The sequence below is a fragment of the Desmodus rotundus genome, chromosome 13 (genome assembly GCF_022682495.2).
Source record: "Desmodus rotundus isolate HL8 chromosome 13, HLdesRot8A.1, whole genome shotgun sequence".
Taxonomy (NCBI): Eukaryota; Metazoa; Chordata; class Mammalia; order Chiroptera; family Phyllostomidae; genus Desmodus; species Desmodus rotundus.
In genome coordinates this window covers 19,081,549-19,153,637 of record NC_071399.1, presented here as the reverse complement: position 1 = coordinate 19,153,637, position 72,089 = coordinate 19,081,549, and positions in this window count along the sequence as shown.

Here is a 72,089-nt window from a genome sequence, read left to right as displayed (position 1 = left end):
TGGAAGCTTTGGTCTCCCCTTCCTGTAGGAGCGGAGCCCAGAGCAGGCCTGCGACCCCAGCCCAGTCGTGGACAGGCCTGCCTGACGAGCCGTGTTCACTTGGGCAGCCAGTCAGCAAGACGTCTGTGTGCAACCAAACAAAACCGGCTCAACATCTCGGAAATGCAGTGTCAGACGAGGGATGAGATTAAACCTTCATTGAGTTGGACAGTTTTTGAGGAGTACTCCGGATTCTGTCGGTTGTTTTTACATCCTTCAACAAGCCTGCTTGTTCCCTTCCCGGGCACCAGTGAATTTGTTTCGAAAGCCAGCTCCAGAGAGCCTGCACAGTTCACCTTTCCCTCTTGTCTGCTTTCAATCTGTTAAGCTTTGGATGCTCTATTCTCTCCCTGTATTAGTTTCTCCTTCCATTATTAAAACAAATTACCTGCAGATAATTCTACATTGGTCCTTCCTGGCTTCTCCACTACAAAGTTGTCCCCTGAGACAGTAATCATCTCTCAGGGGAGATACTAGTAATTGTGAAATCCAAGTCCATGGAGTGCTTACGTGGGTGCTTCCTTCATTTCCTCTGATTCTACAAAAAATATTTCACTTGTTTTCCTAAATTCATGAATTTATTGTTAACTACTCTACATAAAAAGCTCTGAGAGCCCCTGAAAACCGTAAGAAAGAACCCTAAAGTGGGTTCCTTATTTCTACCTGATAGACCTAGTATAAATTTCTTTCTCTCTAAGAATGGAACAATATCTCCATGACCCGCAGCTCCTTGAACACAGCACTTCAATCCCTTGACAGGAGACAACTTGCCTGCTCCCACAAGTGTACCCAGTTTCCAATTTTCACATGGATAGGGATTTGCTGGTGTGCCCAGCCAGTGTCCCTTTTCCTGGAAGACTGTGCTGAGCCTCGGAAGAAGCTGGGTAACCTTACACAAGCTAGTTGACCTCTGCATCCTCAGATTCTTTGTGAAACAGAAATGGCGGCCCTACCTGAAGAACTTGCTGTGAGGATTAAACGTTGTCCAGCACATTCAAACACTCAAGACGCATCAGATACTCCTGTAATATCAACGGAATCTAGCCCCAAACTCTAGTAGGTGCCCCTTCTCTATAGTGACCATTTACTGTGTTTATCTCTAATATAGCAATACTCACTCTACTGCAGTAGACTGTATGCATGTCTACCAAATTAAAAATAATGCTTACTATTTCTTAAGAATTTGCTATATACACAGCGTACTTTGCTTGTATTAACTCATTTCATCCTGCCCAACCCTTATGTAATATATATAATGATTTATTTTTCAGCTGAAAAAAGTAAGACTTAGGTAAAGTCATACACCCAAAGGCACACACTTCATAAATGAGCAGGACTTGGGCCAAAAGCCCAAGCTGTCCACTAGTCACTACACTTGACCTCCTCCCTTGAGTTCCCAGGCTACCGTCTCTGTGTCTTCCTGTGGCTAGTGCAGGGACTGACGCATAGGTTTACATTCACTCTTTGGTTAGAGTGAATCATTAATATAACACCTTTCCAATGAGCAGCATAAGTATTTTCGCTTCGGCCAAATATATTAGGACACAAAAATGATGTGGCTGCCACATGGATCTATGGGTGGCTTTTTAAAGGGTTAAGCTGACGGAGCTTTCTCATTTTAGAAGCATTGCCATATCCTTTTCAGGCAGGAAAAGACATAACAGGAATAAATTGTAGGCAGATGTCTCATGTCTCCAATTTATTATTCTGGGGTGAAAATATTGAGTGACATAATGCATCACAGGACTGTCGTGACTAAGTATGGAACAATACATCAAACAGGCATGGCTCTTGGAGAAACGACCAAACAGGCCTTAGCTAATGATGGATTAAGTTATTGGGATGTTTTAAGGTTATTAACATTATGGGGGATGGGAGGAATGTTTTAAGGAAGAAAGTGTATTCCTCATCAGAGGGTAATATGTGTTTCAAGTCAGGTTTAATGTAGGATCCCCCAAAAATCAAAGAATAAAGATATTTTTTCAATAATAAATTTAATCTATTGGGATTTCTCCCAACAAAGAGTTTCTGAGGCAGAAAAATGGGTTCACAGCTAGGCAAAAAAAAAAAAAAAGTGTATAAAGGACCTTGAATAGTAAGTAGTATGTCAAGAAGTTTGGCTTTCGTCCAACAGATAGCAAAGTGTCACATCAGCTGTTGGGAGAAAGAATGACGCCAAGGTGACATAACTCTAGATGAAGTAAGGGGAATTGGAAAAAAAGAGAAATTTAGAGGCACTAAAAATATAGAGGAGGGAGCAGATTGAAGGAGATATTCAGGAGGAAGAATCGACAGGACTCAAGGGCTTCTTAATGAGGGAGGAAAGGAGACTGAAACAGCAGATGGGAGACAGACAGAGAACAGGAACAGGTCTGGGAGAGAAGGAAAGGCAATGACCACCAGTGTGGGGATGGGGGTTGTGCGGTGAGAGGGCACACAAAGGGAGAGAGGGAACACAGAACCCTCCCCACTGTTAGCCTGAGGAGAAAAGATAATCACTTCAGTCTCTGACACGGCAAGTTTTTTGTGCCGGGCCCATAGCTGGCCCAATAAACATTTGCTGCTGGTGTAGGAGATATTAGCGGCAATGAGGCTTTAGGAACTAGTCGTGCGCTACCCGTTGATATCATCTGCACCTTTGTGTTACGTGGTTATTAACTTTTTATTTGCTTCCACACATAAAGTAAACTCCTGTGGGTGTCATTGCCAGGGACTCTGTCCAGTGCCTTTTTGTGCCCCCCTAGAGAAAGGGGCATGGTTTCTACCAGGTGTTCAAATCATAACTTATTTAATTGATTTCTTGGGTGACTAACCTTCCCTCTGAGACTCCCCCTCCTCCCACTTCTATAAATTCTCTGTCCAAACAGTCTCTTTGGTCTCTAGATGCCTCTCCTTGAGCCAAGCAGATGTGTAAAACTAAATTCCTCTTTTTTTTTTCTAATTGCGACTGCAGTTTTTGTTATTACCATTAAAAAATACTGTTCTACTGTCATAATTTCTACAATATCAAGGAAAGCACTTTCAGCATTCCAAGCTGGCCCACCAATTTCTTCTGGAAATGAAGATCCTGGATGCCCACCCATAGATGTGATTTGTTTAGCCTGCACAAACCTGTAAAAAGTCCAATTTTTTACTTTTTCTTCAAAAAAAAATTAGAAGAATTGGCAACACTGGGTTTCTTTCCCTCTGAGCAGCTATCTGCTGGGAATGAGGAGCAGCAGTTCCCTTCAGACAGACAGGAAGGGTGGCTCCCACACGCTTTCTCCTCCCTCTTTAGCTGCCTGCTTGGCCCTGGAGGCATTGGGCTTTGCCCCTGTGTTAATTCCTGTTCCTAGAGAAGAGAAGGTCTTCTCTGTGTGGGTCTCGGGAGGTAGCAGATTTCCGTCCTTGCACCTGGACCTTGTACCTCCCCGACCCTTCTTCCTTCTGCTGTGATGTCTTCCTGGTTTCGTCTGCTGACCTGACTTCAGACCCACGCCTGGGCCTAACGTGCCATCACTGCGACATGCTAGACATGCTAAGCTTCTCATGTGCCTGCAGTCAGGCTCTAATTCTCTAACTTGCTCTGATCATCCAGGATAGACTGAGGTCCAATCTGAACTACTCACTAGGTTCACTCTCCCATTCAACTTCACTCCCATTCTACCAAACCCGTCCAAGACTTCTCAGTAACCCCAGTCTGCTCCCTCCTACCCACCCCACACTGGGAACCACATGGCTGGCTGATACAGAGCTACTTTCCTTCTATTTCTCGTCTCTCTTGCTTCCCTCCCCCATCCGTCTGGCTCTCCTAGGTCTGTCCTCACAGCAGGGTCCAGCGAGGGGACTTAATAAAGGATTGATTAGTGTTCCTCAAATACTATAAAATGAGAAGATTTTTTAAGGCCCTCTGGACTTTGTGCATCAAGGATATTTCATAGGGAACTTGACAAAGGCTTGTAGAATACATTTTATACAAGAAAGAAGTTGAAAAGGGCAAAAAAAAAAATGCTGTAAGTTTGACAAGAAGAAAAAGAAAAAAAGCATACACCAAAATACTGAGACTGAAAAGCCTACTGAGAGTAAAGCTGCCTCTGACCTTTGTCCTCCCCCCAAATGAAAAGCTCGATTCTCCTCCTCCTCCCTCATGTCTGAGTTTGTCAAGCATGATTGATGACACAGCTTCTGCTAAGGACACCGCTGAAATGTTTCCAGATATAAAACGAAAACTCACAAAGCACTTACCGGCAGAAGAAAAAGCAAGCCATCGTGAAAGATAGAACCCTGGCAATTAAAGAGAAGGGAGTGAAAGGGAGCACAGCCGCTGGCAGGACGACATGCCACCTAATGGATGTCCCCTGTCACGTTTCACCATGATGGTTCCTGGTCTTGAAACTTTCCGGGGCAAGAATCAAAGACACAATGACACATTCCCTACCCGTCTCCAAATAAACTCCCCAGTCCTAAAGAAAGAAGCTTGTTGTCTTCCGTTCTAACCAATCCTACCATGAAGCTTCCAAGTCCATATTCCCCCTCCTAAATTACAATCGACTCCTCCTTTTTACCAGCCTAAATCCTACCCACTTTTTAAGAACCACCCTGCATTTTATGCCATTTTTCAGCTATCCCAATCTCCTATGCCCTCTTCCTTGTCTAATCTATAGCAAATATAATACAAACTGTACCCACATCATTTACCAGCTAGATTATAGGCACCTCAGATTCAAAGCAAAGACCTGTCACCTTATCCCTACCACAATGGCTAACATTTAGTAGGTCTCCATTACTGAAACAAATATGGCATTTTGATGTATTCATAATTATCTATTTCATTTCTTATCTATTTTTTAACTCTAAGGATTATGAATTATCATATTTATTTGGCAGTCTAGGTGATACCTAGCCCCCAGTAGGAAATAAATGTTTACTTGATAGTTTGTTGATTGACTAAAAGAAATTTAAAGCTTTTCAAAACAAGTGACCAGTTTCTGTCACCTGAATAGGAAACACCACTTTGTGGTTGTAACAAAATGGTGCACACTATGGACAACCCCAGGGCCGTTCGATGCCATAATTTTTCTAAGCTTCAGGGGAAAGCCCTAGGTTTTGCTTCTGGGATTTTCGAATATCACTTCAAAATGAGTGACTAGCAGCTGAGCAGCCATCCTGGGGATCTTACTTCAGAGTCCTAGGCTTATCCTCAAAGGGAAGGGCATATCACACTCAATCAGTCTGCACGTCAAACGACAGTTTTGTTTTTTAAATGCCTTTGCTATGAGTTCCACCTGGGACTTGCAAATCCATTTGAGATCTTGATTTGCACATTATTGTTGGATGCAAGACTCTGTGATGAGAGCTCAGCTGTCAATAGAAAGTGAAGCAGGATGTCAGCCTCCTCATCCTTGCCTGCCACCCCCCCCCCACCTCAGCCTGCCTTGAATCTCCTAGTCAGGCAAATTCTGGGGCAAAGCAGTGGAAATAACCAGATAGGATCTGAAGGCCTGGGGAAGGAATCCATGTGGGAAAAAAGACTGACGTTAGGTTGTTTTCCTATCTCTAACAACTGCTCTATGACGATCAGCTTTAAGTAATAAGTTTTTGAAAACCAAAAAGTTTAGATACAATTTTGTATAAGTAAATTATTTGTGTGCACAAAACTCTGTATTTTCTCACACAAACAACATTTTCACATGCAAATTGGGCTGTTAGAGCTATAGCTAATTTAGCAGCGTGTAATTCAGTGCTTTCTGTAAGCACAAATGGGAAGTGATACTGATGTGGCTACAAAGTACATTGAAGAGAGTAGCTGTCAGTCAGCAGAGTTATCTGCCTACAAGTAGGGGACTCCCTCCATCTCCTGGAAATGCTATAGCTCTCTTGAGAGGTAAAGTGGACAAACTGTCTGAAGTGAATATATTTGTGTAACCAGTGACATTGGCTGTTGGTTCTTGAGTTTGGCAAAGAAAGAATTCAGACTCAAGAACTCTAGTGCAAGAGTAAGTTTATCATGCAAAGCAAAAGAACACTCAGAAGATTCAAGTGGGCTCTCTGGGCCTTTTAGGAAGAAAGTCACAGAGGCAGAAGACATGAGCCAGCTGGGTTGCGTGGACTCAGGAAACAAGTGACATAGGCAAAAGAAGGGCCCTTGGGGACAGGTTCAGGGGGTTAGCCTGGGACGAGGTGCCACTGCCTGCTGCTGCCCTGGTTGCAAGTCTCATGGGGACCCTTAGAGCTTAGGAGAAAGAAAGCAAAGATACACACCTGAAGGAAGAAGGCACAGCCATGCTCTAGTGAGAGAATGTACACTGGATCATCTGCCTTAAGACTTTTTATCTGTTTCCTAAAGGCTGGAACTTTAAAGGAGTTCTCAGAGGAGGATTTCAATAGAATTTCATAAGCTCTCAAGGTGTGTCCTATAATATGCTGATGCATCACAATAAGTATATAAGTCATTCTCTGGTCAGTTTCACCTTCGAAGAATGTCACAGAAGAGGGACTGGGACCAAAATGGGTCTGCCCCAGCACGATATGGAACGTGTAAGATAAGACCTGGGCGATTTATTATCTGGCTGTAAATTGCTCAGCCATCTATCTGTCTCAGTTTCCCCATCGCACTTGCCGAGGACTTTTCCTAGCTTTTTACTGTCTGCCTCATTTTCAAGCAAGTTATTGGATAATTGACTACAGTCAACTTTCCTCTGCACAGGCTAAGTTTATTCCAGACTCAAACTCACATGTGCCACCCAGGTCAGTACCTTGATGGAAGAAATGGCCCAGTGGGCTGCTCTGCTGGGTAGGTGTACTGCTCTAAGTCCCTCTGCCATCCTAGAACCGGCATGTAACTGGAAATCGGCAGCACACTGAAGTCGAGTAGTTGAGAAGGTCATAAAGGCACTATTTGCAAAGAAGTGGGCAAGGATTAGGAAAAGCAACGGGGTTTGTGCAGTAGCTCGAGACTAGTAAGTGGTTGCACTCTGTAGTCACGAAGGGGTCCGGGAACAGGTGACTTATAGATCCTGGAAAGAGAGCTCTAAAAAGAACACTGCCCAACAGTAGTTGTGGCCTTTCAGTTGATAAAGGCAGCCAGCCTATCATGTCCCCCAGGGAGAAAGTCAGGAGAAGGTCAGAAGGATCAATACTCCGACTTCATTCTTTTCTCTCCCTCTAGTGTCTTGCCAGCACCCTTCACTGATGAACACCAGCTGGAAGGCAGAAGGCCAGGGTATCTCTTGATTCCATCTCTCCTGGTCAACCTCTCAAGCACAGGGCAGGGCTTCGAATAGATGTGGAGGCACAGACCAGAGATATCCTGCACGGGTTTCCCAGGCCCCAGGATTCTGTAGCAATCACACACTTTATTGCATATTTCGGTATTTCTAGGCCTTGTGCTCCAGAGCTCCTGTGAGAGGCATCATAATTATCCCTTGCCCAGCACTATTCCCCAGCCTCTGTGGAAATTTTCATGATTAACAATAGCTGGCTTAAATCTCTAAGAATCATTCTTAGGACCTCAACAATTTTAGTGTATAATGCTAATACAGAAATGGCTGTGGGGCTTACCAGTGGTTACAGAATTGATCAGTTTAGTTTACTCCCTAACCATAGTCCAAAGCCCTATAACAAAAACCAAACATGGACAGAAACCTCTTTTTCTAATTCGTCTCTCCTTCCACTGGTATGTTTTCCAACTGCTCCTGCTCTCATTGGTTTCATTCTGCATGAAAATAACCAGCATCACACAGTCCAGATGTAGTTGTTCAGAAGTTATTTGATGTGTGCTACTTCTTTTCTCCCTACCTAAACTCTGAGCTCCTCAAAGGCAGAGGACGTGTATGATATTTATTCACATATCTATTAGGGTCTCAATTAGTCTTTCTCTGCTAATTAATTCCCTAGAAATTTGCAAGTTCTAGCGAGCAGCGTTTATAGGACATTTTCTATGCACCTAGAACTCTGACAAACTGTAGACAACTTGCTAGTAAAAACTGAGTTTGCTTTATCTCAAACCTGCCACAGTGTGAAGCACAGAGACAGCCCTCCTGCAGAGCAGTAATTACTCTGGAAGTTTACAAGAAGGGAGGAAGAGAAAGGGAGGGAGAGAACAGGGACAGCTAATGTGCTCTTTGTGTGTAAAGGCACTCACTGCATTAGGCATGTGGGCAGCTGTAAGATGCTGGAAAATAACTTGATCCATAACCTAAGCATATAGTGTCGCCTAGTTGCTGTAAAGGTAATTGGCCTCCTGGTGTACATCTTTATGTATGACCCAGCTTGATGTGGGTGACACCACAATTCAGATATGTGTGTCCTAGGAGTCACAAAAAGATATCAAATACGCCTACCAACACCTTCTGGACACTGTGCAATAAGCTTCCTGACCTTTAGTCACAGCCTCAGAATACAATGCTAACGACAGGTGCACCTACTGTCGTCCCTTGCAAACACAGGAGGAGAATGTTGCTAGATTTAAATTAGTCAGCAGAACACTAATAATCTGAAAAGTTTAGGGAAAAAAATTCCTAAGAAAAATATCTTCAAATACTTATTAAATTTTTATCATTTCATTATTAATTTTCAGTTTATTTTATTTATAATTATTAAATCTATTAAATTGTAGTATATTTATTAAGACATAGCTTCATCTCTCTATTTCTTTTTGGCCCTTACAACACAACCTTTGAATTGAACAGCAGTGCCAAGAGCTTGCTTTTCCTTAGGCACAAGATTTGTCAAAACAACCAAAATGATTTCAAGCAAGCTACATGTGAAAACAAAAGTTTTCAAGTGGGGTGGCAAAGAGCTATTTATATGGGGATCATTCAGCCAGTATTCTCTGAGACAATCCATATTTCATGCAACTGTATTCATTTCAATATGTTTGATAAATTAATTGTACAACTAAATGCCCTTCTATTCATTCATCTTGGTAAGACTTTATGGGAAGAAACTGTAAATCAGAAAGCAAACACTTTTGTCAGACTGTGTGTCAGAAGTACTTATTACAATAACAGAAGGTCCAAGCAACTTGAATGGGACACATACACACAAGTCCCCACAATTTAAAAATACAAATGGAAATAAAGAACAAACGACAGTAACCAGAGGGGAGTGGGGAAGGGAATAACAGGGGACAGAAGGGGAACCGTCATCAAGGAACATGTATAAAAGACCCATGGACAAAGACAGTGGGGCGGGGGGAGGATTGAATATGGGAGGTGGGGTGGGTAGGGAGGAGAGTAATGTAGGGTGGGGGATGGGGACAACTGCAAGTGAACAATAAAAAAAATAAATGAATAAAAATGCAAATACAAATTGGATCCCACTTAGTAAGAGGAAATGGTTTATACGTTGGGAATGGAAGAGTTAACGGACAGGAAACCCTAAAGCAGCTCTAATTCCAGTCTGGATAGGTGACTCATTTCACACAAATAGGTTGACAAACCCAGGAAGAGTAATTCCATCTCTGCCCTTTGCACCAGAACCACGACACTGGCACCTATAGACTAACCCTGTGAAATAAGTTCCGGGCGGGAGCCTCCCACACTGCCCACCCTGACAACTTAGAATCACTCAGCATCACAGCCCCCCATCCTGGTTGGTCTTATCCGGGGTCCGCAGGGCCTCCTGACACAGGCTCAAGCTCAGGCTCTTGCTGCCTGTTCTGGGCAAGGGTGCGTGTTTACTGTGTGCACTGGGAGGCTTTTCTTGTCTGTTTTGTTTTGTTTGCTGTCTTTTGGAGCAGGGAGGTATGAGGATCGGTGTGATGGGTAAGACAAGCAAGTGAAGTTCATCTTTATAGCGGCACTGTCCAGTACGGTAGCTCCTAACCGTATTGCTACTACTTAACTTAAACATAACTTAAAGTGAAAGAAAATGAAAGAGTTAGTTCTTCAGTTGCACTAGCCCCATTTCCAGTCCCCAGCAGCCCCATGCGGCTAGTGGCTGTCATGTTGGACAGCACAGACAGCAAACACGACTATTATCGTTGAAAGTCCTTTTAGACAGAGTATAAAGACAGAGCACTCTTCTACACTGGAGTAAGCTACTACCCCTTCGGGTAATCTATCTTCCTGGCTCACTTTTTACCATTTACACAGATAACAGTTTACATTCTGCGTGGCATCATTTTCCTTCATTGTGTCTCAAGAGACCATCATATTTATGAGCAGCTAATGCTTTTACACTTTCCTCTGTATGAAGTTTGTTCTTAATATTACCTTGGATACTAATTAAGTGGGATTTGGAAGTGAGAACACATCAGCACTGTTAAAGTTAATGGCTTAATCCTTTAGCACAGGAGACAACTTCAAGAGCTTGTTTGAAAGGTTTTTATTGACGCGCAGGGAATGCCCTCCTTCATTACCCATGAGCACTGCCTACTGCGCTCTCCTTGGGAACTCTGCCACCTACACGTCCTCCCAGGAACTGACCCTGAGAAAATGCTCCCAGGTCTTCACATTTCTTAGCATGAAAGGAAAACGCTAATACAAGAGAAGTTATTTTTCCAGGTAATTCTAGAATCACCAAGTTGCAGACTTGGTTTTTAATCTATTTCTTAGAAATGAACTTGGAGTAAATAGTTTTTTTTTTTAATTTAGGACGAATACAGGTAAACGATAAACAAAGGCAGGTGACAGCGCATCAAAACACACCCTCATGGGCTAAGGGGCTGGGTGTCTCCCAATGTTGTATGTCTCTATGAGGTGGTTTGGTTTGGTTTGGTTTGGTTTTTCTTAATCCCCTCACTGTTTCCACCCAGCCCCATTCATTGTTCTATACGTCTTAGTTTTTGTTCTGCAATTAACCGATGTCATTACTTGAGAGAAAGCATCGTATCTTATCCATCTCTGGTGTCCTTCATAGTGTCTAGCACACAGATGGGGACAGTAAAGGCTCACACACAGGGGAATGCTAATTGCTGGTTAATGTTACAGGGAGAGTAACGCCTCTCCCCACGGATGTCCACAACCTAAACCCCAGAATCTGTTACTGTGTTATGTTACATGGCAAAGAAGAATTAAACTTGGAAATGGCATGGAGATGGCCAATCAATGGACTTTAAAATAGGTAGATTGGCCTGGATTATCACTGTGTGGCCAGTGTAACCCCAGGGGTCTTTAAAGTTGGGGGAGCAAGGCAGTCAAAGTCAGAGAAGGAGATACAAGGCTAGAAGCCGGGGACTGAGAGATGGGATGTGAGAAACTCTTGATCCACTGTTACTGTCTCTGAGGCTACAGTAAGGGGACCACAGGCCAAGCAGGGAAGATGCCCCCTTGGAAATGGGAAATGACGAGGAAGTGCATTTTCTCCTAGAATCTCCAGAGAGAAACGGATCTCTCCCAACACTAATTTTAGCCCAGTTAGGGCCCAGGTCAGCCTTCTAAGCTATAGATTTGTAGGACAATAAATCTGTGTTGTTTTGTGCCACTAAGTCTGTGATAATTTGTTACAGCAGAAATAGAAAACTAATACAGATAAAATGCTTCTTTCTCTTTTTTTAAGAGATGTGTCAATTTATTACACTTATGATTCCTAACCACCACCAAATGTTCAATTGTTTATGGAGATCACAACATTGACAGACGTGTATGCCAAAGGAAAATTTGGAATTCCATCCAAAGGAAAAACCTTTTCATTTATTTTAAATTAGTGTATCACATCCTCCTTCCAGTGATTTGTTTATTCAAGACAATTAATTGTCTTGTAGATACGGGAACTTGGTGCCATGGAAACATTTATTTGCTGCCATCTCTCTCCCAGGGCCAAACGCCAGCTTTGCACATGGGATCACATAATTGATAATTATTAAATACAATTTAAAGGGCCAGGATTAACAGACGAATGGTTGACCAGTAGTTCTATTGGATTTCTTTCTACAGCAACCTCCTCCTCTGCTCTTGGCTCAAGGTAATTAGGTTTTCCTTTTTTCTTTTATCAGAAGTCCTTGAAGTGTTTCTGCAGACTCCAATAGTCACTCAGTAGTGTGACAATTTTCACTAGAAAGCTGGGATCAAGTGCTTTTGCCACAGGCCCGGGAAGGGAGCTAGGCAGACCTGGTTGTATTGTACTATTTTCTTAGCTTCCCTGGAGAGAAGAGGGAACTGTTCAACAAGAACTGGTTACCCAAGATAGCTATTTATCAGAGAAAGAAGAATCTGATAACCAAAGCAGAATGATAAAATTTAATTCTAAGGGAGAAATTTCTTCATGGGGTGGCATATTGTACTAAATGATGCCGACCATCTCTTGCTGCAAAAATATTCTTAGATTACCCCTGATCATTAGAAAATCATGCATCTCGTGACATGGTTCTGCAGTATTTCCCTTCGCTCTCCCTTCCCCTACATAGTCCTCCTCTCTCCTACAGCACGGGCCCTCACCCCACATCTCACCCGTGCAGGCTGGACAGCTTCCCATCATTGCTAATTCAGGAGTCCTCTCTTAACTCCTTGTATCACTGCTCACATTTGTAAGTAACACCCCTTCTTTGATAAAATTTACCAGGCACCTAACTGATAAAATCCTCTGGTTTATACTCATGGAATTAGTGTAATAAGTAATTAGCCCATTCCCTATTACTACCCCTCCGCAGGCATCCATAGATTTCCCATGGATAACTTCCTTCAGCCTCAAGCAGGCAGAAGCCAGGAGGCAAGGAAGGTGGTGATTCAGGCCATGGAAGTCAGCCTCCCATAGCAGAGAGCAGGGCAAAAAAGTAATAAATGGATTCAAGAAGGTGGAAATTAGATAGAGAATAGCTTGCACGGGGTTACTTTGTCAGGACAACCAGGAATCATAAATTTCCACTTTTGGTTTTTATTGAAACCCTAACTCATCGGTTAAATTCCTGTTGTGTTTGGGGTGCATTTTTCTTTGAAATGACAAGAACATAAACATTCTGCAATTGTCCCCTCCTTTTTTTCCTGTTTTTCTTCAAGGTCTTATTGAATGGCTATTTTCTCCTGGATTTCTTAAGTCCTTTTATTTCTGCTATATAAATGATGTCTGCTTTCACCTATATAATAGATTCCCCTTCACACCCTGACTGTCTATTCAACATTGACAAGTAACCTTTGGCGAATGGTAAGCATGCAATAAACATTAGCCATTTTTATTAGCCATGCACATCTGATTAAATAAGGGAAGGCTTTTGAGATAACAAGGATATTTATAGGTTAAAACAAACATATATCTGGTTAATCAGGTAAAAATTTAGCTGACAGTGTATTAAGAAAAGGAGGAAAAAGATAAACAAGTTAAATAACATCACAGAAAACAATGAAACAAGTGCAGAATGCGGGTCTCTTTACAGAAAAACTGCCTCATGTCTTTAGTAAATCAGTATGGGGTAAAGAGGGAGTGGAAGGGACTTTTTTATCAGGATTCAGCAAACTTTGTCTGAAAATGTCCAGACTGTAGTATTTTAGGCTTCGTGGGCCACGTTATGTCTGTTGCAACTACTTCCAATATTCTTACATCGACTAAAAGCCTTTAACTTTCTATAATTATAATAAAAACTCAATTTCTCAGCAGTAACTTCAAAGTACACGGTTTATACTAAGATTTTCATGGAATATCCATTCATGAAAAATAAGGGGATTCAATTTTTTTTCAATTATTTAGAGCAGCACAAAAAGAATGTCCAAAGATGTTAACGAAAAGAAGACCAGTGAGTCAGAACCGAGAAAAAATTTCACACTGGTGATTTCAGAACTGAAGATGTGACAAAAAAAGACAAGTGCTCCCAAAACAAAGTCAGTTGTCATTCAACTGAGAAAATAATTCGATAACGTGAGCAATCAGCTTTGGGGGAATATCCTTTGCTCCATCTAGGCTTAAGGTGAGAGAGGAAGAAGGAGAGAAGAAAAGAGAGAAGTCATTCAGTCAAAGGAAAATGTCATCAAAATAGGAGAGAAAAATACGTCATAAAGGATCCATAGTCCAGCTTTCTGCACACCAAACTCACCACTTCTGCATCACCCATTGTACCATAACCACACTTTCATTATTGGTGGGTTCATTCCAAACAAAATGAATCATGCTCCTACAGTTGTCTGTGCAGGTTCCAGATTGCTTAGAAGAAAACGTTATTTAAATCCAAGATATAAAGGGATATAATCAGTGATGCCTTTAGTAAATGTTAAGATTACGAACACATGTTATTATCCACCGAGTGAGCTAACCTTCCTCTCTAAGAGACCCTGGAGTAATTACAATAAAAAATATATTATTCATTCTTCCTTTCCTTCTATATGTTCGCTTTAATCCAGGTCCAAAAGTTGGCTGAGAATATATATATACACACACACCCCAAAAATTCAGTTAAATGAAAAGTTATTTTCATTAGGCCCAAAGTGGATGGTATGGTTTATATACCTATGTTTGGTTTTATTTCTATGTTTCATACCTACTCACGGAATCAAGTTCTCTCTCATTTTCACTGCGATTTTCCCATAGCCCTCAATTTCTCGTAATGCTTCTGAAGGGCATCAGTAGAACTGAGTACTAATCAGATAACCCCACTGTCTTTGTAGCTATCATTTCCCCCCTATCACCTGCAATGACATTCCCCTCCACTGGGACATTTTCTAACATTTTCCCAGTAAAATCATTTGCAAGTGGACCACCATTTTGTCCTGGGAGAATCCATGCCTCCCCTACCCCTCAGGATAGTATTTGCTCTGCCCACCAGGAAGTGAGTTAGCCAGTCTCTGAGCTTCCTCTCACTGCCTGCTTTCTCAGACCACTATCAGTACCACTCACATTCGTTTGTGTCTTCTGAAAACCAGGTATCAGGACAAAAACGGAAGCGCAAGAGATGTATCAGGGAAGCAACAGGGTAAGGTGGGAGAACTTCAGATTAGGAGGCAAGTCTGAAGCTGTGGAAAGAGAAAGAGAAAGAGGGAGGGTTGGGCAGCACGATTCGGAGAAAGGTTCAGGCAGCCTATTGGAATGTCCAAAGCCGGAGTCCTCTCCTGGAAAGTCCTATAATGTTTCCACAGTGAACTGGCCTTAAAATACTTGCTATATTCACTCAGTAGCTGGAAACAACCCACTTGCATGTCAGTTTGGCATGAATGTGGACGTGGATGCAGAGAGACAGCACCTGGGGTCATCGTTATGCCACCCATGACAAAAGATCTGTGTGGCACATTTTCACCTTTTTCCCCTGGCTGTTCCCTCAAGGCCATCAGCACCACCAGAATGCACAGCTAATTTTAGACGTAAACCAGATGAAGATAATATCAGTGAGGGGGGTATGTAGAGGTACCTGAAAGACCCTCCAGCGTGCATTCAAAAGGTCCTAATCATCTATTTGCCTCATGGAATTCCATTAGCCCCAAGCAAAAATAGACCTATTTCCATATGAATAGTGTGAATGTACAATTCTCCTCTCCAAGATATTTACATTTTATGGCTGTTCACTCAGTGAACTAAAGCATAGTTACTGTAGAGGAAAGGTATTTAAAAAGTTATCACTCTGAAACTAGTCTCTACTTTGCATTGCTACAAACATATTGTCCAGCCTGGGGAAGTTAAATAAAATCGGTGGGACTCATGGGGAGGCGGGGTTCAATATTAAGTTAACAAAACTAAGTTACTGGCACTATGCTAATTGGGGAGATACAGACTCTGACCTTTAAGAATTCATTCATGTCACTAGTCACAATTAAAAATGTTTCCAGGTATTGTCAGTGGCTCCTAGGAGGACAAATTACTTCCCTCCCTCTCTTGTGATGCACACTATTTTACAGAGAGAGAATTATAGAGTGAGTATAGAACTGACAAGAGCATTAGAAATTATTCGACCCTGCAATCTAACTTCAAAAAAAAGGAGTAGGTGGCTTGCCCAAATTCAACTAGTTAAGGGGACCATCAATGGCTGCATACAAACCTGTCATCTCCCTGGACCACTAGAATAGACCATTTGAAAACTCAGCACTGCTTAGAGTATTAATTAGTGTTGAGAGCTTTTCATTCACATATGCAGACAACTCAAATAAAGCAATGCACATTGACCCAGTTTTCGTATCCTTCTGTTTATTGTAAGGTTTCATTCTTTAGAACCTTTGTGAATAACATCGCCTCTAATAGTAGTTGTCGGGAAAGCATTTCTGCTAATTACCAGCAGAGACATGACAGAGATATAAGCAGCAAAGTCAGTAATTCCAACCACAGCAATCTTTCTCTTTTTTCTTGGGCTGAAATGTCTTATGACTCTTTGCTCACAGGCCACAAGGACTGAGAAGCCCTTCCTTTCTAGGCAAGGAGGTCATTCCTTGAACTTCCTCAGAGATTTCATCACCACTAACCCCTCAGTTGCCAGGGGTTGGTTGGTTTTGTTAATTTGCAGTTCCATTTTTACTGAATAGAATAGTAACATCAATAGCCATCATAGGAATTTCTAGGGTGCCCCACTCTCAATTATTCCTTGTACTTAAAGGTATAACAATGTCGTAGAATTAATTAAGTCGCTGTTACTGTTTCTCTCGTACATCACTCACTCACACACTCCTGTGTTAACACACATTGAGATCAGCAAAATACACATTCACATTTGCATCCACCTACACATGCAGGAAAATGTGCTAACTTTTTTTTCCATCGGTACCTTTCATCTCTGGTTTTAGATTATTTTGAAAGCATATTTAAAGAACACAGGGATTGTGAAACAACTAAGTTTTCTCAAAATGTTAAACATTAAGCACCCGGAATAGTCTGTTTTAGTCCCCTGAAAATATGCAGATTTACTAAAAGATTAATCAATAAGCTAATCAAATTTTGATCTATAATTCAAGGAAAATGGGATGCCGTATCCTATTCAATTTATCTTGTATGATCCCTGGGGAGGGGCAGCATCACATGATGGGGGGGGCAGGGTTCCTGTTTGACTTAGCGTTCCCAGCTTACCTACTGTGTGGCATCAGGCAGGTCTCTACTGGTTCAGCTGGGCTGAGGTGGTGTTTGGAGACATGTGTGATTCTAAGTAGTAAAATCTGGCACCCAGTGATGCTTAATCACAATTTCCTTGCTCCTTATTGCATTTTCACAAATAGACCCAACTGAAAAGGTATTGCCTGGGTCTGAGATGCAGCAGGTTTCTTCATGGAATTACAAAGTCCTTTGATTGTCCCATCAGAGAATCTGGCACTCCGTTTTTAATGTGAAACTATTTCCAACTGTGCTCCATTAGGGCTCCCTCAGCTCTTCAGCCCAGTTATTTGCTTTCTTACATTGCTAGTTTTCACAGATAGACCTCTGGGCTCTGCTTGAAGAACAGTAATATGCCAAATCAAATGTCACAGTCTTGGCCCCATAGGTTTGTCACCAGCTACCCCTGAATGGCAGAGGTTTACCCAGGGGCAGTATCTTCTGTGTCCTAGAAGGGTAAGGCACCCCCTTCTCTCACATAACCTAACTTCTGCCCCACAGTCTAGGACAGACTCCATTTGCAAAGGCTCCATTTGTGAAAAATAAGTCTGATACATACCTCAAAACTATCTTTTGCCTTCTCTATCTATGATGTAGAATGATAATTATAAGTAATCCATATTGTTCACTGACAATACGACTGTCATTCTGATAAGTATCTTCCAAATTTGTTATCATTTGATGCTCACAACTTTCCAATGAGGTAAGTACTCTTATATGTACTGGTAAAAGGCATATTATTTTTAAAAGACAAGGCAGTCTATATTCACCCAAAGGCTGACAAGTTTTCCCAATTTATTTATTTTAATCTCCATAAAGAGTAGAATTATCAGAATCAAAAAAGTGTTCAGGCCCTTATTCGTGGAGCCAGAAGGAACTGCAGAGGTTAGGTAACCGACACCACCCTAGCCTCATTTTACAGTGTAGAAATGTGGTCCAAATTCTTGGAATGCTTTCTAAATGGCCAGAGAGCTAGAAAGACCTGAGGCAGGACCGGTTTCCAGCCACTGTCTGTCCCAGTGCCATTTCGACAACACCATGGTGTCAATCTATTGCAGACACTGGCTCCTTCTTTTAAATCTTTCGTCCTCATCCACTCCCTTGTGGTGACCATGTTGCCAAAGTCACTGAAATGAGTGCAGCTGGGATGACGGTGGAGTGGCAGGGAGTTGCCCTTGATTCTTCCAACGGGTGGTAAAAAGGAGTAAGAAGATTTGAGTTCAGAGAGATGAGACTGAGCTTTGAAAAACATATCTGTACAAATGATGTTAATTTTCACCCATGAAAGCTTCAAGTGTCCAACAGAACTTTTCCAGACACGCGGCCTTGAAAAGTCAAGTTTGGAACATCGTCACATATCCTTACAACTATAACTGCTCCCCAGATCCTCTTTCAATCTGAAGACCAAGGATTAGTACCGGAAAAATCCTTTTCTCCCTCTGTCCTTTTCTGTCTTTTATGGTTGGGCAACTGGGCTTTCATCTCCAGCAAATTGGGGAGAGACCCGAACACTCCCTCAGTGGGTACAAAAGCCACTAAAGGACAAATAATGAAACTGCCTTTCATATTACAGGCTTCACATTTCACTTTCCTTTCCCCTTTCTCCACGCTTTGCTTCATTTTGGAATAAAACCTATTTTTAAAAGCACCAAACCCCCTTTCTGTCAGGAAGCTTGGCAGGATTGATAAATAAGGGGAGACATCTTAATGGGGGTGCTGTCAGCAAACTCCTTCTTTTAAACAAATAAATGTGAGAAATGAGAACATTCAAGAGGCCTCTGTGTTTTGTAAGAGAAAAGAAACAGAAGATTCATTTCCACAGCAATATCAGACTGAACTTGGCCCAAAGGAACCTCCCTCATTATTGGAAAGCCTGGTTAACTGGCATATCAGAACTAATCTGGTCCCTTCCCCCATCAAGCTAAGGGAATGGCTTCTGCAAGCTGCCTGGTGTCCCTGGCTCTCCAGCATTCTTCTCCCTCCCCGGTTCCTATCCGTGTTCTGGCAGCTCCAGGCACCGCTGTCTGCTCAAACACAAGTCTGGTTGCCACAGATTTTCTGGGTTTAAATAAGAATCAGACTGCTCTCGTTTATCTCCACGTAGACAGTACAATTTGTCATACTCAAAAATGCCCATCGGCGTAAAGGATTTAGGGAACGCAGAGGACTGAGTGAGGAACAAGAGACTGGTGTGGCAGACGAGCCTTTAAAGAAACCCGGTTTGATCAATCAACCACGAGACGTAAACGGCGCCCTCTCCACCTCTAACCGAACAGTGCAGAGCCTGGCTCCCGCATTCTTCCACCCAGAGTGCGCAGGCCACTGGCTCTCATCCAAGGAAACTCGGGAGCCTGGTGCATTTGACTTCAAGAAGGAACATTTCCATTCATTTCCAAACAGAATGTTCTCTGCTCTCAGAGCCTGACAATTAAAGAAATAAATAAATAAAACAAAAACAAAAAACCCAGATCCCTGATTCCCCTCTGAGTGTGACCTGCTAACAATGGGGTCTTAGCTCCATGGGGTGCCAACAGGGTGACCGACATATACTTTGCCACCGAGTACTACTTGGCATGTGACGCTCTCTTACAATCCAGAGATGTGGATTATATTGTTGCTTTCCTTGTTTCCAAGTCTATCCCCCTGGAACTATGTGATACAACGGAGCTCTCACGGAGATTTCAAGATATTTTAGTCTATGTGAGACAATTGAGTTAAATGCTCATCGAACTTGTTTCTTCTTCTTTCCAGACTCCTGGTTAAACTGCGTTTTCAAACCACCTTCACAATTAGGAGGAGTCACGTGACAGAATTCTGACCAAAGAAATATGGTCACAAGTGCTCCCACATCCAACCCTGGCTCGTAAACGATCCCATGCCACGCCTGCTTCTCTCTTCTCGCGCCTGCTCACCTAATGCGAAAATCCCAAAGAGGACTTCAAGGACATTTGCAGCCTTAGAAGGAAACTGGGGTCCGTGAATGTGACTGTGTGGGACAGAGCCTCTCCACCAGCCTGCACTGCACCAGGACAGGGGCAAAACACACACCTTTTTGAAGTTAATACACTGAGATCTGGCAGTTGTCTGTTACACTCTTAGCCCACCCTCTGAATACAGGGTGGGGCAAAAGTAGGTTTACAGTTGTGAGGACATGAAACACAGAGTTTATCCTTATATTATTATTTATTAATTATGTGTGTTATTTTCCATATGAGTAACTATAACCCTACTTTTGCCCCACCCTGTATAAACTGAGAGGAGGAACATCTATGTTAGCTATATGGCACTGTGATTAGCTTGAAGGAGGCCAAACTTTACATCACTTTTATAACTGCAGCCTCTGGCAGAAAGCGTACCATTCAACCGGAGAGGATGAGAGGGGCAGGGGAACAGGGGAACATCTATAAAACATGTTAAGATTCATTATTACATGCCATGTGCAAAACTAAATTAGCTCTACAGTCAAAGTAAAGTGTGCAGTGAAAAAAAGAGAGCAGAGAACAATTACTTATGACTCGGACCATCTGGAAGCCTTCATGGAGGAAGGGGAAAGATAAGGAGATTTTCACCATTAGAGAAGCAGAAAGGGAACTCAGCTAGCAGTGAAAAACCATTTTTAGTTTAATCCTTTTTATTTTTTTCCATTACCATTTACTCCCCTTATACTCCCCCCTCTGCCATCACCACACTGTTGTCCGTGTCCATGAGTCCTTTTTCCTTTTTGCTTAATCTCTCCACCCCCTAATCCCCTCCACTAGCTGTCGTCTGCTGTTCATCTATGAGTCTGTCTCTGTTTAAGCAGAACCCTTTTAAATTCTGTGGCTATTCTAAGAATGGTAAGTGGTGAGCTGGAGGAATAAATGATTTCTAAAGAAGTGGCATTATCTTTACCAGAGTTTTAGAAAACCAACACTGATGAGATACTACGAAAAATGAATTTGACAGGCACAAGATTGGCGTTAGCACCTGCTAAAAGGGTATTATGATAACGAATGGTAAAGTGTCCTGCCAGAGGCTCTGGGACTCTGAGTGGCGATGATGGTAGAAAATTAGATTGACAAAGACATTTGGATTAGCCGAGAATCGCCACAGAGTACCAGGCCAAATAAAAACCACCACGCAGATATAGATAAGGCTTAGTTGTGGTTAGAGGAATTTTAATTTTGACTCATGAGTATGTATTTCCATTTATCAAGAGGGATTTTCTTGGGTGGCCCTGTGTAGTGCACACCAGAGAAAATTTGACTTCCTGTTATTATTAATATTAATCTCCTGTGGTTACCAGCTGACAGTGACCGATGAGACTGTGTACCAGACCAGGTAATCTACCATGGCATCAGTAATGCTAAGAATACAGCAAATTAATGGAAAAATTTAGCTAGGCCAAAGTAATGCAATCCTATAACATACGCTCTAGCTTTAAACATTCCCAGAGCTGCTTATCACCTACAGCAATTTCTCAGATGGTGATTCTTAGACCCCCTGCCTCTAAATCACCTGAAACACTGGAGGGTCATATTCTCTCTCACTTAAGTCTCACTAGTGACCTACTTAATTATAATCTAAGTAGATAAGATTTAGGAATTTGAATTTTAAACATCATCTCCCTTGCTCCTATCATGTGATCCTCTATCACACTGAAGTTTGGGAACCAGTACCCTAAAAATAAATTCATGTTTCTCAGCACGGTGGTTAAAATGCCTTCATAAACTTGCCCCAACCGTCTTTTATCCCTCCCCATTCTTTCCCACTGGTCCTCTATTCTAGCATACAGAACGAATCACCATTTCTGAACATACTAGCCTTCCCTCCAACCTCAAGACCCAACATATAATATTCACATTGTCTAGAAAACTTCCTCCCTGACCATTTCCCCAAATTCCATTCATCTCAATAAATTACAACTACTATATAACCTTTTGAAAAAGATTTAGAATCAGTACATGAAGCTTTTACTAGATCTTTGCTGAGTCTGTGATAAACTCCATGTCCACAGTGTGAGGAGGGCTCATGACCGAGTCAGGCCTGGGTCTCCTAGAGCCAAGCGGATCCCACTGTGTGACGCGGTGCTCATCACTCTGAAAACCACTGTTAGGTGGAGCAAGACGGGCTCAATGGCATAAGACCGGTTTTCAGAAATATTTGAATGAATGATTAGACTAGAATAATTGTCTCAACCCCTCATTTCATTCTGGTTGATTTAAACAGTTTTTATGCCCATTCAAATTATGGCCAATTCAGTTAAAAGCCCAGTCACTTAAACGTTTGAATACTAAACAATGGGTTGATTGAATAGCTTTTTCTCTCTTTAACTGTGTAGCTTTGCTGCATAGAGTCTTGGCCTAGTATAGAATACAAGACTGGCCTTCTGTCTTTGCTGTGCAGCCAGTGCAGGTGCAGTTCACATCTATGGGCAAGTGCAAATGGGCATGAATTATTTATGCAGGTGGAATCTAGTCCATCCTGCCAACAGCCCAGTCAAGCAGGTTAGGCTACAGGGAAAGCACCGCATGCAGCTGTCTCCATGGTTATGCCACGGCCTTGAACCAGCCAAATGTGGGGAGGCCAAGAGTTGAGGAACTCTCCTCTTTTTCAGAGGATGCTGTCCTAGGGCAAATTTTCTATAACACACTGGCCGCTGCTGGCATCACAATCTTTTAGACATAATTGCAAAACACAAAAAATGTGTCTTTGTCACACTTCCCTTATGCTTCCCTCTGGCCGTGGCTTTCACAATGACCACACACTGCCCACCGTGCTCTGCTTTCACGTGACACTATCTAATATCCGAAATTACTTTTGACTTTTACCGATGATTGAAAAATACCGTATTGTTTCAGACACGTAGATCTTATGAGACAATGCGGTTAGGATACTGGGAATTTAAGGCTTTCCCACACATAGTCCTTCATATCCACACTGCGCTCTCTCTCCTCTTGCATGAATGCATCCTTCTCATCTCTCCTCTCTCATCTTAAATGTCAACTTCTCAATGAACCTTCCCTGACCACTCCATCGAAGAAGGTTGCATCCTTCCCCCAGGCTCTGTCGTATCACCCTACATACTTCATAGCACTTCCCTTATTGCTCAGTTGTTTATTTACTTATTTACTGCTTATGTCTTTTGACATAAGCTTTGTAAGATCCATGAGGAGAGGAACTACGTGCAATGTACTGCTCTATTCACAGCTGAAAATATGAATACCTGGCACATAGAAGGCACTTACTAAATATTTGTTAAGTGAATGGATGATTGGAAGACCTGTCTCAAGAAGGATTTATATTCTTGGAAGAGTAGCTCCTTAATAACCCAAATCAAGTGATTGTTAATGGGCAAAAGAAATAACTCCCTTTACACCTTTCCTTTTGCTACTGTGCCTACACTAAATATTTGTATAATCTGAATTTGTGTTGCTCATGGCCATAGACATAAGTATACATACAGAGAGGGAAGTCAATGTCTGCTGCATTATGTAACCCTCTAGAACGACACTTGCAAGGCAGGCAGAGGCTATTTCTTTGAAGTGGGCGGTTGAACGGGGCCACAGCTGATCCTTGACTTCCTTTGTCTTCCTCCCTGCTCCTGATTGCCTGGGCCAGGTTATTCATGGAGCAACCCAAGTGGATTGTAGAGCTGGCTGCAATGACTGATTTGGTCCATGCACACATCCCATAAGTTGAGCATACAAGCAAACGAGAATAAAAAAAAAAAACCTTCTTTAAGTTCTCAGTACTCTGCTTATTAGTGTTTACTATCATTCAACCCTGAGAATAGAGAAGTAAAATATTAATGCATGCACTTAACACTAATGTCCATAATAATAATGAACGTCTTTGTAGCCGACTTAGTGCCTGGAGAACAGAATGTTATAAGCATAATTTCTTAGTTTTGTTTTATGATAATTGGTAGCAGTTGGTATTAAATTGTAACTATCCAGCTCCAAGACAGCACTGAAAAGCACCAGCCCTCAACAAGAGTTATCCTCCGGGTAAATACATGCTAGACTTCCATGATGAAAAACCCACTAAATAAGACAAACCTGTTTTTCTCAGCCCTCCCCATGTACACACACACACACACAGTTCAGGAAAGAGACAACTAAGCGTGTTAAGGAAATATAAAGCCATGCCTAACAATGACAAATGTCAGGGCTACCATCTTCTGCACAGCTAGAAATCACCATGCTCTGTGGGAATAAACAGCTGTATTGCAAACACAGATGAAGAGCCTATCTGAGGCAAACAGCCCAGAAAAAAATAGAGAGGAAAGGCGGGGGTGGAGAACAGGGAACACTGGCAAGCTTTATCTGCAATGAACACAATGAGCTTCTTAAAGATGGCAATAAGAAGAGTTTCTACCATCCGCCTGGAAATGAGGAAGTACACAGCATTTCTCCAGGCCAATCCCTGCAAAGCCCCTGAAGCCTTACCCAACACCCTCTGGGGGCAGCAGGGTTTTGGTGTTGGCCTGGGCTGGGCGCTGTCCCTCAGTTGTCACTGAGGAGTTCCCCTGGAAGTGGGGTCTCCAGACCAGCAGCAGCGAAGGCATCACCAGGGAAGCTGTTTAAAATGCAAATTCTCAGCCCCTACCCTAGACTCACCGAATCAGAAATCCTAATCGGCAGTTTGTTTCAACAAGCCCTGCAAGGGACTTTGTGCATGCGCGCTCAGATGGAAAAGGCACTGCTCCGAGCCAAGGCAGGTGGGTCAGGAAGACTGGTTCTCCCAGTTCATTACTCCAAGGGCCACGTCAGCCCCTCCGAACTTCACATGGCCCTTGTTATAGACTGAAGTGTGTCCTTCAAAATTCATCTGTTGGAGTCTAACCCCCAGGACCTCAGAATAGGACTGTATTTGGAGATGGGTCCTTTAACAAGGTAATTACATTAAAATGAGGTCATTAGGGTGGGCCCTCGATCAATACGACTGGTGTCCATATACAGAGAAGAGATCAGAACACAGGAGGAAACATCAGGCATACAGCCATCTGGAAGCCAAGAAGAGTGGTCTCAGGAGAAACCAAACCTGCCAAAACCTTGATCTTGAACTCCCAGCATCTAGAACTGTGAGAAAATAAATGTTTGTCATTGAAACCACTCAGTCTGTGGAATTTTGCTATGGTAGCCAGACAAACTGGTACAGCCTCTTCTCTTCAGATCTCCCCACTCAGCAGGCCTCTCCTCAGAGTGCTCTCACAGGTTTCTCTGAGGTTTGCTACCGCTGAGCTTAGTATGCTGTGTGACAATAACTTCAGTTCCATTCTCTCTTGCCTACAAGACTGTCTTTATACTTGATTCCCCAATGCATGGTGCATGCATAACTCAGAGAAACCATTCAATTAATATAAGAATAAATAATAGTGGCTTGGAGAATTACTAAGTAAGGCTTCATAATTTAACCATCTCTGATAGTAAAATTTATAGAGCTGAAAAATGTCCTTGAGATTGAGAGCTTGGAACAATCTCTGCCTGTCTTCAACCATATATAAAGACTTTGAGGAAATTCACGTGACCTAGGTTTAAATCTCCACTTTGCGACTTACTTGTCACGTGACCTAGAACACATTTCTAAAATGTTTCTAGCCACAGTTTCCTCATCAGTAACACGGGAATTAAACAGCACCTACTTTGCAGGTGAGTGTAGGGAGGATGAAGCCAGATAATTTTGTCAGTGACTTAGTGCTATTACCTCCACATAACTAATATTTACTGAGCGCTCAGTATCAATGAAAAAGTTCTTTATAGAAGAAAATAATTCACCTAAAGCCCAAGGTATCTTACACAATTTCTTACCTGAAAGACTGAGTTTTGTAGGCCACTAACTTACCTAGATTTCACCTTCCCATTTCCTCCCTGCTCTTCTCAATCTGTGCCACTTCTATATTCCCTACTCATGCTCCTTTTCCTTCCTCCACATACTATTGCGAATCAGTCTGACAATTTCCCAATTTTTGTCCTTTTACCTATGCAAGAAAGATAACTTAGTAGTGATTTACTACAATTTGAATGAGATATTGTCATTCTAAGGCGGCTTTGTGATCCAGTTGCCCGAGACTGATCCAGCTCTGATTACTCGTGAGGATGGAACCGCTGTTAGCACAATGGAAATAATTAAAATAACATACTAGAAAAAATATCAAGCTAAGTGCTAAGAGCTAAGAGCCTGTCATATATACCTGGCTCTTTCACTAACTGATTCCATAACTGAACAATCAGTTACCTCTTTAAGCATCCATTTCCTCACCTGTAAATGGCACAGTGGACTTTTTCTTGAAAAGGAACATTTTTGAAAAACATTTTCCTAATGTTGTGCAATCAAGCTAAGAGCCTGAAGAGCTAGCGGGTAGGGAGAAAGATGTGGGAGAAAAAGATGAGACTCTGAGGAATGAGGTTCTCACAGGATTCCTGGTCACCAGGCTGGAAAAAGGGTGGGTCACAGGAAAGACAATGAGGCTTTTAGAGTCACTAGGTAAAGCTTATATGTCCTAATCTATAGCTAACGCTCACCTGTGTAGGTTAACATCACAGAACTAGGAGGTACCATCAAGGCAGACAGGTCACTGAAATTCAGATTTCCAGAAAAAGGGATCTGAAATAAAATTTAATTAAATCAGGGATGCTCAACTTCCTCTACACTATCAGTTGCTTTTATTCTAAGTATATCTGTACAATCATTGGCTTCACATTTTCAGGCTTATACAATCATTGGGTTTTATTCATAATGATTACCATCTCGGTACTTTTCTCTCGTAAGTGAAATTAGCATTCTCTCATAAACTAAATGCTAAATTGCTAATAGTCTCCCTGGGGTTTTCCTCACATGATGATGCCTTCAATGATTCCATCCCAGTTTAGTATATTAAAATATCATGATTTATACTCTTAAGCATAATAATTTCCCTAAGGCTTGATCTAAAAATGGTAGATGTATTTTTTAAATAACTCAGTAAAACCTTGGATAAATGCTAATCAAATGACCAATCCCAAAGAAACAGACATTTTTTTTTAGGAAGTGACATCACAATCAGAAACTAGTAATTCTTAGAGAATTCAAAACTCTGTAACAAAAAACTGAAGTCTCACACACACACACAAAAACATGTAAACTACAACAGTGGTTTTGAAAGAACTTGTGTATGTTAATTACCACCAGCAAGGTCCATAAAGCATGAACTTTCACACTCTGTCAGACTAGTTCCACGTAGGGAGCACCATAGAATCTAATGTTCATTCCACTGGAAAAGTAAGAAAGCAATTTGCAATAAACCAATGGAAATAACTGCCCTTTTCTCTACCATTTTAGGGGCTCTAGGGAACTAAGGTATACAAAAGGAGGTAGCAGCAACCAAAAAACAAATTACGGCCTATGATCAGGGAATACAGGGATCTGCCTACAGTTTCCAAAATACAACTCTGTTATGTTTGAAATTCCTGTGAGACCAAACTTCTAACTACATTCTAGTTCAGAGGAAAACTTTGGAAAAATCAAAATAATTTATAGAAAGCTAAGAGTCCAAAAAGGGCCACATTGAAAATTCTTTTCCAACCTTTCAACTAAAGGGGAAAAAATGTGTGTGAGGCTGAGGGCATCCAAAGACCTGGAGAGCAGAGTGGGCAGGTGGTGAGCACAGGGCCTCGGTGTGCCACCCCCAAGGGACCAGAGCCCCGGAACACAGGGGTCCGGCCAGAGAAAGGAGTGAGAGCAGGGAGGAGTGCTTGGGGAGGGTTACTGCAGAGGGTGGTGAGGATAAAGGGGCGGGGTTACAGCTCAAGCCTGGAAGCGGCATTAGATCATTTTAGCTCACTGCTGTGAAGAGAACTCACTAATCTCCTCACATCTGACTACAAAGGTGTGATATATATTTGGCCTTTGTCCTGTTCCTTGCAGGAAGTTCCCAAAACCTTTAGACTTGACTGGGATGAGAGTGATGAAGGTGTCCTTTGTTATGTTAATGAAGGCTTGGAAAACACCTGAGGATAGGAGCTAATTGCCAGTGGAAACACCTCTCGGTTAGAGGGTTGGAACTTTCAGTCCCATCTCTGACTTCTAAGGAGGAAAGAGAGGCTAATCATGGAGTTCAGTCAGCAACGGTTAATGATTTAATCAGTTATTCCTATGTAATGAAGCCTCAACAAAAAACCAAAGACTTTAGGGAGCTCCCCACATGTAGAGGTGCAGGGAGAGGGGTGTCCAGAGTGCATGGGACTCCTCATCCCTCACATCATACTTGCCCTGTGCATGCCTTTCATCAACTTGTTCCTGAGTTATACCCTTTTATGATAAACCAGTAATCTAGTAAGTAGAATGTTTCTCTGAGTTCCCTGAGAGAGGTGCTCTAGCACCTTAACTGAACCCCAAGAGGGAGTCATTTGACCCTCTAACTTACAACTGGTTGATCAGGGGTATAGGTGACAATGTGGATTTTCATTTAGCATTTGAAATGAGGCTGAAGAGAGCAGTCTTGTAAGTGTGTAGGACTGAGCATTTAACCTGTGCGACCTGATATTTTCTCCATGTAGACGGCACAGGACACCCAGCTGGTGTCAAAGAATTCCTTGGTGTGGGGAAAGAACCCACACATCAGAAGTGGTGTCAACAGGAAAAGGAGACTGCCAGATTCACCCTAGCTCTTGATGGAAATGAGAAGACAGAGGAACTGAGAGGAAATGACTCCTTCATTCAACACGAGGTGGTGAATAGAGGGACTGGACAGTCAATAAGGGAGAATGACAGTTTAGTTAAATAGCAAGAAGCTTAAAAGAGTAGAGATTGTGCCAGAAGGTTTGGAAGCAGTGGACTTGGGAGTGTCATTAGGAAGGGAGATATCATTGAATAGTATTTTCTTACAAAAAATTAAAAAATAAAGTCATCTCAGAAGATGTCAAGATTACCTAGTGCTTGTGTAAAGGCAATGGAATAGAAGCTCAAGCCTGAATCTTACATGCAAAATCCTGGGTTCAAATCTCTGTTTTGCCTCTTCTTATCTATGTAACAATAGACAAGTTACTTAACTTCTCCAAGATGTGGTTTTCTCATCTACAAAGTGTGAGTGATTACCACCTTACAACTCAAAGTTGTTGTTGGGCTTAACTGAGGTTAGTAATGAATGTAATAAGAGTACCGGGCATATAGTAGGTACCTGGTAAATGTTTGCTATTGTTAACTACATCACTACTGAAGACTGCTTTCTATTTTCATAATAAAAGACATAAATTTGTTTTATCCTACTTAAGTAGAAATTTCTAATGAGAAAGCCTCATTCCAAGACTATTTTATCTAGAGTTATCCTGCATACTTTGTAATCCAAACTAATCCTTTTCTGACTTAACCATCTCCAGAGAAGATAATATACTGCAACAAAATGCTGTCCCTAGACAGCCTGAGACTTCGGAGGTGCTAGCCACAGAGGAGACCAAATGGACATGGGCCAAGAGCAGAGCGAGGACCTGGCACCTCCACCCACACAAGAGAATCATGGACTGTCTGCATGAAATTTTTTCCCAAATTTTGTAGTGAAATTCCCTTCCCTTTCCTGAGAAGCACCAATGTCTTAGGGCACATCCATTTCTAGGAACACATCTGTGTCAGAGGCGCAGCTTCAGGGACTCAAGGCAGCAACATTAGTCCATCTAGAGTCCTTCGCCAAGGAAATGGGCTGGACTGCAAACAAGGAAGATGAGCAGGGGGAGGACTGCTGTGAGAAAGAACTGGCCAGGGGCCAAGGGCAGGACAGACCCAGCTCACTTGGAGGAGGAAGGAAATGGACAGTGATGAGCAAGACTACTCTGGGAAACCCCAAAAAGTAGTGCCACCAAATGAGTGTGTTAATCATACCTTAAAGTAACACCTCAGTGAAGTTCCGTGGGTTCAGGAACAGCTAAATGCTAACCAGGCACAGTCTCCTTGTATAGAGTGAACTTTCAACCTCCTTTGCCTGGGGCTGTCTTGGTTTATAATTGCTGTCCCAATGGGACCCCTTTTCACATCCAAATGTATCTTTAGAAAAACAACCTTTGATTTGCTGGAACTGTGGGCTCTTCTAGAAAAGCTGGAACCACTGTACATACTCAGAGGCACTCAAGGTGTTTCTGGCTATATCAACAAGAGCCTCAGGAGGCAAGCCAGTGGCCAATAAAAGACAGCGTAGCCTCTTAGGCCAAAAAGCAGCTTTGGTACCACCAACTTAATGTGCTTTGAAAACTCCTAATGCACTTGGGAGCACATAGCCTTGTGATACTCTTGGTTGTCATAACTTGATTTCAAAGAGGCATACAAAGCCACATGTTTGCACACATCAGTCCAGTAGAAAAATTTTTCCTAAGACAATTGAATAAAAAGAAGTGAGACTCATCTTAAAGGCAATCTGTGTCCTTGATAGGTTTCTCTTGCTTATATTACATTTAATTCCCTCCCAAACTAGCTGCTTACTGTCAGAAAGGCAGAGCCTTCATCTGGGTCACTGAGTCTATCTCATGTTGCAGCCCAATACTCTACACTTGTTATTAAACCACCTTCGGTACTGTCACCTGCCTAGGTTGCCTGAAGCCACAAAATGTATCCCCACAATTGTGACATTTAATTGGAATGGTTCTAGCAATTGCAGAATGTTGAGTTCCTGCAGTCTGGGGAAAAGGCTGTTGTTGATTCAAAGTGTGGGCCAGGTCACGGGAGCCCCCAACTTGAGGCATCAAGTGAATGATAACACATTTAATCCACACTTATTAACGATCTGCACTGTGCTAAGGGCTGGAGTCTCGGTCCTCAAGAAACTTACCATCTAAAAGAAGACAAATACAACAGTAGCTGGAATGCATCATTAACTTGAATGATAATCTGTTCCATGTGCAGATTTCATAACCGTGATTTGGGGGACCCAGCAAGTCAAATAGTCTACCAGTACAGTTTATGTTTATTCTTGTGATTTGGTTTTCTCACTAACTGCCACAACAGATAAGAGATGCTCTTAAGCTAAAGCATATTAATAGTAAATGCCGCCCCACTATTGAATTTTCAATATGTAAACCCATGTATGAAATGCTGATTAAAATAATACAGCTTTAAAAAAAAACATCAGAACCTCAGCATCTAGTGAGTATTTTCCCCTTTAAAGTGATTATTATATGTGTTCTTATTCTAGTAATGTTGTCATTCCTCAGAACATTTTTGAAATCTTGCTTTAAATTTGGCTTTACAGCATCAGGTCCATTCACTGAAAAACCTTCAATGGTTGAAAACGGCAAACACCTGGGACTGTTTTTTGGAAGCAAAAACTTCATACAGTTGGGATTGTGTTTTTGGAAGCAGTCATAAGGCATGATGATGAATAAGTTTAATCTAAAGTGAGTAATCAGAATCAAAGAATGGCTATTATAGAAAAAGATTACTTTTTTTATATTTCATGAAATGGTGACAAGTGATAGGAATGAGTGGTATCTTAATGGGTTGAGCAAGACTATACACAAAACTAAACAGAAGGGAAAATAAGCCACCATGCGCTCACCTGGAACTTAGCATTAAGAAGTGGTAGAATATTCTGGAAAAGTACTCTGTAGAGTACACTGGAAAAGAAGGCATAAATCTTTTGGTTTTGAATGCCTAGTGCCCAGCATAGTGAACAGCATATAGTAATCACCCAAATGTTTACAGGATGAAACTGTAACAAGTTGGCTCCATTAGGGACTTGTTGGAAGACAATAATTTTGACTGTACATGTATGTGAAAGCAATGCAGACTGCACTTCGCATGTTACTATCCCATGATGTCACATGTTTGCCAGCCCTACAGTCTCTTCAATGGACTCAAATTCTCAACCCCATGTTTCAGCTTTGCAATTGTCATCATTTTAAAATACAAAAGGTACAAGGATTACTAGAAACAATGTACTCATCGGCCAGATTTAATAAATGTTATTGTCCAGCCATTTTTTAGGACTGAAACACACACATAAAAAAATGATAGTTGATATTCACTAATGTTGTAGTCAGCAGGATAAAGAAAAGACACCAAAAGTGCACTTAGGAAATCGTGTCCTTTCCTATCTGGCTACCCCTGTAACCTTCCTCTTTTCTTTTTTTTTTTTCTATTTGGATATTCTCCTGACTCTTCAAATTATATCTTTAAAACTTTGCTTTTACTTTGTGCCTCTATCTGGCTCTTGGAAAGACTTTTGTAATTTGGTGTTAATGGCATATTTTGGACTGTAATCTCCATTTCACTTCTTCGGAGTACATTTTTCTCCCAAATTTTTCTTCCTTTCCATTGAGCCCAAGCTGCAAATAATAATAATTTCCTCTAAACACCCACCTTGGCGGCTCCTTTATGCACTCCATTTTACTTCCAGCTATGTCCCTCAACCAGACCCTGTAGAATAAAAACAACAAAAAAGCCTCTCATTTGAAGAGAGAAGCAAGCCATTATGCTATGTTATTTCACTGTATTTAGGTACTATGTTTATCATGTTCTAATGTTCCATGCTTTTTGGCAGCAAAGAACACTGCTTTATTGTGACATTTTCAAATGAAAACTACATGACAGGAACAGTTCCAAAGAACTCTCATTTACCTTGGCAACATTTACGAGTGGTGGGGGAAAAATACATAAAACCACCGCTTTGAGCAAAACGCTACAATGATTATTTAGCAAACAAGCTCACATATTAGAACGGCAGAGGGAAGATTGCTTCTACAGACTAAATTACACTTCACACACAGGCGCTGTTGAATGGCTTTCTACAGAGGTTACATTTAAATTATAGCTCTTGCTAAGCAAACATCTCATGGTTTGTATGTGAATTTGAATTACGCATCTAGCAGGCAGCATGTTTATGGAAAAAAGTCAAGTCGATAGATTGCTAAATTGCTACAACATTTGTAAGGGACAAAGAAGAAGCTTTGAGAGAGGTCCCACTTACTCTCCAGTAAGAAAATGGTTTGGCAGTTCTGGACCACAGTGAGCGATCAACCTCTGATTTCACTCAGAAGCACCCAAAATTTACTTTAGTGCTTCCTCTTTAGAAATATAATTGAATGCCCTGTGCTTGGAGATTCTGGAAAAGTACACTGTATGACTTCCAATTTTATTTTAATTCCCAAAAATAAGGTGAATCTGTGAGGGGTCCAAATCCAGGAGAAATATGTTCTCAGGCAGTCAAGACAGTCATATCAGGTGAAAGGACAACATTAGTTAAATGTATATATATTTATAAAAATATATATATGTCTATGTGAATGGCAGTCGACCTTTCCAGAACATGCTAAGCCCCCAGGCCCATCCTGGGTACACTGCCGAGTACCCTGCAGCAGAATATGCCTTACCTGTCTCATCAGGAGTGCGTCCCCCATGAAGGTGAGAGGAGGGACAGGTAGCCTTCACAATTCCATCTAACTCTAAGACTGTGTGACGCCATTGCTGCTACATAATGCATTTTTCTATCAAAAGCCCGTGGGAATTGGATGCTCCTTCATTTCTTAAGATCCACGTCGACTTCCTGCTTCAGTGAGCACAGGTTTACCACGAGGAGCACAGTGGCAGCAAAGTCTTGGTGCGCGTACCAGAGAACAACCACTTCTCGAGGTCTCCAACCCCCCCCCAGGTAAAGACAAAGAGGAAAAAGAAAGTGCCGACTGGCATCCTATGCAGACCAGCAAAGACCCCCAAAGAAAATAACTGGGGAAAATCAAGCTATACAACGTCTGACATCTGACAGTCCAGAAAATCCAAGGGCACCCAACTACATTTCCATATATTTGTGTGTGCGTGCAGGGCTTTAGCTTTCACAGTGGTCTGTGCGATTCCATTTACATCATGTTCTTCAGGCGACGAAAGTACAGAGATAGAGGACAGATGGGTGGTATTCCGAGGATGTGTGGGGGGAGGGGCAAGGAAGAGCAAGTTGTGTATGGCAAGTTTGTGGTGAAGAAATTAGTTTTATCTTGAGTGTAGTGGTGATCACACAAGTCTACATATGTGATAATTGCACAGAACTTCTTATGGTTTGAATTGTATCCCCCAAAACACATATGTTAAAACCCTAACCCCTAACAGCTCAGAATGTGATCTTATCTAGAAACAGGGTCTCTGCTGACATCATTAGGTAAGAGAGGTCATCGTGGAGCAGGGAAATATCGCTGGTGTCCTTATAAGAAGAAATTCGTACACCCACCCACAGAAGGAAGGCGATGTGAAGACGCAGGGAGAAGAGGGGTGTGTGACGACAGAGGCAGAACTTGGAGTTCTGCTGCCACAAACCAAGAGAATGCCTGGGTTACCAGAAGCAGAAAGGGTCAAGGAAGGACCCTCCCCTAGCTGCGCCGGAGGGCGCCTGGCCACACCGGTGCGTTCATTTTGGAAAGCGAGCCTGGAGAGCTACGAGAGAATAAATTTCTGTTGGTTTAAGCCACCAAGTTTGTGGCCCTGTTTTACAGCAGTCCAAAGAAACTGAAACACAACTAAATACGTGCACATACACAGATAAATGTAGGTAAAACTGGTGAAATCTGAAAAGGTCAGAGGATTGTATCAGTGCCATTTTTCTAGATGTGATATTGTACAATAATTGTGCAAGAATTACTCTTGGGGGAAAGTGAAGATATGCAGGATCTCTCTATATGATTTCCTATCATTGCAAACCTACAATTGTCTCAAAATAAAAGAATAAAATGTGCCCATCTTCAAGTGCATTGGCTCCTTCATATGTCCTCAGGAGGTAGGCCAGGAAGCCGAATCAATCCCAGTTTTAAAAATGAGAATACTGGGGCTCGGAGAAATTAAACAAATTTCCAAAATTCGTAGGATACCAAGAAATTCGGTTCTTGAATCTACAGCTCACAAGCGGTAGTCAATCTTGCTTTGTTATGCTATGATTTTCACGGGCATCATTCCATCATTTAAATTGACTCAGGAGGGCAAAGATTTCAAATGGAGAGGGGGAATCACACAGGGTCACAGGACCCATATTGACTGTAGAAAAGACAAGAGAGAAAAAATTGGGGAAAGAAGTGGAGAGTACCCTGCCTTTTCCCCCCAGGGAAAGGAAATCTGATTTTTTTTTTTTTTTTTTTTTTTGGTACATGCTATAAAGAACGGATGCTGAGTAGAAACCTGATTCCAAGGCTGGTCATTGGAAAGGGGCATCCTATCCCGACTGGCCAATTGCCTCTTACAGTGGAAACGAAGGAAGAGTTGACTGCTAAGATCCCTCAGAAAATCCAGCCAGGTTAAGACAGGAAGCCATTAAAGAAGAAGAAGGTGGAGGAAGAGGAGGAGAAGAAGAGATATGAATCAAGGAATCTAAATTTCTGCATCACAAGGCCCTGTAACACTAGCAATGCTCACACAAGCTATCACTTCTTAATTGCATTCAGAAGTGTCAGGCACAGGGACCGATTTGTCAGCCTTATTACCTGTGCTGGGCAGCTCTTGTGCAAGCCACTCAGGGAGCCTGAGTGGTTTATCTGGAGTGTGGAAGACACAGAAAACATCAGCAGCTGACTGTAATTCTGGAGATAAATGATTCAAGGCGCTCCTTGCCTGAGCTTAACAGGAAAACAGGAAGAAACGCAACAAATTATGTTTCAATTCACATGTAGATTAGAAGTAATAGAAAAAAGACTACAACGACGCTGGTTATCTGGAATTAACATAGATCTTTTTCTCCCCAAGAAGTTTGATGGATTTGGAAAGCCCTGAGTAGATAGAGCAAATGGATCATGAAGAAGAAGAGGGTAAAACATTTCTCTTAGGACACAAAGGAACAACAGGATTACAAATCCCCATTAATCAGAGTGTGAGTAAACCTTTTTGGTCCCTTGGGTTTCCCTAGCCCTGAACCACCCTTTCTGAAAGGGGTTTCATTGGATGGCGATTCAGGTCTGCTCCTCAGCTCTCTGCTCCAGGCAGAACAGAGAAGCCGTTCACATGCAGACCGCGAAGCCTGAGCTAACACAGGGGAAATCCAGAACAGGTTCCTGTAGACCTGTGTTTTCTCCCTTCGAGGAAGCCCCTTTATTTTCCCGTGATTGTATCTGATGAGGGGAAATACAGAAGTAAATGGCACAGAAGCCAATCTGAATCTGGGCTTGCAGGCTTATTGTTTATTGGCTCCTAGGCTACCTGCCCTGAGACACGAATAATGATGGAGCAATTATCCTATGTTCCTCAGGGAAAGAAAAAAAGGTCCAGGGATATGTTATGTCCTGCTGTTTAAGTTTACAAAGACTGTAAATTCAGAGAGTCATAATTGCTGCTTTAAGAAGTGGGACAATTATATGTGTTTCACTGAGAATTCAATTGTCATTTTGTCTTGTATCAGTATTTCTCAAAATTTAATGGGCAAGTGCATCAGCTGGAGATCTTGCTGAAAAGTCCAAAGTCTGGTTCAGGTATGGGTAGCACCTAAATTTCTGCATTTCTTCTTTTCTTATCATTTAAGTTTTATTTTTATTTTTAAACACATTTATTGAGGTACAACTAACATATAAAAATGGATGTTTAACATGTACAGCTTGACATTGGGTTGGTTTTCTGTTGGTTTTTTTTTTTTTACTTTTAATGTTTTTTACTATTGACATATATTTTCCACTCAATGAAATGGATGGACTTCAATTATACAGTTAAGGAGTTTTGACAAATGAGTATAACTATGCAAGCACAAAATATAGAACTTTCCATCCCATCAGCAAGTTCCCATCTGTCCCCTTTCAGTCCGTATGTCTCCCACCAGAGACCACCCGGTATGATTTCTATGACCTTAGGCTACTTTTGCCTGTTCTGAAAGGTCATAAATGGAATCACAGAACATGTTCTTTTGTGGGTGGCTTCTTGCACTCAGCAGAATGCTTTCACCAATCCCTCCACTTTGTTGTGCATGCCTGTAGTGTGCCCCTTTTTTACTGCTCAGTATTATTTTATTGTATGAATATACCAAAAATTTAGTCTTCCTATTTGTAGGCATTTGAATTGCTTTTAGTGTTTGGCTATTATGAGTTAAATCGTTACTAATATTGTTACTGATATATAATTGATATATAACATTATATTAGTTTCAGGTGTACAACAATGATTCAATATTTGTATGTATTTTGAAATGGTCACCAAAATAAGTCTAATTAACATCTGTTACCATATATAGTTACAAAATTTATTTTTCTTGCCACTTGGTGTTTTGACACATATACCTTGTGAACTGATCACCACAATCAAACTAATTAATGTGTCCATTGCCTCCACAGAGTTGCCATTTTCTTTTTCATTTTTTTGTAGCGAGAAGACACGATATACCACCTTAGCAAATTTCAAGTATATGGTACAGTGTTGTTAACTTACATGCTGTACATTAAATCTCAAAGACTTTATCATGTTGCATAACTGGAACTTTGTACCCTTTGACCAATATTACCCCATACCCCTCTCCCCACCCCCAAAGTCCCTGACAAACATCATAATTCCTGTTTCTTTGAATTTAACTATTTTAGATTCTACATATTAAGTGAGATCGCACAGTATTTGTCTCTCTGAGTCCAACGTTTCACTTAGCATATGCTTCATCCATGTTATTGCAATGGATGGATTGCATGAAATTACTCTCTTAGGCAATGCCATTTATTCCTTAGATGGGAGGATTTCCTTCTTCTTTAAGGCTGAATATTATGTGTGTGGGGTGTAGATAGAGGGAGCGAGGGAGGAGAAAGGCAGAGAGGAGAGAGAGGAATGCAAACAAAGCAAGATGTTAATAGTCCCTGGCTCCAGTGGTATATATACACCACATTATCCTTACCCATTCACCCCTGCCGGACGTTCGGGTGGCGCCCGTGTCTTGGTGATGGTGAATAGTGCCCCAGCCAATGATGCTGCTGACCTCAGACCACACTTTGTGTGTCAGGGCTCCCGGCACAGTAGCTGGGATAAAATTCAATTACACAGTCACTGTTTACAAGAGAGCTGTGTGAGTCTCTTTTCTTTCTCAAGAAATAGTTTTCCCAATTGCATTATGAACATGAAACATACACAAAAGTTGGAATAATAATACCATGAACCTATATACCCACCAACTAGAGTTAAGAATTATTAACATTTTGCCATATCGTCTCTCTGCCCCTCTGCCTCTTTCTTTCTCACCCCTGCATATATATACATATATGTTCTCCAACCATGTACAGGTGCAGATATCATGCTACTTCACATGTAAATACTTCATCATGCATCACCTAAGAGAATAATTTCCATGCAATTATTTATCTGCAGAGAGTAAACAACAATTCTAATTCTGTAACATTGACTAATAACCAGAACATTATCAAATGTACCCAATTATTCCTGAAATGCCTTTTATAACTACTTTAAAAAATCCACTCAAGGTTAAGGCATTGTTTGGTTGCTATAGAACAGTCCCTAAACTTTTTCTTTTTTGAACTTTCCCATAGCATTGATGTTTTTGAGAAGTGCAAAAAGTTGTCTTTGAGAGTGACTCGTAGGCTATATTGGTCTAATTGTTTTCTCATGGTGTATTTGAATTTTGCCTTCAACTAAAAATTATGCGAAGACACTTGAAGGATTCATTCAAGTCAAACATTTTCAACGGGTTAAACATTTTGGGCAAGTGTACGTGATAGGTGTTGCATAATCCCATTCTATCACATCAAGAAGTTCATCGAGTCACATCATCCCACTATTAGTGATGTTGACTTTGCCCATTTGGTTGCAATAATAACCCAGATCTCTCTATTATAAAAGTACCACTTTTCCTTAACAATTTGGCAGTCAGTAGTAACCAAAATAATCATTTGTGAGATGATAGAGCAGCCATTAGGAGATACCCTGCTTCCAAACAGCACTTCATCTCATGGCCCTAGCTTTGATTGCTCGTGATTACTTGAATCAGAAAGTCAGTTATCTCGTGGGGGATGAAAATGTGATTTCCTAATTCTGTCATTCCTTCAACATTTAGTAACTCGCTTTCCCTACCCCTCCTCTCTTCCCCATGCCACAGCTCCATCAGAACAAACTCGGACATTTTGTTTATTTAATGAATTACAATCCATCCTAGTTATTATTTTTTGATGGTCAAATTGTCCCAGATTTACCCAGTGAGACATAATCTCATTCATCTTTGCGTGTTTCCTTATTTTCTGGCACGAGATGTCCCAGGCCTGCCGTCTCTTCAAGGAGCCCTGGTTGCCTCTGCTGGAGAATGACATTTATAATTGTGATCTAGAGGCCAGGTGTGTTCATTGCTCCTCATGTGTCATTGTTTCCAGGTATGTTCAATGACAGAGGTTGGAAATGTGTTTTTCTAATTGAAAGTTCACATTGATATATATACTTTTAATTTAAAGTACAGGCTTTTAACTTTATACATTATTCCCTTACAAAACCTTAATATATTTATTTATTTGCTTTACCTTACAATATATAAAAGAGTCGAAATTACAATTGTTACTGCTAACAATAACTATCATGTGAAGTTTAATAAATTTCTTTGCAGCATTTTCTTTTTTTAATCTTAAAATATGTGCTACTAAGAGTGTGCAAAGTAGTGGTTACAAAAGTTACTTGAAATGATTATTTTCCCTATCAGTTTGACATAGACTCATATTTTTCTATGTAGGTTCAACTTTAGTTAAGCTTTTGCATATGTAAATTGTGTGGCTTAAAAGTCAAATGATTCTCAGGGAAGTCTCAGCCCATGTCCGTCCCCTGCACCCCATCCCCCACCTCCTATTGGTAACCATTTTAATTAGCTTCTAGTTTTATTTATTTTTGGCAAAAAAGAGTAAATTTATCTATTTACCTTTATTTCCCCTACTTTATTACACAAAGGTCGCATACTATGTAGTCTGAGCTATGACTTACTTTTTTCCCCTTAATAAGATATCATAGAAATCACTAGATGTCATTTTATAAAGATCCTTTTCATTCTATCTTAACAGCTGCATAGCATTCCATTTTGGTGACACACCAGAATATATTCCGATTGATCTCTCTTGAAAGACATTTGGGTTGTTTCCAATGTTCACAGCCGTGAGTAACTTTCTACATAGCCCTTTATATTGGTTGAGAAGTATCATCGGGATAAATTCATGGACTCAGATGAAAGAATAGCTCTTTGGGCAGTTTTATCAGATATTGACAAACCCCTCACCCATAGGAGCCGCACCTTTTCTGACTCCCACCTGCCTTGAACAAATGCCTGTTTCTCTATGACATGCTGTTTCTCGTCAACATGCTGGGGTGCAAATGTTTGCGTATTTTAAAGTATGATACATGAGAAATGGTATCTCCATGGAATTTTTATTTCTTTTACTCCTATGAATAAGGTTAAGATCTTATTATATGGTTAAGAGCAACTCGTCATTGCTTTATCTATAAAGTGTCTATTTATGTCTTTCGTGCTTTTTTTCTATCATGATGTTGGTCTTTTTTCTTCTAGTTACTATTGCTGTATAGATGGCAGACAATGTAGATTCTAAGAATAAAAGATATCAGAAAGGCAAAAGGGGTATTTCTTAACGGTGGTCAGTCCATTTTACCTTGGAAAATATGACCATTCTGAATCTGCGCTCACATAATACTATAACCTAAAAATAAATAAAACAAAAAAGAAAAACTGGCTGAAGTAGTCACACCAACAATATGAGTGAGAGATTTTAACATACTTTTCTCTGTAAGTGATAAAGAAAAACAGTCACTGGAAATGTAAAAGGTTTAAATGCCATTACTACTAAACATGATCGGATGGGCAGATATAAAACATTGCATCCAGGCCTTTGTAGAATACACATTTTTATATTAAATGGGGAGGAACTCCTAAAGGATTATACACCACATGATACTCTCTTCATAGAGTATAAAATTACTAAAAGATATAAAATTTTAGTATACATATAGAAGCAATACTACTATATAAAAGGGAAGAGAAGGACCTGGGACTCGGGATAATGGTTACTTTCAGTTCAGGGGAAAAAGGAGACAGGATAAAAAAGACATACGATTAGACGGAGAGTCAACATCTTCGCTTTCATTGTGGATGGTGGTTTATAAATGCTCGTTATGTTAAATAAATAATCAAACAAACAAATGTGAGCTGACGGTATGTCATAAGCCACACACGATGATGAGTCCCCTTTTATGCCTCTGAGATCTAGAGAAAATAAACAGAAGAGCACAGCTTTCAATATGACAGCTAGTAAAAGAACAACACGCAAAGAAAAGAGAATAAAAGAGATTAATAAAGACAAAAATAGACATTAATGAAATAAAATAATAACAAAATGGAAACAGTAGAAACAATCGATGGGAAAGAAAACCTTGTTCTTTGACAAAATCAATAGCAGAAGAAATCCTGGGGAGAATATAAACAAGAAAATAAGAAGGAGGGTCAATGATGTGCCAGGATATATATTAAATATGCAATAAATGTCCATGAGTCACGTGTATAAGTTCTCTGGCTACTCCATTTCCTATACTGTACTTTACATCCCCATGGCTATTCTGAAACTACCTATTTGTACTTTTTAATCCCCTCACCTCTTATAGGCATGGCCTATGGTCATGGACAATGGTGGGGGGATCACCAGAGGGAGTGGGGGGAGCTGGATGGAGGGGTTGAAGGGGGGGAAATCAGGGCAACTGTAAGAGCATAATCGATAAAATATAATTTTGAAAAATATGCAATAAATCAGAATTTGTCTTACAAAAAAACTATTCAAACTTTCTGGTCTACTGAATGCTATGATAGAGAAAGTCCTCAAAAGAGAAGATATTTTTCGGGAGTCAAAAATCATTTATCCTAGCTGTATAATTTACTAGCCATTTTTGAGTGGTTTCCAAATGTCCTGTCTATCTTTATATGGATATCGTCCTTTATGCCTTGCTTTTGAAATCAGCCTTTATGGTAACAATGCAGGCATTTGATTTGCTCTCCGAGGGAACAAGGGGAAGAAGTTTGGGAATTTATCAGAGGAGTTTCAAATATGCCTTGTTACTGCATTTCCTTTTTCTTGTTTATAATGCTAACAGGAAGTTTAAGTCATAATTGTTTTACCTCTGTGCATTACAATATGCTATTAAAAGTCATCTTAATGAATCAGGATTATTGAACTATCTGGAAGTGACTGCTCAGACCCACTGCTTAACAGGCTCCATTTATGTCTTCTTTGATGAAAGTCCTCCGCATCTGCAAAGCAAAAGGGCAAACTGATTTATGAACAAGACTTATTGTCACAGTGGCAGATTTGTATAATGAGAAATATATTAAATCTAATGAAGGGAGAGCGTGCCTACGAAGTCAGCAAGTCTGCGCTGTGATTAAGTGAGTCAATACCCCTCGGTGGATTCATTTAGACAGTGCAGTGGGGTATGTAGCCACTGCCAGACCCTTTGCTCTAACGACAAGTGCTAAGCAATGCTGCATATTTGTGCGTGTGTGTGTTGCATTTTTAAGCTGTGATGATGAAGTAAGGTGTCACCCTCAGACCTCTACATTAACAAGATGAATCCCAAAGATGCAGACGTCCTACTGAGAGAGGACTATGACGATCTATCAACGATGTCATCTTTTAATATCTGCTTATAGTAAAGCATTTACTAAAAAATAGACACACTCTTTTACCTTTTCACCTAAGACTAGCTTACTGTGTCTGACCAACACTACGTGCAACCTGTGTTTATCCCCTCTCTGGTCCTCAGCAGGGCCCACGTCAGACACAGGATGATCGATCACAGGTTCTGCTTTTCAAATAGAAGAATGCCAGTTATGGTTGAATTGACTACATTCACACACCCCATACAATGAGCAATGTCATTTATGACATTTGAAAGCAACAGCGAACCTGTCAGGGCCCAGCGATCGCCTTTCTAAAGTTTGGAACAAGCCCAGTTTCCAGTTGTTTCCCACCATTGTGACTGCATAAAGCAAAATCTTGGAACCTTCAATTAGAGAGAGTTCTATTCTGCATTAAAAATAGCATGATTTCAACACAATACTCTTGGGATACACACGTACGCTCAACCTACGTCATATCAACACAAATGGTCGGTCTTAGGCCCTCAGTGCCACACGGAGAAAACATTCAACACTCCATGAGTCTACTGGTAATAGATGAAATATATTAACATTTTTCCCTCCCTGTTATTTTCTTCTAGTAGAAAAGTGTCTCAGGAGTCCCAGCCCCAGAGCTAAAGAACTATAAGAGAATAGCTACTTACTCGAGGTCCAGCAGCCTTAATCAGGAGAGGTGGCATTTCCACTGCCTTGGGCACCCATTCTGATGACTCAGGGACCAACTTCGGGCCCTTTCTTTATAATAACTGGAAGGAAGAAAGAAAATGTGACTTCTGCATGAGTCAGGCGGTAAAAAAAAAAAAAAAGCCACACTCACCAAAAAAAGAGGGCTAAGAGTAGATGTCAGCTTCTACTTTTGGAATGCCCTAGATTATTGGACACCTCCAGGCCCAATGCAACCATCTCGCCTGTCTGATGTGGGGACTGTGAGCAACTTAGATCTGGGGACAAACAAGCTGAAGTTGGAGTTCTACTCTAAAACACATGATCGATGTGACCCTAATTGTGTTCTCGGTTCTTTACAGAATTATTTTTCCTAGTGATGTCATCCTTTCTGAAAGACTTACACTAATATAAAACAAAAAAGACACTTTTAGTTATTAATAATCCCTCTGTGAGCTTTAAGGCACTTGCTCCTTGTACTAAGGAAGCCTCTTTGGGGAGAAATGTGGTAGGTGAAGACATGCAAACAGGGAACTGTAAGTGGGAAAAGAGATCAATTGCTACTGCTTTGCTTAAGCAAGCGTGCTAGATGGAGAGGCCTTGGGAAAGATGGTGTAAAACACACCTTGCAACTTCAGCAGCTGAGTGTCGAGGCCGGTGTGGAAGGAGAAGGAGGGTTTAGGAAGAGGCAACTGGTGGCTGAGTTACACCGCGAGTACCCCTGCAGAGGGCTGTAAATCAAAGGGCCGCAGGAACATGAAGCCCTACAGCATAACTGCCGGCTATTGCATGGCCCTCTTTGGCAGGCCGCCTCTCAGGAGCCAGACTGCCCACCTAGAAAAGTTATTTTTCCTGAGAGGATGGCTTGATGTGAACAGAAATTTTCATTATTTTTTATTCATTTATCTTCACCTCAGGAAACAGTAAATTCACTGCCAAATATTTGTGAACGCACGTTCAGATGCTGGCAGCTCCAAAACAGCAATGCCCAGTTCCAGGGACTCAGGCTTTCCTCTGCAACCAGATATAGCTCCTAACACATACGAATTAAATAGCCCTCACTATGTACCAGACACTATTCTACACGCTTTACATACATCAGTTCAGTTATTCTTCACCAAAAAATCATGAGGAATACATAGATGTTATCTCACTTTACAGGTGAAGAAAGCCAAGTATGTGAAGATTAGATAACTTTCCCACACACACTATATTTAGTAGAATGGGGTTCAAATCTAAGGAGTTTGACTCCCAAGTCTGTGCTCACAATACTAGACTAATCCGCCCTTCAATATCTACAATAACATGGATAGAAGGGGAAATAGGTAAAACTACAGATTCAGACAAATACATATATACACAGGGAAAATGAGAATATACAGATTGTATCTATAAGCTATATCTAGAGATTATATCTATACAATATAATCTATATTGTATTTTATATTTGTCAAACCTTGGTTCTCAAATGTCTCCCATTACGAACAATTCAGTTCTCAGCCAAGTTGTTCATGGAAAAATGTGGGCTGACAAAATTTCAGCTCTCAACCTCACAACCCTTTTGTGCTGACACCTGTATGATTAGTCACGTATCTCCCAGGTGGCAAAAGAGAGAATGTGCAAGTATGAGTCAGTTTATCACTAAACCTTGAGTTGTTAGCATCTCAGGAAATTGTGCTGTGAGCATTTTCATGTCTGGGGATCTGAAGTGAATTAATTCAATTTACATTATTTCTAATGGGAAAAAAATGATTCATCTTTTGAACAAATTGCTTAACAGCTTTCCAGAATGAATTGAGTTCGAGAACCAATTCTCCCTGTACAGATACAGAAAGAGACATAGGTATGGATACAGAAATACATAGATCTCAGTGGGCCTCTAGAGAAAATATATATATACAAGTCAGCAAATAATAAGAACTGGAGACAAAAGGGTGCTGAGGAATGTAGAAAAAGTTACTGATTGTTTCTTCATTCAAGAAAGTTGGTGTTATATTTGAGAGTTGTGTTCGTATTTGTTTTCATTCTTATGCATATACACATAAAAAAGTTCTTCGGGATATGAAGTTTGATAAGATCCAATTATGTCTGGAAGTGGTGGAATTTGTGGAGAGGAGGATTGGGAAGGTTTCTGCCTCCAACCATGATGGCATAACTATTACCAGGCTTTCTCTTTTGCTGGAAATGACTAGAAAATTAGATAAAAGATATGAAACAAGAGTTTTAATAAAGTAGACAAAAGCAGCACAGGATGGTGACCCTCGAGAGAATGAAAACAAAGCAGATTCTGCAATCACCCTAGCTTTCTCCCAAGAGGCACTTTTCAGTCTTTAACTCCGGGAAGGGCCACCCAGACAGAGCACAGCAGCCTCATGGCACTGGGAAAATGCGGATGGGAGTCCGGGCACACTGCGGCAGCTGAGATGCCTGGGACACAGCACCGACAGGAAGGAAGCTATGCAAAGGGAAGAGGTGGAGAAAACAGCATAGGGGTCCTTGTAAGTCTTTCTGAAAGTTGAGCTGCACATGTGTAGGGTGAAACTCCATGAGGCAGGGCAAAGAACCACGATCAAGTTCTCATCAGCTGAAATACAAAGGCTTCCCGGAACACCAGGGCATTCAGGAGAGATCTCAGGCAGGCCTTCAGAGTAGGGTTATACTACCCCTAGAGTAAACACTACACTTCAGCCTTTAACGACATGTACAAAGAAGTATAAAAAGTACTAGGTTGATCTTCAAATAATTTGCTTGCCTACTAACACAAGTTATTTAAAGGAAGAGCCAAAAAATTCCGGACACTGAAAAACATAAAAATATTCAACAGCCAATCAAAAATTACTATAATGCAAAACAGAGCAGAAAATTTTAACCTGTAACAAGAAGAGAAACTGACCAACCAAAGTAAACCCAGAAATGAAAAGTGATAATGGATTTAGCACACAAGAACTTTAAAATTATTACTAAAAATATGATCAAGGATAGAGAGAAAAACATAAGGGAAAAATAATACTATATATTTATTTTTTAAAGATTTTATTTATTTATTTTTAGAGAGAAGGGAAGGAAGGGAAAAAGAGAGGGAGAGAAACACCAATGTGCGGTTGCCTCTCATGTGGCCCCCACTGGGGACCTGGCCCGCAAGCCAGGCGTGTGCCCTGACTGGGAATCGAACCAGCGATACTTTGGTTCGCAGGCCTGCACTCAGTCCACTGAGCTATGCCAGCCAGGCGTATATTTTAAAATGGAACTTCCACAGTTGAAAAATGCGATGTCGGAAATGATAGATTTGTTTGAATGAGATTTACAGCAGAGTAGACACTGCAGAGGACATCATCGATAAACCTAAACACATGACAATAAAAGTGATCAACTTGACGGGAGAAAAAAGAACAAAATGAACAACCACTCAGGCACACAAAAAAAACTCAGTGAACTCTAGGACAACATTTAGTGTGTAACATGTATGTAACTGTCCCCCAGAAAGACAGAAAAGAGAGAGGGAGTGGGACAGAAAATAAATTAAAGGTCCAAACATTTTACAAATGTGAGGAAAGCTATTTGTGATGAAAACTTCCCAAGATGATAAACAAACCTCCAGCAAGATGAACACAAACCCATACAAAGGCACATAAAATCAAGTGACTGAAACCAGTAATAAAGAAAAATATCTTAAAATCAGAGAGAAAAAAATTAAATAAGAATTACCACTGAGTTCCTGTTGGGAAAAAAATGCAAGTAGAAAGAAAATGGAGTACCTTTAAAATGCTGAAAGCAGAACAGGAAAAATATACTATCAACTGAGTATATCCAACCAAAACATACTGCCAAAAAATAAAAATAATGATTTTTCAGGCAACCAAAAGCTGAGAAGAGTTGCCATCTGTAGCCCTGCACTGTTCGAAATGTGAAAGGAAGTTCTTCAGGCGGAAGGAAAATGACACCAAATAGAAGCACAGATCTACACGAAGGAATAACACTGAAATGCTAAATGTGAGAGAAAACATAAAAAGTTCTAATTCTCATTTGAAAAATATCTTTAAAACATAATGTAAAGGCAAAAAACTGAACATTAGGTTGCACAGTCTGCCATATACGTAGAAGAAAAATGTACAACAATATTTTGTGCAACAAAAGCCCAAAAGCCACATTCCCAGAGATTCCATGCAAACTCTATACAGTGGAGTATTAAAAATAAAAAGAAATAGCTATTGCTACACACAGCATGTGAAATTTCACAAGCATTATGCTGCGGAAAGGAAGCCAGCAGAAAAGAGTATACGCTGTACTAAACCCCCAAATAGACTAATTCACGGTGGCAGAAAGAAAATCAGGGATCGTCTAGGGTCGACAGTAGCGTGGGGGTTAACTGCAGAGTAGCCCCAGGGAGCATTTTGGAGGGAGTGAAAATGTTACATATTGATTTGAGTGGTGGTTACATAAATGCATACATTTATCAAAATTCATTGAACTGTACACTTAAAATGAGTTCAATTAATTGTATATAAAGAGCTCAATAATTTGTTTTTTTTTTAAGTTCCTGGAAGATCCTTATGGCCCTCGTACCTCCATTTTTCAGTGGGGGAAGCTAATAAACAGAGATTGAATGACTAAGCAAACATCACATGGCCCCGTTAAGCACTGCTGAGAGGGGCTTAAAACCTTAGTATAAAGCGTATTGCTTTTTATAACCAGGCATGGAACAAGAGGACAAGGATAAAATGATCAAATGTCCTGAAAAATGAATTTATTCACAAAGAAAAACAAAAATATTGACAAGGCCTTGGGTTCTATTTTTAGGGTGGCAGGAGAGGGTTTTGTTATTGTTTTGGTGCGGGGTTGTTAGGCCGCTTTGGTACAAACTGACTTCACTGATTAATTCCCCGTATTGCCTCTTCCTCCCTGAGACCCAAAACGACGCCATTGAATGTATTTTTCCTACCTAGAGTCCTCACACTTCACGTTCAGGGTCATTTATTTCTTGTTTTGAAATAAATTTCAAAAGAAGCCTTCTTGTGTGCTAAATAAAAGATTTGAGTATGGCATAATAATGTTTTCAGTTTACTTTAAAATGATTCATCAAAAACAAATGTACATATATACTTATACACATATCTATACATATGTGGAGACAAAAAGGGATGGATAAAAATGGCAAAACAGTAACAATCTTTAGATTTGAAAATTATTTTGAATAAAATACTGGACATGGCCGAGGTCCCAAGAAGAGCAAAAAGAACTCACAGAAGGCAATTTACTCATTAGAGACCTAAGCTCATTGCAAAAGAAGGAGGAGGGGGCACAGAGTGTGGGGGGAAGGGGGGAGGAAGAGGAGCAGCAGGATAGGAAGGAAAACAGGGGAGGCAGGCATACTCCCAGCAGAATGAGAAGCTCTCATTCTTCTTACGGGCATTTGCGTTGTGCCCATGATTCTTCCTATAAATAGTGGCCACAGACACCATGTGATCAGATAAAATTACCTCTTTAACCAGAGGAGACGGGCCTGTCAACACCTAAATTGCAGAATCATTGAGGGACATCTCTGTGCTGCTATTGGAGGTAACTAAAGAAAAATGCTTTGGTGTTTTCCCATGTCGAGTTGGAAAATGTCCTGGAAAAGTGTACCCTTTTCTTCTTGTCCTCAAGTAATGGGAAGCCCCTGGAGCTTCATCCAACATCCTCACCACTGGTGTCGCCAGCCTCTGCCCGGTGCAGGGGTAACAGCCAGGCTCACTGCAGGAAGGGTCCCCCACAGACCATCCCTGAGACTGTCCTGGCCGCAGCCCAACCCCTTTCCTGGGAAACAAAATAACATGAAAGAAAATTCCTCTTAAACAGTAGTGTTGTTTGGGGAGAGTCTGGAAAATGAAGGCTAGAGAAGCCAAACTTTGATAAACTTAATTAAATTTCTAATGAAAACAGAGGCAGCCTGTAGTGATTACTCTCTGTAACAGAGACTAATATTCCAATTAGGCTAATTCATCCCCTGATGCTCTAAACATAGTTAGAGGCTTAATCTATATTTCTTCCTTCTTGTCAACAACAGATTTCCATCATTTTGGAAGCTCAGGTTTCAGTGTGAAAAGCAAGGGCTCTTGGTCTCCTCGGAGTGATTTGTTCATGGCTGAGGCTGGCCTGGGGCCCTCGTTCCAGCAGGCTCCTCTCCTCCCCGCTCCCTTCCCAGTGAGACCAGAACTTCTCTGCTCCTCTCAAAAGCCCCACGTCGGATACATTTAATCTTGTTTTTTTTTTTCTCACTGCCTAGTTAATCCTCCTCCAAAATTTAAGCGTAAAATAAATGCAAATAAAAATAAAAAATAAAAAGTAAAAGAAAATAAGTGCAAAAAATAAAAAATAAAATAATATTAATGTACCTGAGAAAGTGTTTCATTCTTTCTCCTGTCCTAAAGCGGAAACAAACAGCTATAAATTATGGCTGATTGTTAACACGAGAGAGCCAATTGTACTCAGCAACAAGCACACTGTACCCTCACAGGGTGCCCAAGACACAGGCTGGCCCGTGGCACCCACCAAACAGGAAACAGTGAGCCACAGCACAAGGGATGGGCACGGAACCAGGCAGCTTGAGTTTGCTCCTCAGCTCCCCCACCTACACCAGCAGAAATTACTCCATATTTTGAGCCCATGTTTCCTCTTGTGTAAAATGAGAATAATAAGAATTTTCTCAGATTCGGTTGTATATGTTAAATGAGACAAAAGAGCTACTTTTTGTTGGTTATTACTACATGTCTAGGACAATGAAAAGCACTTTATTTGTATTATTTCTTTTGATCCTGTCAAAGCCCCCTTGAGAAAGGAGATCACAGGCTATGCGGGGGCAGGGTGGGCGGCAGGGGGCACGGGAGGTAAGTTGCACAAGTCCACAAGCAGAGCCAAGATGAGATCTTACGTCTATTTCATTCCTGGGTCTGCTGTCCCCTCAGCAAACACTTCACCGATATGTACTATTACAGCAAAGGCCAAAACTGCAGACTATTTTTAAAAGCCGTTTCATTGTCATCAATTTCATACATTTGCTTGAACTCATCATTCTTTTTAAAAACTTGTCAAACAGGATTCTTTCTTCGATATGCTTTAAGGAACACATAAAAGTCATATGTAATGAGCACATTGTTTATATGTCAATGGATGAAGTGCTTGAAAATAGTTTGTTTTCGTAATTAGATTAAACAGGCTTCCTGCAATCTTCCTTACTTTATTGATTTACTAAATGAAGCTTTTTTTCATAGATTGTACAAATGTAAATTTCAGCTTGGCCCATGAACAAATTATCTTAACTTCTGAATCAGTGGGGCTTTCATTAATGAGGCTTTACTCTGTATCACTAGTGAGGCACTAAGATTTATTATGTTAAAATAGTCATAATGCAAACAATTCTCCATGTCTGGTGAACAAAGATGGTCTTCCTTTGGTCAATGGACAAGGAATTACTTTCCTCCCACGTCTATTCAGTTTACCTCAATTGGCTGCCTTATTGTCACATACGGGCCCAGCGAGAAGCAAAAATGCAGGAGACAGGAACTGAGGGAAATAAGGAATAAGAGAGGTCCTTCGAGGGTTAAAAACAAAACAGCACTAGGAGCTAAAAGCTGACAAGTGCTGTGTCTGGGTCAGGGCCACAGGAAGAGGGACACAGCTGGAAGACAGTAGTTCTGGCCACAGTGTTAAGCACTCAAGTTTAAGTAAAATGTGGCGGCTCAGATCAGCAGGTGGTCAGAAGCCAAGTAGCAAGGCAAATAATGAAGTCATTGAGATGTTAGTTGGAGTCAGTGAAGTTCTCAGCAGGGCCATAGAAGAGAGGTGGACATATGCAGAGAGCAGATGTCCTGGAGCGTCCCAGGGCAGCCCAGCTGCAGCAGCTCCCATGAGCAGCCAGCTGGGGGGTCCAGGGTTCCAAACTATCAGCCCCACTCAGGCACGACTGCCTTCTAGGGGACTTTATGAGGCACCTGGAGCAGATGAACCTGGACACCCAAGACCTCAGTCACCCACTTCTCACCTCCAGGACATTGTCTAAGGGCTGAGCGAGACTATTGACCCAAGACATGGTAATAAGAGTTCAGTTACTTAGAGAAGTAAAAAGCTACATAAAATGACAGACATTAATGAATACTAGTTAACCATTCATTGGCTGTTTTCTTTGTGCCCGGTAGTGTGCTAAGTATTTTACAAAGATAAATTAATCCTCAAACCCAGTATATTCAGAAAACATGCAATTTAGTCAATTTGTGAACCTTTTGTTTACCATTCCTAAGAGTTCTGAGTAATACAAATCTGTAATTAAGAATTTCATGGAGGTAGCAGACATAATTAAGATGCTTTCCCAATGCCCAGCCCAATAAGTACTACTAGACCATTTTAGATGTGAAGAAGCTGAAGCTTAGAAATTTCCAATAACTGTCGCACTACCAGTAAGTGCCAAAGCTAGAGTGGACCTGACTTGGAGGCTGGTGCCAGAGCCCACAGTGAAACATGCAGTGATGTGCTACTGGGGAGAGATAGAGTCTGCAGGTCAAGGCCCTCAACCATAGTTAAGGAGCCGGTGAGTAACTACGAGCAAACACGGCAGACTTCAGGAATCCGGGGCATCAACGGAAAACTATGCTGCCCTTAGACAACCATGTCAGGGAATCTTAAGTGACAAGCCATTGATTACCCAAAGTCAAAGGTTTGATCTAATCTGACAAAGCATTATTCATCTCAAGGCAGGACCCTGTGTCTGCATGAAGACAGACAAAGATTCCACAGTTGAAGCAGGGAAGTGGTTCCTGTGCCCAGTGGGTGCAGCTGATGACAGCTAGGACAAAATGGGATTATGGGAAATCCAAACAGGTGATTCCAGAGAGCCTCTTACTACATGTGAAAAATGAGCTTCCACTACCGTAGTCTACAAAAACATCACCACCCCCTAGGGTAATAAAATGCTTTATAAGAAGTAGTTTAAAGCAGTGGTAGAGAACTCGAGTTCCAGTGTCCTCTGGCTTAGGCTCAAACCCTTGTTTAGCCAGTAGTTAGTCAACAGTTTTGTGATATTGGATAAGCAGCTTAACCTCTTAAAGCTCTGTTTTCTATCTATAAAATAATGGTACTAAAATAGTAGTTGACTTCATAAAGTTGTCATAAGGATCAAATAAATCATGTATACAAAATGCTTAGCCAAGTGCTTGGAACACAATGTTCATAAATGTTAGCTATTACTATTATTGATGCTTTTTAAAACTCTTTACCATTTACAGGTTCATCTGAATTGGGAAAATCTGGTATCAGGGTCAGCATGCAAATATGAGGGCATGTGTAAGCTATCAAAATTGTCTTGTCTCTGTTTCTGTTCCTCTAATATGTGATATTTCCAAACGGAGCTGGCAGGCCAGCAAAGACCTTGTCGGTGACCATCTACTCTTTCCTCTGTCCAAGTAGAAAAGGACAACAATAAGGACACCATTCACTGACCTTTGAAATTTTTCAACAACTAAGCACAATAACTTTATGTTCTGAATTGTCTCTTGGCATAGATGCTGAGTAAACACAAGGGAGAAAACCCAAGTTGGCCTTCAGAAATTCTGAGTCCGTGCCTTCTCAGTACTTACAATTTAGCAGAATTGAGAACAACTCCCTCAGGTGTGTCAGTTGACACTTACAAATAACTGACTCATGTCGTTGCTATTTTAAAGTAAACACGAACTGTCTCCCTAATATACGGTAAATTCCTTGAGGGCTACACCTTTGACTTATACTCTCTTCACGTTCCCTAGAACATCTAGAAGAGTATTGTATGCATAAAAGAGTAACTAATAAATATGCATTGATTTATTAATAGAGGCACTCAATATTTAGAAAACATGCGATTTTGTCAAGACAGAGGGGAACTTGTGAACTCTTTGTTTAACCCATTGCTAAGAGCGCCAAGAAATTTGGATGTGTGATTAAGAACTTTCTGGGAGTAAGGAGGAGTAATTGGGGAGCTTTTCCAATGCCTAGCCCAATTGTACTAGGGAGTAACGTACAAAGGGTGCCTGGCCAGCAGGGCACTCTACCCTACAGGCCTGCAACACTGCCGTCCTGACTCCCAGGTAGTTATTTCCCTGTACCTCAGAGAAATCACCATCATGGCCAAGGAGAGAGAATGGCATCCTTAAGTGCTTCCCAGAAACCCAGCTCCAGGTGTCTCTCAGTACAAGAAGTAAACGTCACAATCAGTAACTCAAAAGAAAAGAGAATCTCTTTGCCTGGATGTGGGTTTAGAAGGGCTGGCTCAGTGTGGAAGAATGGGTAGGCACTGGGGACCCCTTCCGAGTCTGACATGACAATTTTATTACTTTTCCACTTACTGTGGACTATAGAAGAGAGTCTGGCACCAAAAACAAAATTTGAAATAAAATTGAACACCTGAGAGTCGAAATTTTTAAAAGAGCCATTTGGCAACTTTTATTAGTTGCTTATTGACAGTGTAAACTTTGCTTGGCAAGTTGAAAAGCTATACCAAACCAACCCTACCTGTGGCAATTAGAAGCACTTAAGTAAACTAATATAATCAATTATGTCTTTTCATTTACCAGACAGCATTTACAGGATTTAATTTTCTGCTGCTATACCTTCCAAATTATCTTCCAGGGGTGTTTGGAACCTAGTAGGAAAAGGTATTGCAGCTGCACTGATATTATCTATGCTGAATTCCCCATTCACACTTTCCCCAATAACAGCAACACCCTCCGTATCCCATGCTAGAGGGGAAATAATTGTATAGTGAAAAAGAAAAGTCATAGGTGTTTGCTTAATTTTCTTAAACATTCATACCATCCTCTTTCTGGTTTTCCCCCAAAGTTATCTAAAAATTAGTTGCAGTAATGATGGAACCAAATACATAAAAATACTGCTTAAAGAAAACACAAGGGGAAAATGGAAGGAAGGAAGGAAGGAAGGAAGGAAGGAAGGAAGGAAGGAAGGAAGGAAGGAAGGAAGGAAGGAAGGAAGGGAGGGAGGAAGGGAGGGAGGGAGGAAAGATATATTCCCGGATGTGGAATCACTGGGTCATAAGGCAGTTCTATTTTTAATTTTTTAAGGTTCCTCCATATTGTTTTCCACAGTGGCTACACCACTCTGCATTCCCACCAAGAGTGCACTAGGGTTCCCTTTTCTCCAGTCTTCCCCAGCACTTGTTTGTTGATTTATTGATGAGAGCCATTCCAATCAGTGCAAGAAGATATCTCATTTTCATTTTAATTTGCATTTCTCTGTTTATCAGTGACGTTGAGCATCTTTTCATATGACTGTTGGCCATCTCTATGTCCTCTTTGGAGAAGTGACTATTCAGGTCCTTTGCCCATTTTTAATTGGATTATTTGCTTTTTTGGTGTTGAGTTTTGTGAGTATTTTATAAATTTTGGATATTAACCCCCTATCAGATATATCAGTGAATATGTTCTCCCATTCAGTGGGTTGTCTTTTTATTTTGTTGATGGTTTCCTTTGCTGTGCAAAAACTTTTAAGCCTGATGTAATCCCATTTGTTTATTTTTTTTTCTTTTGTTTCCCTTTCCTAAGGAGATATATCAGAAAAAATATTGCTATGAGCACTATCCAAGATTTTACTGCCTATGTTTTCTTCTAGAAATTTTATGGTTTTGGGTTTAACATTTAAGTCTTTCATCTACTTTGAATTTATTCCTATGTATAGCTATAATCAGTTTTCCAAATCACTTTTATTTTAATTTAAAATAGTCTTTTTTTAGGTTTGATTACTGAGAGCCTGTCTCCCAGAGTCATCTCACCTTCTGAATACACAGACTAAATCAAGCTTCTGAAACTAATGGTGGACCACTATACAGCCCCCACAAAGCCAGGCCGAAGGAGTTCACTAGAAGCCCCAGCAGGAACAAATAGAGAGCAACTGAAAGCCTTGGGGAGCCTCCGGAATTGAGCAGGAAAATATAGATGTTTACCATAAGCTGTATATTATAAGACATATATACAATGCTATTATCTGAATGTATGTGTCCCCTTGAAATTTCATGTGTTAAAATCCTAATGCCTAAAATGATAGTGTTAGGAATTGGGCTTTTGGGAAGATACTTAGATCATGCGGAGGGAGCTTCATAAATGGGATTAGTGTCTTATAACAGAGTCTCCCGAGAGTCCCTAGCCCCTTCTACCACATGAGGACACAGCAAGGAATAGCCAGTTATGATCCAGGAAGAGAGTCCTCACCACAGGGCCATACTGACACTTGATCTTGGACTTCCCAGCCTCCAGAAATGTGAAAAATAAATGATTGTTGCTTATAAGCTACCCAGTCTGTGATATTCTGTTATAGCAGATCAAACAGACTAAGACATATAATGTACAGTATATATAACCTTTTTTGAAGATAATAGTAATCTGGATAGAATCTAAAAATTAAGAAAAACTATAAGAAAGAAAAAAATACTCATTTGTTTCAACCAGAATCACTATTAACATTTTTCTGTATATATATCCATAATCTTCTTGTTATGCAGATATACATACACACGCACATATATAAATGCTTTTTAAAAAACACATTGGGATCTGCTCTACATTTTTTTCCTAATAAAATATTATAAGCCTTTTCCCAAAACGTTAAAAAATTCTTTGAGATCATTATTTTTAATGACCACACAGTATTCTAGATATAGATGTCCTATAATTTATTTAACCAACCCCCTATTGTTTGACATTTAGGTGGTTTCTACTGCTTGCTATTATAAAAAAAATATCGTGATAAATGCCATCATGCATAAATCTCTGGGCACAGCTCTGATTATTGCCTTAAGGTAAATTCCCATGCATGGAGTTACTGGGTCAGAGGGTGGGAATGTGTTTAAGGCCTTTGGTACATGTTGCCAAATTACCTTCCAAGAAGCTTGTTAAATTTACAGGCCTACCAGCCACACAGAAAAGCACCAAAGAATTTTTGCTTTTATAAAGAAAATTGTTAGAAAAAAGTCATTGTTAATTTGCTGAAAATATTCCATAGCTAAATTTATAGAGCTTGTCCAGAAAATGAGATACATGTACATTGGGTTTCACGTAAAACGACAAAGTCCAAGCAATTCCTTGCAACTCATTAATTCTCTCAAGGGCTACAGGTGGCAGAAACAAATCCAATGATAATATTCCCATTTTCCAAGTAGCGACACTGAAACCCAGAGATGTAAATGGGCTTTGCTAAAATCACAGCAAATAGCAGAACTGCCACAAAACTCCAATTTCTTTATTGTATCATCGTACTGTCATATATTCTATTATACTTTTTTAAAAATTCAGAACCAATAACACAGCAGTACCTGTGCTACACACATTCAACAAAGGAAGGTCTTTTCCAAGGTGACAGACAGCTGGCAGGAGCAGGGAGCCAGGGGAAGAATGTTCCAGCCAGGGCTTCTGAGAGATAGTTGGGTCTCAAGGCCCTGAGTGACTCGTCCACATGCTCAGTGGTCCATGGGCTTTGGAACAGGTTACTGCTGTTATCTGACCGAGGTCTGCAACTGTACAACCACACAGACCCCGAATGCAGAGATCAGAGTTATTAGTGGCCAGAAATTGCTGTCTGCTTAGAAGTGAGTGTGAATTATGGGGAAGATCAGAGGGTATTGATGAGCTTACCAGCTGGTCCCTTACAAGCTTAAGTACATTGCAACCTTAAGTATTATTACTGAAATCATCTTTGAGAGATGATTTATGATTAAAACCAAGTTCTCTTGTGTCCTTTTGCTAGAAAATGGTAGAATGGGTTATAATAAAACACTACCCAGACAACTGTAATCAGAACCATGTTTTCTCTGAAACAGCAATGGGAAAAGTGGTTTGATATTGAAAGACACCCCATCCATGCTGCTGGTCTAATAACACAGCTCTAGTTTCTGAATCCAGAGTTTTTCAAACACCAGTTCATGAAATTCTATGGTTTCAGAGAAACTTGCCCAAATTATAGCATAACAGCTTCTAGAAATGGCTGGGTTTTTTCATATAACAAATTTACGTGAACGTATATCATAAAACACTCTACAGATTTGATAGATTTGTGCTCGTGTGTGTATGTAATCTTGTTTATATTGTAAAAACTCAGTGTAATTTCAGCGATTTCTCATGTGCACCGCCTGTCGTGGGATAGGAGCAGTGCCCGAGAGATCCCTACTGTTAGGGCGCCTGTCAACCTCTCATCATACTGCAGTTTCAGCCTTAACTATTTTTTCTGTTAGGCGGCACAAAAAGACTAATACACTTTATTCCCAATGGGATATACATCTTTTGCTAATATAAACCATTTATTTGGGTTTCATATGGTTTTTTTTTATTTTGAATTCATTCTTTTCTAATATTAATAATTATGCTTACTGGTTTTTGTCATTGGTGTTTGCCTTTGGCTTGGGGGTTCATTGTCTGTCTTTTACACACTTTTATCAAGCAGATGTACTCATCTTCTCGATAATTCATCTGCCTGATAAAGCTTTGCCTATTGATTTAGATTTAATCTATTGGAGTTATGTTATTTTAAACTTGCCCCTATTATATGATCTGAGACACTCTTTTTGAAATTAATTTATCCCACTTACATTCACTTTTATAAGAAATGTGTTAAGTCCATTTTCATCGTATTTTATGTTAGTGTTTCTGTTTTTGTACGGTTATTTACTATCTTTTTCTTGTAGCCTGTATTTTCAGTGTTAATTTTGTGTTCCATTCGGATCATTTAAAAGATTCATTGTCAGTCTCTTTGTCAAGTTCTGTTAATTTTAAGTTACATGCTTACCCTTTATTTATTGACTTATCAACTGTGTACAGGTCTTTGGACCTCCAACTATCACAGATGAGGAAACCAGTACCCTCTCTTGTACTTCTGGTTGAGTTACTATCTTTTTACTTTGTCAAGATTTACATCAGTTGCATGCACTTCTGTTACCAAAACCTCTCTGTAGCTTAAAAAAAAAACTTTATGTACTGAAATGGGTGCATTGCCTGCCTCAAATCTTTCATAATGCTGCTTTCCATCCCTGGATCCTTAATTTAATTTCATGGAGTGGGCTGCTGGAGTGAGTTAATTCCATCCTGAAGTAACTGTTTCAAGAATGTTTATGAGTTTTACATTCCTCAATTGCATGCATGTTTAAGAATGCCTTTCTTTTCACTCAAAGACAAATTGGTATGGAATAAAATTCTCCTTTTTACCCCTAGAGAAATCTGTAAACATTTATCCATCCTCCTTTAAAATTAAGTGATAGAGTGGAATACGCTGAACTCAGCCTCGCCGCTTTCCCCTTGCTTTTCCTACCTGCTTCCTATAGAAGCGGCCCCCAGCGTTTTGGGAACCAGGGACTGGTCTCATGGAAAACAATTTTTCCATGGACAGGGGTGGGGGGTGGAGGATGGAACTAGTTGGTAATGAGAGAGATGGGGAGCAGGACAAAGCTTCGCTTGCCTGCTGCTCACCTCCTGCTGTGAGGCCCAGTTCCTAACAGGTGGCAGACCTGTACTGGTCCACGGCCCCGCTGGTTGGGGAACCCTGCTCTATGGTATTTCTCCCTCCCTTGAAGATTACCAAGTTAATTAGGCTACATCTTAATATTTATTATTCTATTTTATTTCTCTTCTCTTGAAACAGTGTGCTTTTTAGCATAATGGATTCTTGAAAGTTTTATTAAATTTGTGTATTTTTCTCTCATTAAAAAATGATTATGCACATAATGAATTCTATTTTAGTTTGCATTATCTGTTTTCCTTCTAGGGAGCATCTTTATCTCTTGGTTCTTCTCCATTTGGTTTATGTGATTTTTCCCAAGCATCTTCTCTACATCCCTGACTCCATCTCTACTCTACTTACAGCTTCTAACATGGCCCTTTATTCCGGTGAAATGTTTATGGTTGTTTTTCGTTCCTTTCCTGAACTCTGCCATCCACTTTTTATGCTACTTTATGTTACCTGTGATTTTTTTTTATTTTAGGAGGTGTTTTCAAAATTCAGAAGATTCTTTTTATTTTTATTTTATCTCTAGAAGAAATAGTAGCTATGCAATATTAAGCAAACCCATGCATAGGAAAACACTTTTCTCATCTCCATAACAAAAGACAGTAATATCTCCCCGTTTCTCTACCTAAGTCACAGATTTGTTGTAAATATCAAGAATTATTGTTTTACAAAAACATTCCCTAAGCTATACACTACCCTACAAGCATAATCTATTACCCAAAAATGGCACATCACACTACAGAGCAGTACACTTGTTCATAACCACTATAGAAGTTACTGTTACAAGCACAGCCACTACTGGCCATCATTTACTAAGAACTTATAATGTGCTAAACACCATATTTATCACTTAGGTTAGGTCATTTAATCCTATTGATAACACAGTGAGATCAGTATTGGGATATATACAGTGTACGTTCTATAGGTGGGATTACTAGACTTAGAGACTTTAAGTCATTTGCCCAAAGTCACAGAGTTTGTAAACAACAGAGCTGGGATCCAAATGAGTGTGTCTGACATCAAGTTCATGCTCTTTACTTCACTCGAAGCACAGATAAAGAGAAGCAAAGAAAAAATAAGATTTTTTTAAAATTCCATATCTATTCAAACCCCCTCTAGTAACCTCAATATTATTTACTGATCAGTATTTATTCATATATATTAGGGTGTTTTTTCACAGACTATTTTTAGAGCAGTTTTAGGTTCACAGAAAAATTGAGTGGCAGGTGCAGAGATTTCCCATACACTTCCTGCCCCCACAAACACAGTCTCCCTCACTATCAGCATCTTGCACCAAGTGGTACATTTGTTGCAATTGGTGAACCTACATTAACACGTTCTTATCACCAGAAGCACATAGTTTACATGAGTTTTTCTAATTCTCTCCTTTTCCCTATTCTTCCGTTTCCTGACTCATTCTATTTCTTTATCGACCCTCTTGTTGAACACCCAGATTGGGAGACAAGAGTGGTACAGGAATTAGTCTATAAAGGATTTCTCTCCTTCTACTTTCCTTGTCCTTCTGCTAACTACATACATCCTATTGAACTGTTACTTTTGTAGTTTGCTGGTTCTTTTTAAATAGTATCTTGCCTAGACATGATGTTACCATTCTCAAAGGCTCTCACACCCATTGTGTCATGCGGGTCCCTTAACACCTCACTGGCAAGTTCAAGGAAGCCTGTTTCTCATGCCTGGCACTGAAGAGGGAAGAACATCACTTTGGACGCTATCCTCTGCAGGCCGGCCAATCCTGTTCTTACAGAGAGTTGATAATTCACCCCTCGGCCTTAATTTAAATATTTCTAATCATTAATAATGCAATTTTCAAAATGAGGTTTGCTATCACATGCCTAGTAACTAAAATGCTTTATCAACCTTTTCCCGCTTAGAACCTAGATTCTACCCCGGGACTGCAGAGAGCCACGCTCAGACACCAATGGGCAGTCATCTGAGCTCCGACGTCAGAAGCGTGCCGACACTACCGTCTTGAGCAGCACCTCTGCGGTTCATGAAACACATCCATAAGCTTCGTATCACTTCGCCTGGCAACGCGTAGGGAGAGGGCCGGGTCCCCCTGTAACGAAGGAGAGCCGTGGGTTGCTGTTCTCCCATCTCACCTCGGAGGGGGCAGCATCCGTCTAACCCAGACTGGGGCCTCTGGCCATAGATGTACATTATGCAGCACTAATGATGCAATTAATTCCTACATTAGCTGACACATCATTCCTTAAAGTAAAAATTCCCGAGTTGAAAGCGTAAGAAAAAAAGTTTAAAAGGCAAAGCTGAGGGTCTGTGAACAAGGACTATATAAGGAGTCTTAATTCATTCCCAGCTTCTGTCTATTATATTGACAAATACACTTCTTTAATCTCTCCCTACCAGACCTCTACACAGTGGCCAAGAGGCTATTTATTAGAGTTTCTTTTTTTTTTTCCATCCGTTGGTTGTAAGAAAGGTTATGGGTACAAATACCTCAGAGCCAGTATTAAAAGGACATACTGGCAGGAAAAAAAATTATATAGTCAGTCTTGCTAAATTAGTTTATCTAAAATTGTATGTGTGAGTGATTTTAATCAAAATCTAATTTCCCCTCTTTTTAGAGTAACTGAAATGAGATTTTTCTAATTTACTTTTTGCGGTTCAAGTTTCTCATAATTCTTCTATGGTCATGACAGCACCGTGAATGTGTCTGGTGCTACAAAGCATTAAAAAAATTAGATTTTCAAATTGATGTGCTAAATTAAAAATGTTCAGTGTTTCTCATCAAAAGGCACAGGAGTATGCAAGGGGCTTCAGGAGAGTTAAAGGCACAACATTTTTTTTTTCAACTGTTTCTTTAATTCACAACCCAGGGCAACTGCACTGTGAAAATTAACAAGCTGTAAGTACAGGAACTCTTGTGAGCTGTGTCCTCTAAGATGCTTCCTTTTAATTTCCTTCCATCCCTTGACATGGTGACCTTAAGGATGTCATAATAAAAGCGGATGATGTTGCCTGGGGTTAGTTTTTTTGTTCATTCGCTTGCTGTTACATACGATGTGGTGTTTGATTTTTTGGGTTTTTTTTTTCCTTCTGCCCCAGTTGGAGTTTGCCAGATGTTATTAAGGCTTGTGAGCCTCTGAATAACTGTAACTCTCAGGCTTGACTAGCTAATTCCAACAATTTAGAAAATCATATTATTTCTGTAAATTGGTTCTAGTCGTTATATTCAAATCCAAGCTTCTGCCCTCAGTAGATGTCTGCTGCCTAGTGGGGCCATGGTTCAGCGTGTCCCGGGAGCCAGGCATCCAGACTTGGGAGGGTGCCCCAGCAGGTGAAAAGGCTTGCAAAGGGTTTTGGATGTGCAGCCTGCTCCTCAACCTTTGCAATTACGTTAGATTCTCCCCCAAGTAGTATGTGGGAGTTCAGGACCACATCTAGCTATGAAATTGAAGTCTATTCATTTTTGAAATGATGATGGGTAAGATCCAGTTCTCAAACAATACAGCCTTCTCTGCATGTATGAAATCTAGGCACAATTCCAACTAGGAACAAGGCAGCTGCTTCTATAGGGCCCCTCTTTCCATAACTAGCACTATTATGGGTAGTTCAAAAAACTGGGTCTTCAGAGAGAGGAACGGATTTGCTTAAGGCCCCACAGCACTTCCCGCTAGAGCCAGGCTGAAAACCTACCTAACCTGGTGTCCGGTCAAATGCGCTCTCTTCCCCCATCGAAACTCTCTCTTATCCCAGTGAAGAGTCTCTTGGTGCCTTGTTTAGTTCATAGCAGGACCATCAGCCCCACCCACAAGCAGGCATGCGTACGAATGTCACCGTGGGATGCTCAGTGACCTCAGCCCTCTCTCTAGATCAGGAACAGAAAGAACAGAGAAAGCAGAAAGCGTGGCTCCTTCAGCCACTGGATGACAAAAGCCATCAACACATTTTTCACTGATAATTTAGATCATCTATCTCTTCTCTCTCTCCCATTCACACTTCATTAAACCTCAGCAAATTCTCAAACCTTTTCCCCAGATCACTTCTCTCCCTTAGGTGAAATGGACCCTGCTATACAAAACCCTGCTATACAAAACTTCCCAAAACATTAACCTTCTGGGTAATAAGGGCTTAATCCATCACAAAGTAAATGTCTCCAGAAAGCACGTACCTATAAACTCAAATGGTGGGGATGTTGGTGCTGCAGGCTAGGGAAAAACAACTGGAAGTCACCCTGGCCTTGAGACGCCTTGGGGCACACCTCACCGGCAGCAGGTTTGGCTTCACTTCCCTACCAACAGGTAAAACAGCAGGTCAGACACTTGCATGCCACCTCTTTCAAACAGCATCGGGAGCAACGCAGGATGCGTTGTTCCTGCAGAGAGATCAGCGCGGACTCCATCTTCATGAGCGTGGTCGACACACCCCAGCCCATTGGGCTTGTTTTCCTTCATGGTGATGCTGCCCTAACCAGATCCTCCCCATCCCCAGCCCACTCCCAACAACTCAGTTTAATTTTTGTTTTTAAAGAATTCCATTATTCTTTCTCCCCAGTGTCTCATTGTAGGATTCTCAATGTATTATTAGGCAATTTTGTGCTTTGTAATAATTCTGTAAATTGTTTCTTTTGTGGAAGCTACAATTAAGCCAAGTAATATTGTCTTGAGGTCATTTCTCCTCTGGAATAATTTAAGCCTAATGAAAAGTTCGTGCCTTTTGCTGTCACCAGTGCCGAGAAGGTGATAGCTTCCGCGGTGGGCGTTGGATATTGAAGCCTGAGGACAAAGGAAAAGTCGGTGCCCCTGGACAATAGAAATGTAATTATGAGGGAATTAGTCTCCTCTACTAGGTGGCAAGCAAGCCGCTCAGATTATGGCTGTTCCCCATTCATCTTTGTTCATTCCCCTATAGTTTATTCATGATAGGGATTCAGTAAATAGTTAATGACTTAATGAAGAATTCAAAAGCATGGTTGTCAGTGGCCATTAGTTATCTCCTAAGCTGCAGTGCTTTGCCCTATAGAGACTGGTGTTTTCTGAGTTGCACTGAGGAGCTCTGGAGCTGAAAAGTCCTACTAGGCGAGGTAAGAACGAGTCTCAGCTTCTAGTAGGTACTAGGATAGGAAGGAGGGTAAGAGCACAGAAGCAGAAAGATTGGCCAGTGACTCGCAGAGTAAAAGAGATTCAACTCCAAAGAATCCCTTGGAGCTTTTAACAGAAGCTTCGACTTCCCGCTGAACCACGTCATTGGTTCAGAAAGAAGCAAAACTTCTGAATCGGTGATGTGAACAGGAAAACACAGCCTGCGGAGTCTGGGATTCCAGGGCTGAGTAATGGTGCTTATCCAGGGGACACGTGCACCCAGGAAAACCTAGCAAATACCAACGCATCACCGTTCAAAACGTCATTTATCTCACATACCTTTCAGCGTTGAGACTAGAGGAAAATAAAAGTTCAGTTTTACCTTTGCACCAACAAAATGACATACAGTATTGTGTAACTAAGAGGCTGGTGACAAAGGTACTTGTGAAACTGTTCAAGGATACAAACTTTTTAATGCTTTAGAAGTTCATGCTGATGTATAAACAATAAAAGCTAATTACATATCATTCTGATACATTCACACAAAGATCTATATTTGGCAAAACATCTTCACAACATGTTGTTAGCCTAGCCTATTTACTGTGCCCATTTGAAAGCAATAAAAATGGTATTTCTGAAAAAGTATCCCATAATTCAAACTATTCACTACCCCTCTGTGAGCACAAACCACGGAGATTTCACTGTAAATCTTAAGGAAATTCTCTGCCTTAGAAAGTGCTCGTGACTGGTGCTTTCCGTAGTGTTAAGTGTGGGATTTGGGAACTGCTAATCAGTCCCTGAGTTTTAGACCATTAGAGCCAGATGAGCAAACTCTGATCACTCACTCTGACCCCCAATGGTACTGAGGAAGTTGTCTCAAAGAAGTCAAATAGTTTGCCTGAGGTCAAACAAACAATCAATTGTAGAGTTGGGACTTGAACCCTTGTGCCTCCCACCGCCCCGAACCACTATTTAGAAGACCGCAGTTTCCGGGCTTTATGCTGCTACCTTTTAATCTGTAACAGTAACTCTGGAATAAAAGAAGGCTGCTGTGGAACAGAGATTCCCACTGATTGCAGTACCCTGAGTGCACAATGATATTGTCTGCCCCTGTTCTATTCTTCCGTAGAACAGCTAGACATAGTGTATTCCTCTTTTTCTAAAGTGTAGCATATGCTTCTCTACCCTCTATGCGCCTGTTTTGTGGATGGGTCCAATATACAGAGGAAGCTTCCTTCTTTTCTTGATAGTTACAAGGGGAGATAATGTATTCTTTTCCACTTTAGCCCCAGAGCAATTTGTTGACAAGTCCAGAATAGAAGCCTGTGGCAAAGTTAAATACGAAGACTCTCTGGGCAGCAGGTGGTTCCCTTTTAATGACAGCTTCACTGATGAGGTGCTGAGCAGAGCACCGTGGCTTCTCCCTGCTGTTTGCATTGGGCCAGGGAGCCAGCACAAACCTGCCTCGGTGGCATTTCAGGTCAGGACTTCCCCACACAGCCTGTGCGGGGAGGGTGGGCTGCATCCCGCACACTTGTAACTAGACTCAAAAAGAAGGAATCTGAAGGGAGGAGGCACTTTGGGGGCTGTGGCCCAATGATAAAGCCTGTAAGGTGGCAAAAGAGACCAAAGTATGGCCCATCTACATGTATGGCATTAAAGAAGAAAATTATTCTGTAGGGTGATAGGATGAATAGAGAACCAATGGAATCGTGTTTAAGGCTATCGGTACTCTCATCTAGTCATTCCTTCATTCAGGAGATTTGTATCATTAAGCTCCTTCAACGAGCAAAGTATCTGCTAGGAAGTAGGTGAGAAAACAAAAGCTAACACGCCCTCGGTTCTATTTTCAGTAAATTTAAAATCTGGCAGAGTAGGAAAGATATACACAAATAACTTCTAAGCACAGTAAAATATGACCTAAAAACGAAGTCCTTTTCTAATTTAAAGGCAGCAGAGGTTTTTGGGTTTTTTTTTTTCTGATTTAGGGTAATAGGAAAGACTTAAAGAAAAAAAGTAGTTTGCTTAAGGAGTAGAATTCCTATAGATCAGGGGAAATAAAAGCATTTTCTAAATTTAGCGACCAGAATAAACCAAAGATTAGCACATGCATGGAGTACCAGGAGAGAAGAGAACCTTACTCTACGTGGAACAAGGCTGCTTGTAGGAGAGTCATAAAGTTCACTCTGAAAATAGAGGCTTGGCCAAGATGTGAAGTGCCTCATGTATTTAAATGGGAAGCATTTTCTTTCATTGGGAGATGCTGACAGTTTTGATGGAAAGAGTGATGGCATTGTCTCAACTTCCACCAGGACAAGCAGAGGAGAAGGGAAGGAACAAGACAGAAGTGAAGAAAAAGATAAAGAAGAAGGAGATAAGGGAAAAAGGAGATTGAGTACGGTGGGGTTCATGATGAAAAGTTCACTTGTAAAGGTGATAATGATAACTTGAGACAACAGGAAGACAGGTGCATAAAAGCATAAATGAAAGACATCTAAGAAAATGGCAGACTCAAGAATCAAGAGATGCTGCAAAGCACCCAAAGGAAATAGCCAAAGACAGAAATGGCTACGACACCAAAGTTCTAGAGTGGCAACCAAGCAGGATAAAATAGTTGGGGCTCAAACTGGCAGATAGAAGGAAAGGCCGAGAGAAGTACTCTGAGTCAACAAAAAGAGGAAAGAAGGGTCGCCATCATGGTATACAGACTCCAGTGTCTGATGACATCACAATCGTTGGTTGGGAAGATTGAAAAAAAAAAGGAAGAGAAAAAATAGAAAAGGGGAGTAAATTTAGTGAGCTCAATTCACCAACTCCTTAGTATCCAGGATGGAAGATATGAAGACGTAAACCAGTCAACAGCAATGGTAACAGAAAATAAACAGCCAAGTACAAAAAAAGAGTTCTTCACACAACTTGTCAACTCATTGGGCATAGGAAAAATGGGAGCAGGGAGACTGCAGCCCGCAGTGGCTGAGATGATACCGATGACATTGATTTAAAACAATAAGCAGATCAACAATAAAAGCTAGTGTGTAAGAGGAAAATGACAAGTCTGGTCTGAGTCATACTGAGTTTGAGAGGCTAGCACGATGTTCAGATGGTGACATCTGCCAAATGAAATTTATGAATTCAGCTTAGGAGAGGAAATGTATACAGAAGATTTAGACTTCAAAGGCACACATACATGGGTTATGGTTCAATCCAGAAGTTATAGAGAGAGACAAAAAAATGAGTAATCACAAATTCAAAGTCCTGTACTAAGTCAGTACATGGGAACCACAGTGAAGTGCCCAAAAGATCGAATGAATTAGGCTGTCCTAAAAGAGATTTACCATATATCGGCATGCAACAGATCCAAGAAGAGATATTTCAAAATCTTAAAAGGACAGAATGATTCCTAAAATGAGCTATAGTCCCCTACTTCTGGAACAGTTTCGGTACATAATACAATAAACAAATCCTAGGTTGTCGAAAATGAGAGTTGATGTTTATGAGATGGAAGAGCCCTGTCTAAGGAAGGCACTGATGAGAGGAGGAGCAATGAAAAAGCAGACAACTGTTGAATACCCCCTCCAGAGCCTTCGATCCTTCTCCGCGGCCCCTGGGCAGACTGACGCAGGCTGTACAATGGACCAGTGGGTGTTTCAGGCACAGACTGCCTGGGCTTAGGTCTGTGATTGAGAGGTTAAAGTCTTCGGGCTATTAAAAGCAGGAAAGTCTCCAGCTTATGTTCCTCGGCACACCTGGATGCCTTCTGATTACAATTTTCTTCCCCGTGCAGGTTTTCAACAGGTAAAAGATATGCTGTCAAATGAAAATGAGTATTTATTCCCTTTGGTCATTGTGTTTCTCATTAGAAATTAATAAATCACTATAGTGTGTAACATATCAGTGTCTTCTGAACTTTGTATCCTGTGTCTTCCAGCATGGCTGAGTTCAGTCATTTCTGGACACCAGAAGAGACCAAGTACCTGGGTTTGCAGGGCTGAGAGCCAGAGGCTGGACCATGGTGGTCCAGCAAGTTCACAGCAGTCTGAAAGAGCTCTCAGGAGGCAGCCAGGTGACATCCTTTAATTAAGTGACCCACATGTCCTATGCTGAACCACACTGTACATTCTTCAAAAATTAAATTGAAATTTAATAAATTTTAGCTAACTTTCCAAGATAAGAAATAAGGGAACTTTCGAACTGACAGTGAAAGTATTAAAAACCTTTCTTTCCTGTATGGACTGCAAGACAGTCATTGGCAGCTCAATATAAAGAGCATGTGTTCTGCAGGTGGACGGCTCAGCTTCCCACTCAGCTCTGCCGCTTACTGGGGGCATGACCTCGAGACAGTAACTTCCCGTCTCCTTCAGTTACAGTGAAACTGATGAGGTATTTAAACAGTATTAAACAACTTAAATTATTATTAAATTATTGTTATTAAATCTCTATGACTATTATTTGTTGTGAGGTAAATAATAATATTTATTTTGTAGAGTTCAATGAGTTTTAGTATTTGTAAATATTTCAAATAGCCGCTGCTCAGATTTTTTAAAACTGCCCCTACTAAGTGGTAACAAGGAGGCAGAGCAACTGGAGCCCTCATATATTACAGGTGGGAATGCAAAATAGTAGAGCAACTTTGGAAAACACTTTGGCAGCTTCTTATAAAATTAAAGTTAACCAGATGACCCAGCAATCTCATTCTTAATTATTTACACAAGAGAAATAAACATAGGTTCATATAAAAATCTGTATGCAAATATTTGTAGCTACTTTATTCAAAATTGCTAAAAACTGGAAACAACTCAAATGTTTTCAGCTGGTGAGTGGATAAACACACTGTAGTACATCCATGCGATTGAATACTAGTCTGCAATAAAAAGAAAAAAAAGAACAACCCACTGGTCCACACAACGACATAAATCACAAGTGCATTATGCTAAGTAAAAGAAGCCAGACTCCAAGTGTATATATTGCTTGATCACAGGCATGTGACGTCATGGAGAAGGCGAAGCTGCCCGGGCAGAAAACAGCCCCCTGGCCTCCAGAGACTAGAGGCTGGGTGTGCATTTACTACAGAGGACTACAAGGAAATTTATACGGAGAGGGGTGGTGAAGTGTTGTTCTTGACGGTGTTGTTTACACCTACTGTATGTGGTAAAGAAAACTCATAGACCTGTACACAAAACATAGTACATTTTGCCTCAATAAAAATATACATGAAAGACAGGGAGACAGATAGTCTGGGAGACAGGAAAAAAAAAAAAAAAAACCCCTGTGTCTGGCATATAGTAACACAGTAAATGTGATAGAAACGTTTGTTAAATAAAAAATTAAACTTTCTTTCTTTGACATGTTTTGTATAAAATACAGCTCTCTGAAAAAATGTTGGTAGGATTCTTATCTTTGTAGTCCTTACAAGGATAATACCTGGGGTACACCATTACATAAGTAATTCATGCTCCTACAGGGGAGGATGGGGGGGATTTGAAAATGCACATAAGTAAAAGAAAAAACAATGACCCAAAAATCCAGCATTTAAACACAGCCACAATTGAAAACTCACAGCCTGCTAGACTTTTTGTTAGAGATGAAAAAAATCATTCTAACAGAAAATAAATTAGGAAATAGTTTAAATTAGAAAATAACTTCATACCACACATTCTCTTTGGAAATTACTTCTTACCAACCAATATACGCTGCAAAAGTACAAATCTGGGCCATCATTTTTAATGATGGTTGATTTTCACTACCTGAGTCTCTGTTGTGGAACATTTAATTTGATTCTAACTTCTGGTAGCATCAGCCAAACTGTGTGGAACACCCTTGGTATATTCAATGCGTCTTTATGCACACAACGTTATTTCTTCATTGTAAATTCCTAGAATTACTATATTTTAAAATGTAGGTTATATGATTTTTCATTCATATTGCCAAATTGCTCTTTAGAAGATTATATAAATTACCTTCAGCAGCTGTGAGTAATAATTGGGGCTGTGTTTCAGTAGCCCTTTTCCTTCAAAATCTGACAGATCCTTTTTCTTAACCACTTCATAGAATATAAATATTCATTTTTTTAATTAAAAGATTATTAAGCCCTGGGGAAAGTGGTGGCAGGAAAATGGAGACAACTGTACTTGAACAACAATAAAAAAATAACAAAGTGAAAATTAAATTACATTTAAGAACAGATTAGTAGCCAACCTTACACACCATGAAAACATGGTGCATTTTTATTGGCTATCAAGTGATGTGAAACGTAACTAAGAAGGTGAATCACCTGAGCCTCACCAGTTCCTTTGGGTGATTTAAGGTTATCACCTACACTACTGCTGGCTACCTTTACTGGACAGTTTAGGGAAGAGTGGCTTCAGTTTGTAGAGAAGGACACTCCCTAGAAAAATGGTAGCCTTCTATTATAAGCGTGTCTAGGACAATCATTCATGACACTTTCTAATCTGGTTTCACTGCTTAGCATATTTATAAATGGTCTAGAGTTACTCATCACAGTGGTCTTTGACTTTGGGGTAGGACCTTAAATCGGTGACAAACTACTTTCCTCTAAGGTATAAAACTGTATATTGTCTGCATTTCTTTGGTGTTTTTAAATCAAATGTTTTTGGAAACCAGTGAAGAAACACCACACATTACAATATTCCTGAAGCTATAAACAAACTAAAATCTGAATTTCCTTCTGTGCAAAAGATTATTCTTCACTTTGTAAAACACTTATTTCATTCCCACACTCCAATCCTTTATGAAATCCAGACGTGGTTTTGCAAGTCACCTCTGGACTTGTTTCAAGTAACTATTGGTCAAGAGAAGAGAAAGTCGGTTGAATTTTCAACAGCCATAAAAATCAGAAATATACTTAGCTCAGACAGGAAAACTGGGTCACTTCAGGAAAATGACCTGCTCAACTGCTAGCCTGCAATTTTCTAAGAATATATTACTTAGAAGATCTTGAATTGTTTTCCTTGAAACCTGAACGTTCTAAATAATTAGGTTTTAATTCATCTGACATTAATATAACTAAGAAGATTTATTTGTTAATTACCACACTGAGCTGGAAATAATAACCTGATAAGAATATTTGTGCAATACATTCATTAATTACAGAACACAATCTGGTTTCTCAATTCATGTACATTAACATCCAAATATGTACCAGGCGTGGCTGTTAGATGGTGGCATAAATGCCCCTGCAATAAATTGCCATTGTCATGGAAGGGAGAGGTGCAGTCCCTTTGCGACAGAGGGACCTCATGCTTGTTTGTGACAGAACAAAGACTAGACTGAACAGAATGAGTGCCTGTCTCTCCTGGCTGGTCACTTGGCCCTATAGTATCATTGTACCTTGATCATTGAAACATTTTAACTCCATAGACTCTGAGAAATTGACTTGAGCTTAAATACATCAGCTGTTTGGAAAGTGATGGTGCCCATATGAGTGAGTCAGAAGAGTAGACATCACTCAAATGATTAGAAAGAGTGATGAATCCTAATTGTTCAACTTTCTCACGAGATGAGTGAGAGATGGATGACATTTGAGGAGCCAATCATCTGCGAAAGAACCTAAAACTTCCCGTAGGAATCTCCTTTTTTAGGCCTTTGAAACTTTCCAGGCCCCTTGCACCTCCCATAAGAGAAGCAATATCTTAAACTGCCTTCAGCTCTACCTTCGTTGGAATCAGTTGAGAAATCTGAAAGCAATGCACTTGGGATTGAAATAAGAATAAATGGCTGGGGCTGTAGAGAAAATGAGAGAGGCGTGCCTGGCCATAAATTTCCTAGGACCAAATATGAGGGAAAAATGCCATTGCTTCATAATTACCTTTTTCAATAGTTCAGTGTTTCATCTCAGCCTTCTGTTTTCTTCCCATTACAGTATGTCTTTCTTAGATATTTATTCACAGCGTGCTTGTCTCCGGACTCATGAAGTCTTTCAAGACTTTCAAGTCTTTCAAGTCTTTCAAGAGCTGAAAGGCATCTTGGCGTTCACATAAATAAAATCCTTCATTTTACAGCGTGTTCCAAGGGCCTGTGGGACCGATAGGACGAGTCATAAAGAGAAATGGGCAGCCCTCTGTCTCCTGAACCCCCACCTAGGCCCTTTCAACAGCACACGTGGCCTCTTTTTCACTGTTCCAGCTTTCAAATCTGATGTTACTTGTAAACACTTATGGGAAGGATACCTTCACTCCTTCAAAGATACTGCTGAGAGTTCCCCAGAACTTCTCAACTGTGTTTTGAAAGTGAAAAAAAAAATTGACAAACTTCGTGAACATGGAAAAGTGTCAAGGTCAGGCTCATAAGCAAAGGAAATGACTTCGGGGAAAAAAATGCTTCCTATGTCTAATTATATA